Source organism: Jaculus jaculus, chromosome 9 (genome assembly GCF_020740685.1).
Source record: "Jaculus jaculus isolate mJacJac1 chromosome 9, mJacJac1.mat.Y.cur, whole genome shotgun sequence".
Classification (NCBI taxonomy): domain Eukaryota; kingdom Metazoa; phylum Chordata; class Mammalia; order Rodentia; family Dipodidae; genus Jaculus; species Jaculus jaculus.
Window position 1 is genome coordinate 109,899,295 of NC_059110.1, and position 67,929 is coordinate 109,967,223.

Genomic DNA, 67,929 nt, shown 5'->3' on the forward strand with positions numbered 1-67,929 from the left:
ACCAAGGTGAGGAAGCATCAGGGAGAAACTGTCTCCCACTCCCATGACTGGCTCTAGAGACTTTTTGTTTGTTTTTTCCAGGTAGGGTTTCACTGTGGCCCAGGCTGGCCTGGAATTCACTCTGTAGTCTCAGGGTGGCCTTAAACTCATGGCAATCCTCCTACCTCTGCCTCCCAAGTGCTGGGATTAAAGACGTGCGTTACTGTGCCAGGCTCCTGGAGACCTTTTGTGTTTCTTGTCACATTCTTGTCTGAAAAGAGGAGGATGTGGCATTAGACTGAATCAAAATAAAACCTAGGGTTTGGCTGGCGTTTGTGTGTGAATGCAGATACATGCATGTCACGTGTGTGAGGTCAGAGAACCACCTCAGGTGTTGCCCTCACTACCTGGTATGAGGCAGGTTGTCGTGTTGGCAGCAGCTGTGTATACCAGGCGACCTAGGAGTTCTGCCTGTACCACCCATCTTGCATAGGTATTCTGGGATTACAGTCACTCAATACCATGTCCAACCTTAAATGCATTCTGGGGATTTGAACTTGGATTTTCACACTTGAAGGGAAGTACTGTACTCACTGAGCCATCTCTCTAGCCCCATGAGCTAGGGTTTAGAAAGAAATTAAGATATGCTTGGGGAGATGTAGCAAAAGTAGGGGAGATGGTTTTGTCCAAACTTCAAAGAAAGTGGACTTTAGGTAGGAATGTCGCACACAAGCACACCTCCACTAACTGAGACTGGCAGTTAACTGGGCATGGTGGCTTGTACCTGTAATTGTAAATACTCAGGAGGCTGAAGCAAGACTGCTGAGTTTCAGCCAACCTGGATTAGAATGAGAACTTGCCAGCATCCCTCCCAAAAGCTTCACAATTGCCAAAGGCTTACAATGAACCTTATTACAGAATTAAGACAAAAAATGGCCAGGCATGGTGGCCCACGCCTTTAATCCCAGCACTTGGGAGGCAGAGATAGGAGGATTGCCACGAGTTCAAGGCCACCCTGAGATGACATAGTGAATTCCAGGTCAGCCTGGGCTATCGTGAAACATTACCTCATAAAACCAAAAATAAATTAACTAATTAAAAAAATAAGAAAGTCGGGTGTGGTGGTGCATGCCTTTAATCCCAGCACTTGGGAGGCAGAGGTAGGAGGTTTGCCATGAGTTTGAGACCACCCTAAGACTACGTAGTGAATTCCAGGTCAGCCTGGGCCAGGGTAAGACTCTACTCGAAAAACAAAAACAAAAGTGGGTGCTGAAGAGATGACAGTGCTTGCCTGCAAAACCAAAGGACCCAGGTTTGATCCCCAGTAACCATGTAAAGCCAAATGTAGGTGGTGCGTGCATCTGTAGTGGGAGGAGGGCATGGCATGCCCATTCTTTATCTGCCTTTCTCTCAAATGCATAAAATATAAAAAAAAAAAAACAAAACCGTGGAGGTTGGTGAGATTGCTTAGCAGTCAAGGTGCATGCCTGCAAAGCCTAAGGACCCAAGTTTGATTCTCCAGGTCCCATGTAAGCCAGATGCAATTCATTTGCAGTGACTAAAAGGCCCTGGCACTCCCATTCTCTCTAATAAGGAAATGAAAAAAAAACAAAAAGACTGTGGGCTAGGGGATGGCTTAGTGGTTAAGGTGCTTTCTAGCGAAGCCTAAAGACCCAGACTCTATTCCCTAGTACCCATGCAGACCAAGTTGGCACATCTGGAGTTCATTTGCAGTGCCTGCAGGCTCTGGCACATCTGTCTCTTTCTCAAGTAAAAGTTTTAAAAAGTAGACTTTGCTACTGGATTTCAAAAAGTTGGTAACCAGTATGCCTGTGGGACAGCACAGCCTTCAGCCTCACTGAGAAACCTGCAGGAGTTTCGGTAAGGCTCTTAGCCCCTGTGCTTCCTGGTCCTTATCTATAAAATGGGACTAAAATGCTTTGTTTGTTTTTCAAGATAGGGTCTCACTCTAGTCCAGACTGACCTGGAATTCACTATGTAGTCTCAGTGTGGCCTCGAACTCACAGCAATCCACCTACCTCTGCCTATTATTAACGGTGTGTGCCACCACGCCCAGTGTGAATGAGTTGAGACACTTGTTTCATACCTAGCAACTAGCAAGTGCATAAAGTTGACACCACATAAATTAGTTATTCTGTTCCTATTCTTTCATTTAACCCAAGGCTAGGAGTCTAGAAGGAAATCAAGAATTAGGAGCATGTTCTGCCATTTCCAGGTTTCTCTGTCTTGTAAAGGCTTAAGTGATGCCATTGAAGAAACACTCTAAATTGTACCAATTGGTCATTATAATTTCTCTTCTGGGTGTGGTGGCACACCTTTAATCCTTTAATCCCTGAGGTAGGAGCATTGCTGAGAGTTTGGACCCTGCCTGAGACTTAATTCTAGGTCAGCCTGGGTGAGACCCTACCTCAAACCCTGCTGAAAAGGCTCTCTTCTGGGCCGGTGTGTGAACAGCTCAGGTTTTATTAACTGGCAGACCTGTTTATTTCAGGCTCCTGGAAGCCTTAGTATTGATAAACTCACCTCTCTGCTCCTGCTTCACCAGGAAAAATCCAGAAGAGGTTAAGGTTGCTGTAAGAAAGACATTTTTACAATTTTTACAACTTCTTTGTCTAAACAATTTGAGACTTGTACAACATTGTGTTATTATTGGTTGGAGGAACCTATCCTGATCACTGAAGAGTAAAATTTTTCTTGAGCACACATCAATAGAGAATTATTCTTGACTAATGGCTGTTGTTCACGTCTTCATGCAAACCACTAAGAAATACATGTTATGGCCAGGCATGGTGGTGCACGCCTTTAATCCCAGCACTCGGGCCTGGAGAGATGGCTTAGCAGTTGTCTGTGAAGCCTAAGAACCCCATTTTGAGGCTCGATTCCTCAGGATCCATGTTAGCCAGATGCACAAGGGGGCGCATGCGTCTGGAGTTCCTTTGCAGTGGCTGGAAGTCCTGGCGCACCCATTCTATCTGCCTCGTTCTCTGTCACTCTCAAATAAATTAAATAAACAAAAATAAATTTATAAAAAAAAAAAATCCCAGCACTCAGGAGGCAGAGGTAGGAAGATCGCCATGAGTTTGAGGCCATCCTGAGACTACATAGTGAATTCTAGGTCAGCCTGGACTAGAGTGAAACCCTAATACAAACAAACAAAACAAATAAATGAAAGAAAAACAAGTTATGGGCTGGAGAGATGGCTTAGTGGGTAAGGAGCTCCCCTGAAAAGTCTAAGGACCCAGATTCCATTACCCAGTACCAACCAACATAAGTCAGATGGACATGGTGGCACATGCATCTGGAACTCGCTTGCAGTGGCTAGAGGCCTTGGTGCACACATTCTCTCATATTTTTTTTTAAAAAGAAAAGCTGGGCGTGGTGGCCCACACCTTTAATCCCAGTACTCAGGGAGGCAGAGGTAGGAGGATCACCATGAGTTCAGGGCCAGCCTGAGCCTAGAGTGAATTCCTGGTCAGCCTGAGCTAGAGTGAGACCCTACCTTGAAAACAAAACAAAAGTTACTTTGTAATATGATCCTTAGAAATGGCCAGAAGATAAAAAGTTCCATTTCTCAAAGAATTTCTGTCTAATGGTCATTCAACATAGCACAAGTATGTAACTTACACACCGGCACGTGACCATCTTATTTATGGGGTGTGTAGTCAGAAAAGGCTAAAACAGGACATTAATGTCAGCCCTGGTTTTACTTCTCAACATCAACTGGGTATTTCCACCACCTATCCTGCAAGTGCTACTATGCATAATTATGTGTATGTTGCCAGCTAAGTAAACAGCAACTTCGGGAAAAAATATGCACAAGACAAGATAATCTCTCTACTGCTTCAGTCACCCTTCCAGCAGCAAACCTGCATGTGGTTCCTTATTCCAGTTATTTTGCAGTCTCCCTGCTTAGTTTGTTTCTAAGAGTTGCGTCCAACACACATGCGTGACACATGCACACATGCGCACACACACACACGCACCATCACCACATACTTCAGCCTTTCAAACCACTCACTTCACCTCCACAGAGGTGACATCATTTGGAACAAAAAAAATATATGAAGCAGTAAAATATTGAAAATAAAAATAAAGCTGACTTTATTTAGAAGATAAAGGTGGTGGTATCAGTTTTGGTTAATAAAAGTTGGGCTCAAGTGTTTTAACAGGTCTTTAATGCCATCACACAGACTGGCATGCCAATGGCATTCTGAATGCCAATTACAGAGTGAAGTTGTTTCAAAAACCAAGATGCTATCGAAAGCTGATGGAGTTTGGATTTCTCTTAAAGTCGGACTAACACACTTCTTAAATAGTAAGCGTAAATAGATTGCTTGGTTCTGAAAGTTAAAACACTGCACTGAGCAATTCCCCTCCCTTTCTCCACAAATCCCTAGGGCAGTATTACAATTGCCTCTGACAGCTAAAGTTTCAACATTTCAACAGAGGGGAGGAGGAGAACTGGGGGAAATGAAAGCAAAATTAAAGTGATTGGAATAGGCAGCTGCCACTTGCGGCAAACCAAACTCTAGTCCGATGCCCATTTTCTTCACATTTGCACTGCCATCTTCCCAAGCAGACGGTAACTACATTCTTGAAGGAATGTGCCAACACTCAGGGTGGGGAAGGTCCATTCGGCGAGTGGACAGAATGCCTTTTGCATCCAGTTGCTTTGGGTGGTACAACTGATTAAGGACAAATACCCAGACTAGGGAAAACCCAGTAGCTGAAGGTAACTCAAAGGGGATTGAATGCATAACCAGTGCAGAACAGCTGCAAGGCACCAAACTACAATCCAACCAGGAAGTTCCTCCTCTCCAGCATTGAATGCATCTGAGAGAAAGCATTAGTAACAGCACTCATCAATTGCTTCCCTGGAACAAAACATGACAAACACATGGGAGGTTTTGTTGTCATTGTGGTTCTCGGTGTACTTTATTCTCCTGCTGTCTAGCTCAACAGCCCACACAGGACAGAAATGGGTAGCACTGAGGAATGATCAATTTTTTTTCTTTCTCCACTATTTCTGACCCTCCCTAAGCCTGCCCCAACACTATTCTAGAATCAGGAATGGTTAGTATATTCACAAGAACAGCTAAAATGGAAACAAGGCATGTAAAGGACCAGGCCTCTCTTCTCAACAGGGCTTAGGAGCTGGTGTGATTTCTTGATTCACAATGGAGTGTCTCTCCTTCATATATATATATATATATATATAATTTTTTTTGTACACTGGTTCATAGATCAGATCGGCACTTGACTTTGAACCTGGCACCAAAAGGCACAATATCTGATACCCTGTACAAGAGCTATTAAGAGATGCTGCTGTATGGATAGACAAAAGTGGAGCGAATCCCACTTACAAATAAATGGAAGGCTTGGATAAGGAGGGGAAGAGTGGTGGTGAAAAATTGTAAGCCCATACCTCCTGCTACAAAAAAAAATCAGAGTGGGAATAAGGGTCTTGTTTTTAACCCTCCAACTACCAGGAAGCAACTTAAAAACTTCCCTTACTTCAAAGCAGCATATTTGAAATGCCAGCAAAAAATCCTAATAGCTGTAAAAACCAAAAAGGGATCAAAGCTCACTGAAATCCTTTCTTATTGCTGAAAGATTCTAAACTTCAGGGTGCCCTGTTCCCGTGTAGAAGGGAAAACTATGGTCATCACAGCACATCACACTAAAAAAATACTAAAGCGTGTGAGCAGGGGAATGTTTGACACCATTTTATTAATCTTCATCAATGAAAAAATATAAACCTTTTAAGTGCCATTTTCATCACAACAGCTGTAGTGTGTGTACACATACACACACAATTTTCTTTTTTAGTTGGTTTGGAAGTGCAGCAAGAGACCAATATCGCATTGCAGTCAACCAAATAAAAGAACAGAAGGCCAAGCAGTTTCCAAATGGTTATTTTATCAGATTGTTTGAACATTAAATTTATCTTCATTTGCAATCCAAAATAGTTACCTGAAGTTTGCTTTCTTGTGTGTGTGTGTGTGTATTTACTTTTATTGTACATTTGTGTTCTGAAGTCTTTGGCACAATTTTCTGGGGGCGTTCAGACTGCCACGATACAAGTCAGGAGAGAGCTTTTGTTTTGTGCTGCCAATGTTTGAATTTTAAAATTTTGGTTAGGGTTGTGGCTTTTTTTCCCTCAAAGTCTGCATCTTTATTTGTAACAATAGTACTGTAGGTTTTCTATATCCTCTAACTCAAGTTTGCTTTTCTCCCCCTCCCCCCACTTCTACATTCACAGTTGAACCACGTCATCAGGAAAGGCGCCTTGATGAAAGATCAGGACAGGAGCTCTGACAATGCGTCAGTGTTTTCCTAGAATAATTAAAACAAAACCTAAAGAGCTTCTTTCCTTTTTTTTTTTCTTTTTAAACACATCTCTTGTGCTGCATCAGTAGACAGAACTTTCAGTTAGTTAATGAAATGCAACATCTAACCCTTTTTTTTTCTGGGAAAAAGAAACTGCAATGACTTGAAGTTGAGAATGTGGATACCGCCTCACTCACACACACTCATTCTCAGACTGTAAAATCCCTCACACTCCTTCTAACCGGCACATATAAAGTACCATGTGGCAAAGGTACGGCGAAGGTGGGCTCAAGACCCGGGCTCCATCTTTCTCCTCAGTAGCAAAGGCCAGGCTGCCTTTTACAACAAAGCACCACAGCTGAACCCAGTCCCTCCTCCTTTCCCAAACCAATCCTTCCCTTCGGCACAGCCAAAACAGACAAGCTACTTCTAGCCTCCCCTGGGAAGAGACAGTTTTTTGTTTTAATAAGCAAGTAAATCCGCCGTTTCTCTTTTCCAAGATGGCTGATGTTATGGTGTTCTAAAGTCAGTGCTCACTTAGCTCACGAGCAGCGCTGCTGTTGTTGGCTGCGGCTGTGGCAGGATTTTCAATGTGGTGTGTTTTCAAGCCTCACTCACTCATCCTCTCATTCCCAAACATTCAGCATCCGTGCACACTCCTCACTTCCGGGTTTTTCAAAAGATTGGAGATTTCCAGTGGGGGTCTCAGGTTATCATCCCAACGGTACCAGATCTAAAAAACACAGAAGACAAAGTCACCCTAAGATCACATGTACCCAACAAAACACTATAAATTTCTGGGATTTATCAACTTCATAAGGACTGATTATTTTTCTTTTCTCCCTACGTGACTCCCACCTACTCTAATAAGTACCTACTGCAGCTCAATGTAAAAATGCTTGATCTATGTGTGAGGCCTTGAGTTCACTTGGGAAGCAGAGGGAAGAGGATCACCACAAGGCCACCCTGAGACTAAATAGTGAATTTCAAGTTAGCCTGGGCTAGAGTAAAACCCTAACTCAAAAAACAAAAACAAAACAAAAAAGCTGGACACGGCCATGCAAAAGCCTGTATCCCCAGTGCTTGGGGGGTATGGGGAAGGAGCGGGGAGAGAGGAGGAAAGGGAATGAAAGCGCCAGAATACTTAAGTCTCAGGGAAGTAAGGTTCAAGAGTGGGCAGAGGACAGCTGACATCTTTGTCTGGCCTGTGCACGCCTGCTCACAGGCACAAGCACGCGTGTACACCATACACAAGCTTTCCAACATCATCATGAAGAGTCAACTATTTGGCTCTGGAAATACTGAGGCTGCCTGTTATTTCACTAGTACAAGGCTGAAAAAGGCCTGGGCCAAAAGCAAGTTATATAGAAGAGAGTAGAAACAAGTTGACTAAATGGCAGCCCCTGCCAGAACAGCCTATAGAAAATGTTCTCCTTGGGCTGGAAAGATGGCTTAGTGGTTAAGGCACTTGCCTGCAAAGCCAAAGGACCCAGGTTTGATTCCCCAGGACCCATGTAAGCCAGATGTACAAGGGAGTGAATGAGTTTGAAGTTTGTTTGCTATGGCTGGAGGCTCTGGTGCACTCATTTGCTCTCTCTGCCTCTTTCTCTCTCTCTAATAAATAAATAAAAATTAAAAACAAAACAAAACAACAATAACAAAAAACTAAAAAGGGAAAATGTACTTCTTCCTAAGAAAGCAAAAGAAAGGACAGTGGAGATTTTACCAAGCTTGGTTCTTCAGTTTCCTCAGTTCTTTTGATGCCCACGTAGCAAGAGTTTTTGCTTTGTTAGTCTTCGATCTTCGTCCTTCAGTTAATAGTTCATGGATCATTGGCCTAGCTTCTACTAATTTCAGTACATCCTTCCCAAATGCAGTACATAAGTCCCTGTGCAAAACAAACTGGACTAGTTACCATGTTTTCTGCTCCTGCCAAAGTTAATTACAGGTTTCTTAGCATTCACTTACTTCTTAAAACTTCAAGAGATTTGAGATAAGTTAGGTCTAAAGTAGTAGAATGACCTGCTAAGGCTGAACAGCTAATTCATGTTAAATCAGGAGGAGAGCTGAGCATGGTGGCACACATCTGTATTGCCAGTACTCAGGGAGCAGGATGGTTTTGAGTTCAAGCCCTGCCTGGGAGGTGGAGAGAACCAACCAGAACTAGAAGCAAATCTCTGAGCTCAAGACCAATGTTCTTATAACAATGCTTCTTCAGAACACACTAAAACAGAAATTGTTGGTCAACATACGGTTTTAGTGGCAAAAAATTACAGCTCTCCAGGGTCTGGAGTGAATTATCACTTGTGAGCAACCAGCATGGGTTTTCTAAAGAAACCTCCTGAGAGCTGGGAATGTAGCTTGATAGTGGAGTGGCTGCCTCATGTCTTGTAAAAGGCCTAGGTTCCATCCCCAGCACTACAAAAACAAGAAAAAGCAATCTACTCTGTGCCAAAGAAGTGGGTTGTTACCATATGTACTCTCAGATTTTTCCTACACACTTTCTGTGAGAATCTGTTCAGTTATTGGAATAAGCATAACTTACCCTATCAGTCCAGCAGCACAGGCTACTACTCCATCCGTATGATCCTCATCTCCAGCAATGTGGTCAATAAAAGACAGAATAAATTCTACTCTGGGTTGTACCAGCATTACATCCGCTACAAAAGAAAAAGGAGGGAGCTGGGGAGATGGCTCAGTGGCCAAGAGTGCTTGTGTTTTTAGCATGAGGGTCTAGGAGGGCCTGAGACCCCTAAATTCAATTCCAAAAAACCCATGTAAAAAACTCAGGTAGGGCCGGGCGTGGTGGCGCACACCTTTAATCCCAGCACTCAGGAGGCAGAGGTAGGAGGATCGCCGTGAGTTCGAGGCCACCCTGAGACTCCATAGTGAATTCCAGGTCAGCCTGGGCTAGAGTGAGACCCTACCTCGAAAAATCAAAAAACAACAACAACAACAAAAAACTCAGGTAGGGAGAGGACTGGGCAAGACTGTTCACATCTATAAACCCAGTACTGTGGGGTGCAGAGAGTCTATCTCAAAGAAATATGCACACAAGAAACCCAACATTCTGCTCTTGCCTCTGCATACAATTGCAGAGCACACATACCTCCATACAAAATCATATAATATACATGCAATCACACCACATATTCTACGCTGGCACGCAGGCACATGAGATCTGGTGAAACTGCTCTGTATCTGGCAAGACCAAACCTCTTCTCCACATTGCCAATTATCTTACACCATTAACATGATTCAAGCTAGATAACTAACTACAGAGGATCCCAAATTATTCTTACTCAGATAGGTACATTATGAGTCCACAGATTACCATTTCCATAATCAATATAATATATGAGAACTTTCTGAGGCAGGGTCTCTCTAGCCTATGCTGACCTGAAAGTTATTCTGTAGCCCCAGGCTGGCTTCAAATAAATGGAGATCCTTCTACCTGGGATTGTGGCATGAAACAACGTCCCTGTTTTTTGGTTTTTTTTTAAAGACACTGAATACTGATCCCAGGACCTCAAACAGTAAGTTAAGGCAGTTGCTTTTATAATACTGAGCTACATGCATAAATGGAATATAGGCGCAAATGGACTTTTCCCCTGAGCCCTCAATGTCAAAGAAATACAGTACAAACTATTTCTTTTCTAACAGCTTTGCTGGATCTCCACCTACCCCCCCCCTTAACTATGCTCAAGATAGCTGGACATGCTGGCATATTCCTTTAATCCCAGCACTAGAGAGGCAGAGGTATGAAGATTTCCCTGAGTTCAAGGCCACCCTGAGACTACATAGCAAATTCCATGTCAGCCTGGGCTAGAGTGAGGCCCTACCCCTCAAAAAACAAAACAAAAAAAAAAAAAAAACAAAAAAAAGCCGGGCGTGGTGGCGCACGCCTTTAATCCCAGTACTCAGGAGGCAGAGGTAGGAGGATTGCCATGAGTTCAAGGCCACCCTGAGACTACATAGTTAATTCCAGGTCAGCCTGGACCAGAGTGAGACTCTACCTCGAAAAACCAAAAAAAAAGAAAGAAAGAAAGATGTAAACCAGGGCTGGAGATTATCCTTCAGTGACAGGATGCTTTTCTATCACAGGCCCTGGGTTTGATTCCCCCACACAGCACTAACAAAGCAAGCAAGCAAAGACAAAGCAGCCACAGCCACAAGGGGAACAGCAATGTTACTGTCTATATATCCCCTCCCTTGAGCTGTTGTCTTCACTCAGGCTCTGCTCCGTTCTTCCCTCATGTAAGCAGCGGCACGTGCTAGTCAGTGAGCTACAATAGGGAAGATGTATCTATAGGCCCCTGTCCACCCTGCCCAACAGACTATGGAAGCTGGGTTGTATACTCAACGGTGTACGTTCTCCTGATCTCCCTTCAATCCCTGCACGATTCCGGTGTAAGCTTCCAAGCAGCCTTCTCTTAACTCATTCAGATAATCCACCATGTCAAAGTCTGACTAGAAGAGAGAAAAAACACAATTTTCATCATGCTGATCACTTAAGTGGTGTCTGAAGCACTCCCTCTGACCCAATTACAGCTGGGCTTTAAGATCAGCAGCACAGCCACAAGCTTACCTTGTCCACCTGGGCTTGGGAGGCCTGCTGAAGAGTATTCAATACAACTTCTAGGTATTTTTTAAACTCTCCACCAATGGCAAGGGCAATATCACCAAACACAGAGAGAATCTGTGGCTTCACAGACCTGTGGACATTCTCATTCTAACAAGGGAAAAAGAGAAAGGAAATTTGTTTAATTCAAACACTCAAAGTTCATAGCAGTTACTGCTGGATAAAGAATTTACTTTGTGGGTTGGAGAGATGGCTTAGCGGTTAAGCGCTTGCCTGTGAAGCCTAAGGACCCTCGTTCCAGGCTCGGTTCCCCAGGTCCCACGTTAGCCAGATGCACAAGGGGGCGCACGCATCTGGAGTTCGTTTGCAGAGGCTGGAAGCCCTGGCGCGCCCATTCTCTCTCTCCCTCCCTCTATCTGTCTTTCTCTCTGTGTCTGTTGCTCTCAAATAAATAAAAAAAATTAAAAAAAAAAAAAAGAATTTACTTTGTACTTTACAGTTTTTTCCCTAAATAAAGCACCCATTCCTATAATTAAGATTGCAACTTTTTACTGGGAAGGCAGAGGCAGGAGGATCGCTGAGTTCAAGGCCACCCTGAGACTACATAGTGAATTGGTCAACCTGGGACAGAGTGAGGCCCTACCCTGAAAAAAAAAAAAAAAAAAAAAAAAAAGACTGCAACTTTGGCTGGAGAGATAGTTTAGCGGCTAAGGTACATGCCTGTATAGCCTAAGGACCCAGATTCGATTCTCCAGGTCCCACATAAGCCAAATGCACATGGTGGTACATTCGTCCATAGTTCATATGCAATAGCTAGAAGCCCTGGCGTGCCCATTCTCACTCTCTCTGACTGTAATAAATAAATAAATAAGCCAGATGCACAGGTAGCCCATGAGTCTGAGGTTCTTTTGCAGTGGCTACAGGCCCAGGTATGCTCATTCTCTCTGCCTTCCCCCTCAAATTAATTAAAATGAAATAGTTTTAAATTTTGTTTGTTTTTGGTTTTTCGAGGTAGGCTCTCACTCTCGCCCAGGCGGACCTGGAATTCACTGTGTAGTCTCAGGGTGGCCTCGAACTCATGGCAATCCTCCTACCTCTGCCTCCTGAGTGCTGGGATTAAAGGCGTGCACCACCACACCCGGCAAATTTTTTTTAAAGGAAGTGATTCCATTCTTCAGAAGCTCACTGTCAATGAGTACTCTGGGAACAATAGCCACAGTTACATATCCTAATGTGTAAATAAAATTCCTTTCCAGTTGATTAATTTCTTCAAGAATGATTAAGTAGATTGTGTACAAAATACTCACCCCCAAGTTCTCCAGAAGCAGCTGCATCACCTCATCACAGAAAGGTAAGATGTTAGATTGTAGGGCCCGGCACAAGTCTCCAACTAAGCCAACAGCTGCCAAACATACCTGCAAAGAATGGAAATAACCTCCAGAACAGAACAGGCTGCCTGCAGAAGCAAGGCATTTTCATCTAATACCTGATCCATTAAGAAAACGTTCTCCTCCTGCCAGGTTATTTAGCTTTAACAACAAAAACAGCAAGAAGGGAACTAGGATTACCTGAGCTATCAATAAAAAAGGACAGCGTTTACCAAGCATAGTGGTGGCAGGAGCTGGTTTAAAACATATTTGTTCCTTAGGAGTCCAATGACTTAACTTTGGTAGCCTTTACCGGGCAGATCCAATATCTTGCTTTTCTTAGACCAATTCCAGTTCAGACACTAAGACTACAAATAATTCAAAGGGGAAAACTACCTAGGCTACAGGAGCCTCATTTTTGTCTATATTAAATTATGATTTTGAATATATGTCTATACTAAATTATGACTGAGGGTTGGAATATAGCTCAGTGGAAGTATGTTTGCCTAGTACGTACAGGCCCCAAGTCTGATCCCTGGCACTTGTAAGATAAACACAGACCACAGATATTTCGAAAAGCATCTCCTACCTGGTACTCGGCATAATTTTTTAATCCAATGCCCAGGAAGGGTTTAAAGGCTTCCATGTATTTGAGGAATTCACCACCCAACACTGTTAAAGAAACAAATTATTAGCTAATGAGAGCAACTCAGAGTATGAGGTAAGGAAAATAACCACCCTGGCCCTCCCAGAATGTATTCACTTTAACAAGCTGGGTGGAGTATGAGTTAATTACTATTTCTACCCTCCAGACATCAAAGCCTTTTCATGTAAGCCAAGCTTCTAACAACTGCTGGAAGGGCCAAATTCTTACTCCCAGAAGACAATGTCATGTTTCCCCAGGATGGGATTTTACTGAGGCTACACCAAAGTGATAGGAACCTCAAGGAACTTCAAGGATAATTTAAGTTACTAAGCTAGCAATATTGCCTTCTGTGTGTCCCCTCCTCTATCTGATTAAATATCCTCTCTGGAGGCCAGCTTCAAAACTACAGCAAATGGAATAAATATGATTTCTTGACAGACAATCCCAATAAGAATTTAAATAAGACACAAATAGGAAAAGCAGTCTAAGGGTAAACAGTATAGCTTTCAGTTGTAGAGCACTTGCCTATCATGTGTAAGGCCCTGGGTTTTATCCCACGCTGCTAAAAGGATGTCAAAGGGGTTGTAATAGCACAGAGTTTTAGATCAGGAACCAAAACTACCTTCTTTGCCTTTTAAAATATATTTAATTGTTTGGGTTTGTTGTTGTTGTTTTGTTTTTCGAGGTAGGGTCTCACTCTAGCTCAGGCTGACCTGAAAATCACTATGTAGTCTAAGGGTGGCCTTGGAACTCATGGCACTTCTACCTCTGCCTCCCGAGTGCTGGGATCAAAGAAAGGCGTGCGCCACCACGCCCGGCTCTATTTATTTGACAGAGAGAAAAAGAGAGAAGAAAGAGAATGGGCATACCAGGGTCTCCAGCCACTGCAAATGAACTCCAGATGCACGTGCCACTTTATGCATCTGGCTTATGTGGGTCCTGGGGAATCAAATCTGGGTCCTTTGGCTTTGCAAGCAAGTACCTTAACCGCTAAGCCATGCTATAGGTTTTATTCTCCACACTGCTCTTTTTTTTTTTTTTTTTTTTAAAAAAGGCAAGAGATCACTCTTATCTGAGGTTCCTCTTGAACTTCTGATCCTCTTGACTCAACCTCCCCAACGCTGGGATTACAGAAATGCACCATGATGCTCAGTTTATGTTGTGTTATGCGAGTGGTCAGCCCAGGGCTTTCTGCACATTAGCTAAGCACTCTACTAAGCTGCACCCCACAGCATCCCTTTTTTTCGCCCTTGAGACAGGGCCTCAACTCACCATCTTTCTGTCCCCACCTCCAGTGTGCTTCTTGCATTACAGATGTTTACCACTACACATGGCTTTGGAAACAGAATCTGGCTTTTTTTTTTAAGGCAGGCTCTTAACTCTAGTCCAGGGTGTCCAGGAACTACCCACAGCAATCCTACCTCAGCCTCCAGAATGTTGGGATTAAAGGTGTGGACCACCCTAACCAGCTGACCATAAGATTCTTTATGCTAAAAATAGGCCTGTTCCTCAGAAGAATGGTCCTCAAGTAATGGCTTTAGTGATATACTTGACAAGTTATCCCTGAACTCTAAAGCCCTCTTTGATGTGCAAATAATATCCTTCAAAGACTCTTAAGTCAGATATAGTTTCCTGAGAGCAATTTTCTAATCAAACAATTAACAATCAGGAAAATCAACTAATTCCTATAGCTCACATGATAGTTTATTCCATACTACACCAAGCCCCATGATTTGCTAAAATCCAAATCAGAAAGCACTAAGTAACAGGAAAGAAACTTAACATCTTTCACATCCTCCATCCTAATAGGAACCAAACTTCAACAAGCAAATTAACCTTCAATGGAAGAACCTTAGATAAGCTCTTTCTTGCATTCAGACACTCCCTGTCTAATTACTGCTCACTGACCTTCCACCAGTGTGCTAACTGCCATCAAGGCATCCTCTTGCACTCCCCCAGACCCAGCTGTGCTTTGGAACATCCTTAACAGGGAGGCCATGACCACATCAGAGATCTGTAAAGCATCTTGATGCTGCACTTTCCGCAGAACATTCTGTGAAATGAATAAGAATTCAGAATCTGTTAATTCCAAACCCTCCTCCAATCCGAACACTAGACTTTTCTTTTTAAAAATGAATTAAGTCCTTTGATTATTTATTCATCTTATTTATTTATTTGTTTGTTTTTTGAGGTAGGGTTTCACTCTAGCTCAGGCTGACCTTGAACTCATGGTGATCCACCTACCAGTGCCTCTGGGTGCTGGGATTAAAGGAGTGCACCACCACACCCGGCTCCTTTGATTTTTAAGACCATGTCTCTTCTTAAAGAACAGTAAAATTACATGCAGTCAAAATTTCTGGGACTGGAGAAATGGCTTAGCGGTTAAGGCGCTTGCCTGCAAAGCCAAAGGACTCAGGTTCAATTCCCCAGGACCCATGTAAGCCAGATGAACAAGGGGCACATACATCTGGAGTTCATTTACAGTGGCTGGAGGCCCTGGCGTGCCCATTCTCTCTCCCACCCTCTTTCTCATTGCAAATAAATAACTTTAAAAAAAAATTTAAAATAGATTTTCTTTTTTTATTAAGCAACTTAAAACACTAAGCCATCTCTCCTTTTCTTTTTGAAGCAGGGTTTTATTCTAGCCCAGGCTGACCTAGAACTTATGCTTGTAACCCAGTCTAGTTTCTAAATCATAGTGATCCTCCTGTCTTGGCCTCTAAAATGCTAGGATTAAACAAGTCTGTTTCTTTTCTTTTTTGAGGTAGAATTTTGCTCTAGTCCAGGATGACCTGAAATATACAAACTCAGGCTGGCTTTGAATTCACAGCTATCCCACTATTTAAAAAATATTTTATTTATTTATTTGAGAGAGAGAGAGAGAGAGACAGAGACAGAGAGACCGGGGGGGGGGGGGGGAACGATAGAGAAATAATGGTTGCACTAGGGCCCATAGCCAACACAAACTCCAGATGCTTGTTCCACCTTGCACATGTGGTTTATGTACCCACTGTGGAATTGAACCTGTGTCCTGAGGCTTTGTAGGCAAGCACCTTAGCTTCTAAGCCATCTCTCCAGCCCTCTTCTGTTTCTTAATTCACCCCAAACACAAAATACTCTACTCTGATATATAAAAAGTTACTTCTTCTGCATCTCACTTGTCTGAAAATTCCATCAGTACTTTCCATATTCCAGTCTTACAAATCATCTAAGCTTTCAAGAAGGATTTATCATTTTACTCATAAAATAAACAAAAAGCAACCCTTCCTACATCTCAATTATGGGTGATAACCAAGAAACAGTCATGAGTCAAGTATGGTGGTACAAGCCTTTAATCTCAGCACATAGGAGGCCAAGGTAGGAGGATCACCTTGAGTTTGAGGCCAGTCTGAGACCCTATAGTAAATTCCAGTTTAGCCTGGGCTAGAACAAGAGTATACCTCAAAATCAAGAAAATGGCGGGTAGTGGCACACGCCTTTAATCCCAGAACTAAGACTGCCATGAGTTCGAGGCCACCCTGAGTCTACATAGTGAATTCCAGGCCAGCCTGGGCTAAAGCAAGAACCTACCTTGAAAAACCAAAAGAAACAGTGCTAAAATAAAGTCAAACCTTCCTTACCCTTGTTCACTCCATGTAGTCACAGAAATATTCCTGTAATGTCAGATAAGATAAAGGCCAGGAATGGTGGTACACGCCTTTAATCCCAGCACTCAGGAGGTAAAGATAGGAGGATTGCCATGAGTTTAAGGCCACCCGAGACTACATAATGAATTTCAAGTCACTCTGGACTGTGAAAACCAACCTCAAAAAGCGAAAAATAGGGCTGGAAGGATGGCTTAGCGGTTAAGGCGTCTGCCTGCAAAGCCAAAGGACCCAGGCTCCATTTCCCAGGACCTACGTTAGCCAGATGCATACATCTGGAGTTCATCTGCAGTGGCTGGAGGCCCTTGCATACCCATTCTCTCTCTCTCCCCCACTTTCACAGTCAAATAAATAAAAATAAACAAAATATGAAGTCTTGGTCTGGAGAGATGGCTCAGGGCTTAAGGCACTTGCCTGCAATGCCTAAGGACGCAGGATTAATTCCCTAGTACCCACATAAAGACAGATGCACAAAGTGGTACATGCATCTGGAGTTCATTTGCAGTGAACAGAAACCCTGGATCACCCATTCTCATATTCTGTCTCTTGCAAATATATTTTGAAAATTTATTTGCACAATATTTTAAAATACAAAATCTGAAACTAAAAGAAAATATGGGAGGGTATTGTGGTGCACACCTCTCATGCCAGTGTTATGGAGGCCAAGACAGGAGGATCAGTGAGTTTTGAGGCCAACCTAAGACTACATAGTGAAATCCAGGTCAGCCTGGGCTACAGACCAAAAAAACCAAAAAGAAGAGCTCACAGGAAGGTAAATATCAAAATCCAATACCTAATTAAGCTTCAGATGAAACGCTTCTGGGTTTTATTTTGTTCTTAGTTAGAAAATAGTCTTGTCCACCTTGTAAGTTGAGAGTGAACATTTAGTTTTCCTAATCACTCCTTGGATGACTGAATAAAATGCCCTATAAGTGACAGAACAGCAAGTGTTTCACACAATGATGGGCAGCCAGGAGTGGCAGCACATGCCATCAACCTCAGAGGTAGAAGGATCACTGTGAATTCAAAGCTACAGAGTGCGGTTCAGGTCAGCCTGGGCAAGATGGAGTGAGGCCCTGCTTTGACAATACAACAAGTTCAAGCAGCCTCCCCCTCCCCTGCCCATAATGGGATAGAACCTACAGCTGTGCACATGATAGAAAGTTGCTCTACCACTGAGCTACAACCCTAGCTATCAGGGCTACACTTTTTTTTTTTTTTTTTGGTTTTTCGAGGTAGGGTGTCACTCTAGCTCAGGCTGATCTGGAATTCACTATGTAGTGTCCGGGTAGCCTTGAGCTCCTGGTGATCCTCCTACCTCTGCCAACTGAGTGCTGGGACTAGAGGTGTGCGCCACCTCGCCCAGCTCCAGGGCTTGCTTTTAGCTATGAGAGTACAACTGGGAGTCACTGAGCTGGGCTTGGACTATCTCATAAAAACAGTGTAAAAAGCTGCCACACTAGCTGTACAGCCGGGAAGAACCACTAAACCAAGACATCCCTGCCATTATGCTGTATGAAGACAAAATGGATATTTCTGGACAGACAGAAAAGGTGTTGCAATCTATTACAAATCAAAGCTTTCTGAGAGTAGCTCAAGTCAGCACCACTGGACAGGGTCAGAGCTCTATGGATACATGAGCTTGTCAAACTGTTAAGGTTCTCTTCCCTGACACTATCAAGTGGGAAGACACCATCATACCTGAAGAGTTGCACAGAGTAAAGACTGAAGGTCGTTGAATTGGATCCGATCTGATGTGCTTTGGATATGTGACTGTAAGGAAAAGAAGAAATAATGTTGAACCTAGGGTATTGTTCAAAGTTGTAATGTCTTCACATAGGCCCTCCGTATTATCTTTGAGAGAAAAAACATAGACTACCACAAAGAAGCAATAATGAGGAAAACAACAGCATGTGAGAAGTACTGCCTCTTCCCCTATGGCCAGGGAACTCCCAAGCCTCACCTCCATCTGCAGCACCTGCTGCAGTCTTTCCATGATGACCAATGTTGTTTTCTGAACTGCAGGGTAACAGTCCTTGGCACTGTTTTTCACAATTTCCATTAGAGATTCATAGGCAGAACTCCTCAGGTTGTTCTGGTGTCCATCAGGTCTGTAAGAACAAAAATTTTAAAAAGACTCAACTGAGGGGAAATGAATGAGTAACTGAGGCAGACATGGTTTCTCCACAGAGAGAAAAACAGGAGCGGCAGTGTACTTCAGAAGTGCAGTGCCTGCTTAACATGCATAAAGAACCACATGTTCAACTGTGAATGACATACTGTAGTCCAGGTTTAAATTGGGAATACAATAAGTATCAACCAAGGGAGCAATGCTTCACACCTATAATTCTAGCAATTGGGAGGCTAAGACAGGAGGACTGCCATGAGTTTGAGAGCAGCCTAGATTACAGAGGGTATTCAAGCTCAAAAAATAAAGTGGCTGGGCGTGGTGGCACACATCTTTAATCCCATCATTTGGGAGACTGAGGTAGGAGGATCACCCTTGAGTTTGAAATCACCCTTACACTACATAGTGAATTCCTGATCAGCCTGGTCTAGAATGAGACCCTACCTCAGAACCCCCCCTCCCACAAAAAAAGTTCTTTAAGCCAAAACTCTACTTGCCAGACTTGGTTAAAATTTAAAATGCCGGGGCTGGAGAGATGGCTTAGTGGTTCAGTGCTTGCCTAACAAGCCTAAGGACCCCGGTTCGAGGCTCAATTCCCCAGGACCCACGTTAGCCAGATGCACGAGGGGGCGCACACATCTGGAGTTCGTTTACAGAGGCTGGAAGCTCTGGCGTGCCCATTCTGTCTCTGTCTCTCTCTCTCTCTCTGCCTCCTTCTCTCTGTTGCTCTCAAATAAAAAAAAAAAAAAAGTTTCTTCTTTAAAAAAAAAAAATTTAAAATGCGGACTGGGGGAAATGGCTTAGTGGTTAAGGCATTTGCCTGAAGCCTGAGGACCCAGGAGCCACATAAGCCAGATGCACAAGGGGACACATGCGTATGGAGTTCATTTGCAGAGGCTGAAGGCCCTTGTGTGCCCATTCTCTCTCTCCCCGCCTCATCCCCTTTCTCTCCCAAATTTTTTTTAAAATTTATAATTTTATTTATTTATTTATTTGAGAGTGACAGACACAGAGAGAAAGACAGATAGAGGGAGAGAGAGATGGGCACGCTAGGGCTTCCAGCCTCTGCAAACGAACTCCAGACGCGTGTGCCCCCTTGTGCATCTGGCTAACGTGGGACCTGGGGAACCGAGCCTCGAACCGGGGTCCTTAGGCTTCACAGGCAAGCGCTTAACCGCTAAGCCATCTCTCCAGCCCTTAAATTTAGAATGGAGGGCTGGAGAAATGGCTCAGCAGTTAAGGCACTTGTCTGCAAAGTCTGAGGGCCTGAGTATGATTCCCCAGCACCCACATAAAGCAAGATGCACAAGGTGGTACATGTGTCTGCAGTTTGTTTGCAGTGGCTAGAGGCCCTGGTGTACCCATCCATTCTCTTTCTCTCAAAATAGATAAATAAATATTTTTTAAAAATTAGAATGGATGGCTTTTTTTAATCGGAGAGGCAGAGTAGGCTAAAACCGTTAAGGGCAAGCAATTGCTTGAAATAGTAAAGAAAGGATGTGTCCAATTCAAGAAGTTGCCTGGGGCTTCAGATGCAGCCCAATTGGTACAGTGCATTCCAATCTCCAGAACCACATGAACTGGGCCACGGTGGTGCATGCCTGCTCTCAGAAGACAGAAGGCGCAGAAGTTCAAGGTCATCCTTAGCTACACAGCATGTTAGGAGACCAGCCTGGGAAACATGAAACCCTTTTACAAAACATACAAATAAACAGCTGGGCGTGGTGGTGCACGCCTTTAATCCCAGCACTCGGGAGGCAGAGGTAGGAGGATCGCTGAGAGTTCGAGCCCACCCTGAGACTACAGAGTGAATTTCAGGTGAGCCAGAGTGAGACCCTACCTTGAAAAACCAAAAAAAAAAAAACCAAAAAAAAAACACATACAAATAAATCACAAAAAAATCTATTTTTTAAAGTTTGGTTCCCAGAACCCATGTGAAAACCAGGACATAGTAGTGCGAACATCTTGTACACAACTACAGTGAGTAAATAGGAGGTCTTTCCTCAAACAAGGTTGTCCTCTACCCTCCACACATGCTGTAGAGCTAGCACATCTGCATGTGTGTTACCTACCTCTCTCAACCCCCTCCAAACTACGAGAAAGAAAAATAGCAATTCTTAATTTGGTGTGACAAATTCCTACCACTTTTCACTATTTCTCTTATAATCAATCAAATACTAATCAATGAAAAGACTCTATACTCAATTACTTTGTAAAAAGGAGAGAAATAGGCTGGGCATAGTAGCGCACACCTTTCATCCCAGCAGTGGGAGACAGGTGGGAGGATCACCCTGAGTTCGAGGCCACCCTGAGACTACCAGGTCAGCCTGAGCTACAGTTGAGACCCTACCTCAAAAATAAAAAACCAAGCCGGGCATGGTGGCGCACACCTTTAATCCCAGCACTCGGGAGGCAGAGGTAGGAGGATTGCCGTGAGTTTGCGGTCACCCCGAGACTCCAAAGTGAATTCCAGGTCAGCCTGGGATACAGTGAGACCCTACCTCGAAAAACCAAAAACTTAAAAATTAAAAAAAAAAAATCAAAAACCTAAAGAGAGAGAGAGAGAAATGAAACTACTTTCAGATTTTTGTCCTACAGCTAAGATTACAGGCTACAGGCAGGCACTACCATAGGCAGCTTTGAAGATAAAATGAACTTTTCTTTTTGTTTTTTTGAGGTATGGTCTTGCTCTATCCCAGATCCCACACTGACTTGGAATTCACTCTGTAGTCTCAGGCTGGCCTCAAACTCTTGGTGATCCTCCTACCTCTGCCTCCAAATGCTGGGATTAAAGGTGTGTGCTATCACACGCAGCTTGAAATATTTTTTTCATTTCTTTTTAAGAGAGAGATAAAGAGAAGCAGTGCATGTGCCAGGGTTTCAGCCACTGAAATCAGACTCAAGACACGTGTGCTGCTTTGTGTGCATGTGCTACCGTCATCTTGTGTACCTGACTTACATGGGATCTACAGAGTTGAACATGGGTCCTTAGGCTTTGCAGACAAGCACCGTAACCGCTAAGCCACCTCTCCAGCCCTGAACATTGATTTTTACTTAAAAGTTTGGAGGACTGGAGAGATGTCTCAGCAGTTAAGGCACCTGCCTGCAAAGCCTAATTATCCAAATTCAGTTCCTCAGTACCCATGTAGAAAGCCAGTTGCATAAAGTGGTGCATGCACCTAGAGTTCATTTGCAGAGGCTGGAGGCTCTGGTACCCCCTTTCTCTCTGCATGGAAACAAATAAGAATTAAAAAAATATATTTTGGGGCTGGAGAGATGGCTAACTGGCTAAGGTGCTTGCCTGCAAAACCTAACTTGGGTTTGACTCTCCAATATCCACGTAAAGTCAGATGCACAAAGTGGCACATGCATCTGGTTCATTTGCAGTGGCTAGGACCTGATGTGCCCATTCTCTGTCTCCTCTCTCACCTTGCAAATAATTTTTAAAAAAATTTGGGCTGGAGAGATGGCTCAGCAGTCAAGTTGCTTGCCTGAAAAGCCTAACAACCCAAGTTCTTCCCCACTTCCCAGGTAAAGCCAGATGCACAAAGTGGTACCCAGGATCTCGAGTCTGTCGGCAGTGGTTGGAGGCCCTGGTGCACCCATTCTGTGGCTGTTTTCTATCTCTCTAGGGTCTCACTAGCCCAGGCTGACCTGAAATACAGTATGTAGTCTCAGGGTAGCCCTGAACTCATGGCAATCCTCTTACCTCTGCCTCCCAATTGCTGGGATTAAAGGTGTGCACCACCACACCTGGCTAAGAACATTTTTAAGAATTTGAGTGGAGGAAGAGGCAGACATAGAGAATGAGTATGGGCACACCAGGGCCTCTGGATGCACCTGACACTTTGTGCATCTGGCTTTACATGGGTGGAGAATTAAACCTGGGCCATCAGGCTTTGTAGCAGGCACCTTTTAACTGTTCAGCCATCTCAGCAGCCCTAAACCAAACTTTTTAGCAAGGTATCACTCTAGCCCAGGCTGACCTGAAAATCACAGCAATCCTACCTCTGCCACGTCAGTGCTGGGATTAAAAGCATGCGCCAGAGCCGGGCGTGGCGGCACACGCCTTTAATCCCAGCACTCGGGAGGCAGAGGTAGGAGGATCGCTGGGGGATCGAGGCTACCCTGAGACTACATAGTGAATTCCAGGTCAGCCTGAGCTAGAGTGAGACCCGACCTCAGAAAAAAAAAAGAACTAAAAGCATGTGCCAACATGACCAGCTAAACTGAACACTTTTAAGGTTAAACATAGAGTACCTTTCTTTCTTTATCTCTTTAAGTAATCAACCTACTACAGATCTGATTGTTTCTTCAAAGCAGGTAAAGCTGTCCTCCTGTCTCTACTCTCCACACAGAAGGCAGCAAGAGTTGGATGTGAAGGTACCACTTACGTCTATGGATTACCAATTATTACCTGTCTGTTGTCTCCAGGAGCTTCTGAACTATGATTTCAAAGGAAGAAGACAGACAGTATGTGGCTGGTTCTTCTTGGTCATCAGCTACATCTGCAGCTTCATAAGCAGCTTCAGCCAGACTAGAGAAAGCCTGAAATACAGATCAGATATTTGTGCTGAGGGAACCCATCACAGGATTCTACCATTTTTCCTCAAAATATCTAGAACTGTGTTCTTCAACTTACCTAGAAATAAATCACTGTTGGTAAAACTTCAACTTTTTCTGTCAACCCATCTCAACACAATTTTTTTTAATTTACTTACTTATATTACTTACTTTTAGGGGGGAGGGGAGACAGAGAGAGAGAGAGAGAAAGGGCATGCCAAGGCCTCTAGCCACTATAAACAAACTCCAGATGCATGCACCCACCATGTACATCTGGCTTACATGTGGATTCTGGAAAATTGAACTTGGGTCCTTAGGCTTCACAGGCAAGCACCTTAACCACTAAACCCTCAACACAAGTTTTTAAAAAATATTTTATTTTTTTAGAGAAATAAGGAGGCAGAGAGGGTTAGGGAGAAAGAAACAGATAGAGGCTTAGCAATTAAGAAACAGGCAGAGAATAGGCACACTAAGGCCTCTAGCCAAAGAGGGAAGCATCATTTTGTGCATATGGCTTTACATAGGAACTGGGCAATCGAACCTGGGTCCCTTGGCTTTGTAGGTAAGTACCTTAACCACTAAGCCATCTCTCCAGGCCCATCAACACAATTTAACACTGCTACAGGTTATCTTTTAAAAAATAAACTTAGAGCTGGAGAGATGGCTTAGCTGTTAAGCGCTTGCCTGTGAAGCCTAAGGACCCCGGTTCGAGGCTCAAGTCCCCAGGACCCACATTAGCCAGATGCACAAGGGGGCGCACGTGGCTGGAGGCCCTGGTGTGACCATTCTCTCTCTCTTTCTCTATGTGCCTCTTTGTCTGTCTGTAACTCTCAAATAAATAAATAAAAATGAACAAAAATTTTTTTAATAAAAAATAAATTTACCCAAGGTAATCTACCCAACTTTCTAAGGGCCAAAGTACTCTCACCTACCAATGCTTATCATTTCACTGCTTTCCATTCAAAGAAAAGCTTTTAGTCTAACTCCTTCCATAATTCAATTTCCTCCCCCACATGCCGATGGTCCCCAATAAAACTTCACACAGCCCATACTGACTCAGCACAGAGGCCGCCTACCCTCTTTCCTCTTTCTCAGCAATGCTAATTCTTATAGCTAACAACTCCACTTTATTATAACCTTCTTATCCCCAAGCAACTCAAGGAGGAAAACCAAGTCCAGATAGTCTCCCTGCTGGGTTACCATGACTGCTCTAAGTGCTTTTGGAACCAGTCATCATGAGTCAACAGCTCCTACTGGCTTCTGCATTTGCCATCTCCCCCACATTTTAACAGAAGACATTAGAAACGAGATGGAATTCAGAATAAATCTTCATGTGAGGTAGATCCATTTCTCTCCCACACCTCCTACTTTCTTCCTAATGACACAGGCAGGCAAGCTCCCTTTTTCAGCAGAAGAAAATTACTTACCCAGCACACATTTGAAGCCACTCTTGGTTCAGCACTGAGGCCTTCAATCAAGCACTGCAGCAGGGGAGCCAAGTATACATCATTGATGGCAGCTTCAGGGAGCAGCTCACAAATCCTGCCCACAGTCCATGCTGTTGTGTCTCGAACAACCACACTGGGATCTTTCATTAATTCAATTAAGGTGGGCATAGCCTGAAAATGCCAAAAAGCCAAACAAGGGATTAGAAATCAGTATGAATGCTACTAAGCAAGGCATGGTGGCATACACCTTAAATCCCAGAATTGAGGGGGAGGAGAAAAGCAGGAGGGGTGCAAAGGTAGTAGGAGGATCACTGTGACTTCAAGACCAACTTAAGATTACACAGTGAGTTCCAGGTTAGCCTAGATAGACTAGAGAGAAACCCTACCTTGGAACCCTAACAACAAGAACAAATTCCTAATGACTGCTATCCAAAATAAGAAACACTACTGGGTGAGGTAAACATGCCTGCAATACCAGTACTTGGGAGGTTCAGGCAGAGTTCAAAGCCAGCCTGGGCTATATGACACTTTGTTTCAAAACACAAATGGGCTGAAAGATGGCTTAGCGGTTAAGCACTTGCCTGTGAAGCCTAAGAACCCCAGACCCATGTAAGCTAGATGAACAAGGGAGTGCATGTGACTGGAGTTCATGTGCAGTGGCTGGAGGCCCTGGCGCGCTCATTACCTCTCTATTTGCCTCTTTCTCTCCCTGCCTGCCTGTCGCTCTCAAATAAAAACAAACAAACAAACAAAACCCCACAGAGTTGGGCATGGTACCAGCACAGGAGGCAGGGGATTCTTTTCGAGGCCAGCCTGAAAATAGAGTGAATTTCAGTCCACATTGGACTAGAGTGAGACCATACCTTGAAAACCCCAAAACAGAGCAGAGGAAGTACCTCAGTGTTTAAAGGCGCTTGCTTACAAAGCCTGCCAGCTTGAGTTCAATTTCCCAGTAAAGCCAGATGTACAACATGGCCCATGTAGCTGGAGCTTATTTGCAGTGTCACCAGGCTCTGGAGCACCTATTCTTTCTCAATCTTTCCAGTAATAAAATAAAAATATTAAAAAACAAAACCAAAATGCCTCTGCAGTTAAAAGATGCTTGCTTATAAAGGTTGCAAGCCCAGGTTCAATTATCAAGCCACTCACATAAGCCTGATGGAATAAAATATATGGCACAACCATCTAAGATGTAGAAAAACCAAAGAAGTCCAAAACCAATCTCAGCATTGGAGGATCTCTGTGCATTCAAGGCCAGTCTGGACTACAGAGTAAGTTCTAGGCCAGGATATGCTAGAATGAGATTGTGCAAAACAAGGGCTGGAGAGAGATGGCTTATTGCTTAAGGCCCTTGCCTGCAAAGCCAAAGGACCCAGGTTCAATTCTCCAGGACCCATGTAAGTCAGATGTACAAGGTGGCACATGTGTCTGGAATTCATCTGCAGTGTCTAGAAGCCCTGGTGTGCCCATTCTCTCCATCTACCGCTTCCCTCAAATAAATAAAAAAATATATTTTCAAAAAAAGAAATGCTATAGTCAGGTGTGGTGGTGTATGCCTTTAATCCCAGCACTAGGGAGGAAGAGGTAGGAGGATCGCTGTGAGTTCAAGGCTACCCTGAGACTACCAAGTGAATTCCAGGTCAGCCTGGAATAGAGCAAGACTCTACCTCAAAAAAACAAAATAAATAAATGTTTATGGTATGGCACAGTCAGTCCATTCTGTTGTAGGAGCAAGCACAGAAAAGAATACTGCAAAGACATACAGACTTAAGGTGCTATACTTGGACAAGGGAATCCCTCTCCCTCTCTCCACTAGCAAATTAATGAATTAATAAATTAATTATATTAAGCTGGATGTGGTGGTATACACCTTTAATCCCAGCACTCACTCAGGAGGTAGAGTTAAGAGGATCACTGTAAGTTCAAGGCCACCCTGAGACAACACAGTGAATTCCAGGTCAGCCTGAGCTAGAGTGAAACCTTACATTGAAAAACAACCAAAAATATAAATAAATAAAGAATAATAGTAATAATAATAATTAAATTTCACTTTCTTCTTGGTCTCTTCTGCCATTTTTCAAGTTCTTATGTCATGACAATATGAAAAATTTTATTTTTATTTTTTAGAGACAAAGAAAAAATTGGCACACTGGGGCCTCAGCCACTAAAATTGAACTCCAGACACACATGCTACCTAGTGGACATGTGTGACCTTGCACTTGCTTCACCTTTTCATGAGTCTTTCATGGGATCTGGAGAATAGAACATGGGTCCTTAGGCCTCACAGGCAAGAGCCTTAACCATTAAGTCATCTATCCAAGCCACTATTTGCTTTTTAAAACAGGGTCTGATATAGCCAATGAGGCCAAGGATGACCTTGAACTTGTTATCTTCTGGCCTCCCCTTCCCAAATGTTTGGGTTACAAGCATGTGCCACCTCACCTGGCTACAACTAACTATCTGTGATTGATTACTTACAACTTAATAAAAACAATTCTTTATCACTTCAAAAAACAATTCTTTAGCACTCCATGAGGAAACACAGCAAATGGAATGGGACTTCTAGGCGAAGTTCCAGGAGTTACACTATAGTGATTGGACATCTAATAATCCAAACATGTGTCCACTCCCAACACAACTAGACTACGTAATGATAATAATTTTACAGGGCTGAAAAGATGGCTTATGGTTAAGACACTTGCATGAAAAGCCAAACGACCTCAGATCAATTCCCCAGGACCCACATAGCCAGATGCACAAGGTGGCACATGTGTCTTGGAGTTTGTTTGCCGGGCTGGAGGCCCTGGCGCACCCATTTGCCCTCTTTCTTTCTCTCTCTATTGAATAAAAATAAAAAAATTTAAAAAAAACAAAAAATTCCCTCGAAAAACCAAAAAATAAAAATAAAAAATTCTTAGCCGGGCATGGTGGTTCAGGCCTTTAAAATCCAGCACTCGGGAGGCAGAGGTAGGTGGATCACAGTGAGTTCAAGGCCACCCTGAAACTACATAGTAAATTCCAAGTCAGCCTGGGCTAGAGTGAAACCCTACCTCAAAATAAATAAATTCTTGCCAAGCGTGGGTGTACTTGGGAGGCAGAGGTAGGAGGATCGCTGTGAGTTCAAGGCCACCATGAGACTACAGTTAATTCCAGGTCAGCCAGGACCAGAGTTAAGAACCTACCTCAAAAAAAAAAAAAAAAAAAAAAAAAAGCATGGAGGGGGGAGGGAGGGAATTACCATGGGATTTTTTTTTATAATCATGGAAAATATTTAAAAAAAAAAAAAAAAAAAAAAGCAAAGTCCTTGCCAGGCATGGTGGCACATGCCTTTGATCCCAGCACTCCGGAGATAGAGGAAGGAGGACCACCATGAGTTCAAGGCCACCCTGAGACTCCATAGTGAATCCAGGTCAGCTTGGGATAGAATGAGACCCTGCCTCTAAAAACTAAAAAAATAAAAATAAATCCTCAAGACCAAAGATGAAACAATGAATATTCCACTTTTCTATTCACCCCCTTTTTACCTGTATAACTAGTGGTTTGAGTTGATTAGGTTCTGGTCCTTCCAAAATACAGCCAAAAGCCATCACTGCTGCATCACGGTATCGCCAATCCGGGTTCTTGATGTGTTCTTTTATGAAAGGAAGGACATGTGGTACGATGTCATCTTCACAGCAGGTAGACAGAAGCATGAGGCAAACCCCTGCTGCCTTACAGGGGTTCCAGTCATCATCATCATCATTTTCATCCTAGTGAAAGAAAGCGGTGCCATTTAAGCTTTTGTTCAAAGAATTAACTCAGAAAGTCCTTTAGCCCTGCACTTGAGAAGCAGAGGTGGGAAGATCACTGTGAGTTAGTTTGAGACAAACCCAGAACCATAGAGTAAGTTCCAGGTCCGACTAGAGTGAGACCCTACCTGGAAAAACAACAACATAAAGTCCTCTAAATACTCCCAAGAATCTGAGGATTTTAAGCTCCAGAATATAAAAAATCCTATTTTTAAAAACTCTTTTCCACAAAGCACTTGGGAAGCTAAGGTAAAAAGACTGCCAGGAGTTTGAGGCCACCCTGAGACTACACAGTGAATTCCAGCTCAGCCTTGAGACCTACCATGAAAAGCCAAAAGAAAAAAAGAGTAACAGCCCAACCCAAGCCTGTAATTCAAATACTCAGCATGTGAAGGCAGAAGAACCCAAAGTTTATCAACTTCTGCAGAGTTTTAAGCCAGCCAGAGATAGGGGACCCTGTTTGAAAAAGGGAAAGGATAGTCTGGAAAGACGGCTAAATGGTTACAGATGCTTGTTTGTAAAGCCCGAAAATCCAGGTTCAATACCCTAATACCCAAGTAAAGCCAGATATGTGAAAAAGTGGTTCATGCCTCTGGAGTTCATTTGCAGTGGTGGGAAGCCTTGGTGCACTCATTATTTTCTTTCTCTCTCCTTTCTCAAGCAGATGCAAATACATTTAAAAAATAAAAATAAACTTTAAAAGGAGGAGAGAGGAAGAGACAAACCAGGTGCTGTGATTCACTCTGTAATCTGATCTTGGGCCAAGAAAAGTTTAATGAAATTATTCAAAAGCAAGACTGGGTATAGTGGCTCACAACCTAAGCACTCAATTGCTGAAGTAGGCTGATTATCACAAGTTCAAGACCAGCTTGGTTTAGTGAGTTTAAGACAGACTGGGATACAAGTGAGACTATCTCAATAGATGGGAAAATAATTAAATGCATTCAAAAGCATAGACACTAAAAGATAAACCTAATTTCTATAAAATTAAAAAGCCGTATTTAGCACGCGGGAGGCAGAGGTAGGAGGATTGCAGTAAGTTTGTGGCCACCCTGAGACATTATGAATTCCAGGTCAGCCTGGGCTACAGCAAGACCCTACCTTGAAAAAAAAAAATTTTAAGGGGATATTCAGTCTATTTTCAAACCAAATATATTTGAGACTGCTATATTGAAAGAAATATGTACATTCCTAAAAAGCACTCCTGTGCACAAAAAACTTTTTTCTTTTCTCTTTTTTTTTTTGGTTTTTTTGTTTTATTAGGTAGGGTCTCACTGTAGCTTCGGCTGACCTGGAATTCACTACGTAGTCTCAGGGGGGCCTTGAATTCACTGTGATCCTCCTACCTCCACCTCCCAAGTGCTAGAATTAAAGGCGTGCACCACCACACCCAGCTTCAATTTTTTCTTCTCTTAAATATTTTTTATATATTTATTTGCAAGCAGAGAGAGAGAGAGAGTAAAGAGGGAAGAAAGAGAGACAGAATGGGAGTGCCAGGACCTCTGGCCACTGCAAAAAACACTCCAGACACATGTCATTTTGTGCATCTGGCTTTACGTGCATACTGGAGAAGTGAACCCTGCTCCTCAGGCTTTGTAGGCTAACTGCTGAGCCATCTCTCCAACCCAACACAAAGAAATTTCCTAATGCTCAAAGTTAGCATTGTTTCCTCAGAACACTGTTAGTTCTTGATAATATTTCACATGCACTGCAAGAGATGAGAACTAGCAAAAGAAAACACCTTTCTAAATGCCTTACCAAGGAAAACTGAGACAAAGTTAAAATGGCAAAACAGAAAAACAGGCAGAAAGATATAGAATGGGCGTGCCAGGGCCTCCAGCCACTGCAAATGAACTTCAGCTGCATGTGCCATGCTGTGCATCTGGCTTACATGGGTCCTGGGGAACAAAGCCTCGAACTAGGGTCCTTAGGTTTCACAGGCAAGCCCTTGACCGCTAAGCCAACTCTACAGCTCTAGACATACTTCTCATGAAAGAACTTATATATTTATTCCTAACATGTTTATATTACCTTCAGTTTATCCTGAATCCTTAATCACTGAATGAACTTCAAGGATTAGTAAGTAGTTTTCATGGGATAAGAGTACTTTATAAGGATTTGAAAGACTCATTACCCATTTAAAAGCACACATATTCAGTGAATTCATGAAACGGTTCCAGATGTTAAAACTTGAGTGCGCTGGGCATGCCTTTATTCCCAACATTTGGGTGGCAGAGATAGGAGGATCACCGTGAGTTTGAGGCCACCCTGAGACTACACAGTGAATTCCAGGTCAGCCTGGGCTGGACTGAGACCCTATCTCGGGGGGTGGGGGGTGGGTGGGAGGGGGATGACTGGCCTCTAGCTACAGTCTTTGTAGACACTGTAGCATTCAGGAAATGAAAGTGGTATATAGTTTGCTCCCAGATATTCAAACACACTTTTCACAAACAACTCAGCACCTAGGGGATCTTAACAGATCCAGTTCAGCTATTCCTTGGTCATCTATAATAGAAAATCGAGGGCTGGAGAGATGGCTTAGTGGTTAAATGCTTGCTTGTGAAGCCTAAGGACCCTGGTTTGAGGCTCAATTCCCCAGGACCCACATTAGCCAGATGCACAAGGGGGCGCACACGTCTGGAATTTGCTTGCAGTGGCTGGAAGTCCTGGCATGCCCATTCTCTCTCTCTGCCTTTCTCTCTGTCTGTCGCTCTCAAATAAATAAATTAAAAAAAAAAAGAAAAAGAAAAAGAAAATCAAATCAGCTGCCAATTTCCTCCACAGAAGCTGTTCCACAACCAACCAACCAATCCACCCCAAATAAGACTTCCCAGCTTATCTAGTGAGGAGGCTCACCTGTTTAGTTAATGTCTGAGTGAGGATGGGAACCAAGTACTGCAGGGCTCCCTTGGCATAAAACTTGCTGGTGTGCTCAGGGGGCCGTCCTTGTTCTGCTGCCTAAGGAGAAATATAAGCAAATTTTAGACAAAAGCAAGTAAATTGTAATCTTCCAGGCATAGAGTGAAAACTGCCTGAGGTGGGTCCATAGCAGTCACACAAAACCAAAGATACTATTAATTGTGATATTTGGAGGTGCTTATTCTTAGGCCTACTTCAATGAGATCCTTTTAGTCCATACATATAAAGGACCAGGTCAACCTCAGGAAATGAATTTAGGGGGTGGGGAGATGACTCAGCAGTTAAAGGCACTCATTTGCAAATGTGCCCTCCTGAGTTCCATCTCCCACATAAAGTCAAGACACAGTGGTGTATGAGCTTGCGACCTCAACACATCATCACCAACATGAGGCAAAGCTGACAGAACCTGGAAGCTTGTGCGCTGACCAGTGTGGCATATGTGGCACAAAACAAGAGACCCGATCTCAAAAAAGGTGGAAGGAAATGATGGATGCCCTGAGGTCGTCCTCTGCCCTTCACATGTGCACTATGGCACATGGGTGAGGAGGTACATGCCCTCACACCCACAAAAGAACTGCATTTTGGGGGTTAAGGATGCAGCTCTGTTGCTAGACTGCTTGTCTAGTATATACAAGAGCCTGGGTTTCATTTTCACCAACACAAGGGAAGACATAGGCATGGTGGCTTACACCTTTAATCACAGAAAGAGGCGGAGGCAGGAGGATCAAGAATTCAAGTCATTCTTAGCTCCATTTCTTCCTTACAAATGAGATTCATTTAAAAAACCTGCCATGCAGGAGCTAAACATCCCCCCTCGCCTTCTTATGGGCAGGAGTTTTTCATACACTCTCCTCTTAAATAAAGTCTCACTAAACTTAAAAAAAGGGGGGGATAAAAAAGCAAAGAAGCACTTGGGAACAAAGGTAGGAGAATCACCATGAATTAGAGGCTACCCTGAGACTAGATAGTGAATTCCAGGTCAGCCTGGGTTAGAGTGAGACCCAACCTTGAAGAAACTAAAATAAATAAGTAAATAAAAACTTTAAAAAAAAAGTTGTCTAGAACTCTTCTGGACTGAGATGCACAAAACCTACTCAAAGATGGCAAAAAGCCAATGCTATAGTTACCAGGGTGAGACCCTACCTCAAAATCCAATGCTAAAATTGGATACAAACCTTAAAATTTTCAAGATTCTGAATGTAGAGCTACTTACCCATATCTGGCTTCTTCTCTAGAGTTAGTAAATTGTCAATTATGCATCCTAGACTTGTACTAGGACATGTGAAAGGAAAAATTCACCACCAGGTGTTACCTGTGTAAACTAAAAACTTGCTGCCCCCTTGTGTTCATGTTAATAATACCAGTATATACAATAATACATAAGCTGTCTCCTCCATATTTGGCCGGCAGAAATCAGAATCTCTCCAAAACAAGATAGGAGACCAGTCCAATTGATACTTCATTTAAACAACCTGTCAGCACAGCACATGTTTACCTACACAGACCTCCCCCACAGACTCACCTCTGAAGCTTCAATAGCCAAATCCATTTCCTCATCACAGACATTGGACCAGAATTCTATCCCTTGAAGAGCCACCTCATCAATGTCACTTTTCATTGCTTCAATTGTGATCTTAAGAGAAAAAAACTGAAGTCACAGACCATAGCTAAATACACTTTAAAGTAAACCCAATAGTCAAGTTTAAAAAAAACACAATCTAGATGAAGGAAGGATAGGACTGCTTACAAAGCAGTCTTCCATCTAGACACAAAATGGCTTGGATATCCATGACCTCACAATGCCTATTACCTACAAAAGAACCTTATAATAGAAGGAAAAGATGATGACATCAAAATAGACTAACAGGGGGGAGGGATATGATGGAAAGTGGATTTGTTAAGGGGAAAGTGGAGGAAGAGAGGGAATATCACGGTTTATTATCTATAATTATGAAAGCTGTCAAAAAAAAAACCCTGTGTGGTGGCCCACGCCTTTAATCCCAGCACTCGGGAGGCAGAGGTGGAGGATCACCAGGAATTTGGGTGCTGAGACTACACAGTGAATTCCAGGTCAGCCTGAGCTAGTATAAAACCCTACCTCAAAAAGGCAAAAAAAAAACACCATTTATAGCAAGTTGTGGTGGTGCATGCCTTTGATCCCAGCACTCTGGAGGCAGAAGTAGGAGGAGAGCTGTGAATTCGAGGCCAACCTGGCACTACAGAGTGAATTCCAGGTTAGCCTGGGATAGAGCGAAACCCTACCTTGAGAGAAACACACAGACACTCACTACCATCGTGGATGAAAGCTCCATCTGATATGAAAGGCAGGAGAAAGGGTTTTATACCCCTTTTGGAGCCAGGGATCTAGCTCAATGGGAAACAGTGCTGGCTGTTCAAACATGAGGATTTGAATTCAATCCCCAGCATCCAGGTAAAATGGTGGACAATGGCCATGCATGCCTTGATGTAACCTTGATGCTGACAGGAGAAACACTGAAGCTGTTTGGTCAGCCTGACTGAAAAACTGGAAGCTGCTGGTTCACTTATGAGATTCTACTTCAGGGAAATAAGACAGAGCAGGAATAGAGGCAGAAGACACCCGATGTCTTGGTTTCCACATGTGTGCACATGTATCTACACACACAGGTACATACACACACATATATATTCCTTTACAACATATATATTCCTCCACACCAAACAGCACTAGTTTTCATAGCACACACGCAAATTCTTTTTTTCGTTAAAATAATTTTTTTTTTCTTTTCTGAGGTATGGTCCCACTCTAGCTCAGGCTAACCTGGAATTCACTACCTAGTCTCAGGATGGCCTCAAACTCATGGTGATCTTCCTATCTCTGCGAATGCTGGAATTAAAGGTGTACGCAACCACACCCAGCTAAATTTTAGCTAGAGACAGACCCTACCTCAAAAAACAAAATTAGCTTTATGCCAGGCATAGTGGAACACACCTTCAATCCCAGCACTTGGGAGGCGGAGGGAGGAGGATCCCTTTGACTTCAAGGCCAGCCTGAGACTAATTCCAGGTCAGCCTGGCTAGAGCAAGATCCAACCTTATAAAACCACACACACACACACACACACACACACACACACACACACACACGGCTAAGTAAAGTTAATATGACCAAAATACAGTATAGGCCATGCGTACCCAGCACTTTGGAGGCAGAGGTAGGAGGATGGCCTTGAGTTCAAGGCCACCCTGAAACTATATAGTGAATTCCAGGTCAGCTTGAGCTACAGTCAAACTCTACCTCAAAACAAACAAACAAATACAATATAAACTGTCAAAAACTACAAACTTTTTACTAAGTAAACGGCCTGAGGAGCAATACCATGGCTATTCTTAGGCCTAACACACATACATACACACCCACAGCACTCCAACTACCTCCAATCTCAGATCACATAAATTAGAAATACTTACTGCAAAAAGAGCAGGGCCCATATATGTCTCCATATATTGATAATACAAAGACATTATCTTCACTAGATTCTGTAATGCAGCCACTCGTACCTTTTAACAAGAAGAACAGATTAACTAGTTTACTTAAGTGATAATGCAATCCAATCTGCAAAGGTTTTATCTCCAATGGTTCAATTAACTCCAAATACATAAATAATGTTATCATTCTCCAAATCAATCATTCCCCTCAACTTTCATTGTCCTTTATTTTCCCACTGCTTCTTTTTTTTGTTTCATCAGTACCTGAGGGACCCATAGCAGTGTTATTTAGACTAAAGATGCTACTTTCACCAGCTTCAAGGGTTTAATTAAAGTTACAGCAATCGCACAGCTGTTTCAACGTGTACAATTCAACATAATCACTTGAATACACTAATAACAAAGCTGATCAAAACCCCTTTCTCCCTTGAACCTATAATGGGATGGCAGACTCCCTTATGTATGTTCAAGAAAAATCCTTTATTAATTACATGATTAGTCAAATCTTGCTTTATCAGTTCAACAATTCCTTATATTCTAAACTCCAAGTTAAGAGTTGGTATTCTCCAAGAAAGATGTAAGGCAGTTTTTATGACTGCTAACTTACCCTTGTATCTGGACACTGTGTGGCTTCACAGACAACCTGCATGATAAAGTGCCTTTCTGACTGCAATAAGAAAAATAAAAGAGCATTTGCAAAGAGTAAATGTACACATGAAGATATCTAGGCTCTCAACACAGAAACCTGTCATTCCCTCAGGGCCATATACACTCTTGAGGCAGTAATAGCACTATGGAGTTTCCCTCCAACGACTTCTATCTGTCCTAGCCTCTAAGGAGGTCCCTTAATCTCTTAATTCCCAAGATGACCTTCACAAGCAACACTGCAGAGTCAACGTAGACAGGAAAATGTAGGTCACAAGGTTTAAACAAGAATGGCAGGTGGGGGCTGGAGAGATGGCTTAGCGGTTAAGCGCTTGCCTGTGAAGCCTAAGGACCCCGGTTCTAGGCTCGGTTCCCCAGGTCCCACGTTAGCCAGATGCACAAGGGGCCGCATGCGTCTGGAGTTCGTTTGCAGAGGCTGAAAGCCCTGGCGCACCCATTCTCTCTCTCTCCCTCTACCTGTCTTTCTCTCTGTGTCTGTCGCTCTCAAATAAATAAATAAAAATTAAAAAAAAAAAAAAAGAATGGCAGGTGGGCTGGAGAGATGGCTTAGTGGTTAAGCGCTTGCCTGTGAAGCCTAAGGACCCCAGTTCGAGGCTCGGTTCCCCAGGTCCCATGTTAGCCAGATGCACAAGGGGGCGCACGCGTCTGGAGTTCGTTTGCAGTGGCTGGTAGCCCTGGCGTGCCCATTGTCTGTCTGTCTGTCTGTCTGTCTGTCTCTCTCTCTCTGCCTCCTTCTCTGTCTGTTGCTCTCAAATAAATAAATAAAAAAATAAACCAAAAAAAAAAAATAATAATAATAAAAAAGAATGGCAGGTTAAGAGAAAATTTTAAAACCTACATGTAGGAAAAACAATTTCATCATATATAAATTTGAAAAAATTCAGGCACTGGCCATGGTGGCACACACCTTTAATCCCAGCACTTGGGAGGAAGAGGTAGGAGGATTGCCGTTAGTTTGCAGCCACCCTGAGACTACATAGTGGCTGGAGGTCCTGGTGCACCCATTCTCTAGAGCTCTCTCTTTCTCCCTGTTTCTCTGTCAAATACATAAATAATTTTTAAGAACTGACATTTAATGCCCGGCATGGTGGCGCATACCTTTAATCCCAGCACTTGGGAGGCAGAGGAAGGAGGACTGCCAAGAGTTCGAGAGTACATAGTGAACTCCAGGTCAGCCTGGACTAGAGTGAGACCCCACCTTGAAAAAACAAAACAACAAAAAAATTGACATTTAAGCTTGAGGTGCATAAGTAGGGATTGCTGAGTCCAAGGCCAACCTGAGATTACATAATGAATTCCAGGTCCGCCTGAGCTAGAGCAAAACCCTACCTAAAAAAAGAAAACAACAAACAAAAAGGACATTGTGGCTGGAGAGATGGTCAGCAGTTATACCATTTGCCTCTAAAGCCTAATGACCCAGGTTCAATTCCTCAGTATGTACACAAAGCCAGATGCACAAAATAGCACATGCATCTGAGGTTTGTTTGAAGTGACTGGAAGTCCTGGCATGCTCATTCTCTCTCCCTCTCTCCCTCCCCCGACTCTGCTTGCAAATCAATAAATAAAAATATATCTAAACCAGGCGTGGTGGCGCACTCCTCTAATCCCAGACTGAGGTAGGAGGATCACCATGAGTTCGAGGCCACCCTGAGATTACATAGTGAATTCTAGGTCAGCTTGGGCTAAAACAAGACCTTACCTCAAAAAACAACACGTAACAAAAAGTATCTTTAAAAAAGGGTGGAAGGGGGACTGGAGGGATGGCTTAGTTAAGGCATTTGCCTGCAAAGCCATAGGACCCAGGTTTGATTCCCTAGGACCCACATTAGCCAGATGAACAAGGTGGCACATCCATCTGTAGTTCCTTTGCAGTGGCTGGAGGCCCTAGCATGCCCATTATCTCTCTCCATCTCCCTCTGTCAAATAAATATAAATTTTTTTTAAAAAATAGGATAGCTGGGCATAACTTACTGAAAATGGTTAAAATATGCAAATGATAGTGGAAAATAAGCAAAACGATTATGCAGTTCTTCAAATGAACCTGTCTAAAGAGGTATAAATAAGTCCAAAAAAAGGATTATATAAGTGAAGTAACCCAGGCCCAGAAAGCCAAATGTCACATGTTCTCTCTCATATGTGGATCCTAGCTACAAATGATTGGACTTCTGTTTAAGTAGGAAGAAAACTCAGTAGCAGAGGCCAGTAAGCTAGAAAGGAGATATAAAGGCAATAGAAAGGGAGGAAGAGGAGACTCAATAGGATGGTATTGTATATATGTAAGTAGAACAACAGATTAATGGGGGTAAAAAGGCGCAAGTGAGGTCAGGGGAAGAGACTGACTGAGTAAAGGAAAGGTGGAGGGTGGGCTAGTCAAAATCTAAGAGGATATAAATAAGTCATATGGAAACCTACTTTTTTGGACAATGGAACACACAGGAGTCATACTAGAAAATTCTCAGTGCCAGGGGTGGGATATCTTCCAGTGAGTTGTTGGCTAGGGAGGTCCCCAATGCCCCCAAAACACTATAGGCTATTGCTGAGGCCCTTGGTTTCCCATCAGGAATAGATGGTAAGACCCTATTGCTGAAGACTCCACATACTTGGGCTGCAAATGTCACTGAGAAATCCTGCTGGCTGAAAACTTCCTCTATGTAGACCAGCTGAAAGAAAGCTGGAAAAAGCTATGCTGCATGCAATTCAATGGGAGAGATAGAGAGAAAACACCACTGAAGATACTCAACAGTGGACACTGCAAGCCTTATATTTTGTCAGCCAGACCAAATGAGCCAATGGGTGCAATAGTGGCACATCTGTTATGGGGGAAACCAGTGGCTCTCTAACTGGACTGGAGGCTTGCTCCATGGGAGAGAATACATCCCTGATACTAAAAACAGGGGAAGTCATGAGCCCTAGGGGTGTAACATCTGCTGCTGTCTAGCTAAATGTATATACTATGCTTACCAAACTGCCCAGGAAGCATTTCTCTTAATGTTCATACCCATATATTAATGTTACTCTCACTTTTGGTTAGAAAAACTTCTCTTTTTAGATGGCAGTGACCTTGGGATGACTCAGAAGGCAACGTGGTGCTGGGAAGAAGTGACAAAGGAGTACTCAACACTGCAATATCTCTATCACACCTTCCAATGCTCAGTGTCCATTGTGGAAGAGGTGACGGAAAGAATCTAAGAGCCAAAGGGTAGGAACTCCTTACAACGTGCTCCCCAGACACAAAATGGCCTGGATATCCATGACCTCACAGTGCCTGACACTATCTACACAAGACCATCATAATAGGAGGAAAAGATCATGACATCAAAATAAAAGAGAGATTGATTGAGGGGGGAGGGGATATGGTGTTGAGTGGAGTTTCAAAGGGGAAAGTGGGGGAAGGGAGGAAACTGCCATGAAATATTGTTTACAATCGTGGAAGTTGTAAAAAAAAAAAAAAGTCCAAAAGCTCTAATATATTGAAATTCTCAAGTATTCTCAACTTTTGTTTGCTGAGAAATAGTAAACATCTATTTCATGCCTGTATCTCATATAAATCTTGACAATGGTCGAGATGAATGCTTCTGAATAAGGCGGGACTTTCTATATCTTAAAAATGATGCCTTCATTCCTTACCTTTGGAACCAGCATCATTTTGCAAAAAAATACCTTACCTCTTTGTCAAAGTTTGCCTTGGTGAACTCCAGTGAGTTCAGGAGTGCATTAGTAGCAGCTAGCTTCACATTATTACTAGGCTCTTCTTTCCTCATCCCCTGGATTATGGCAGTCAGAATCTCATTGGATTTATCTTGTAGCTGCTCTGGGTCCTATAACAAGCACAGAAATATAATAAGGTCAGGAGTAATCAGTAGTCTTTTTAACTGTAAAATCCACTCAAGTGTCATGAATCTGTGGCCTTTTCTCACACGAATCTGATAAGGACAGCACTGCAGAACACATGCATGACATCCCACAGGAATGATAGTGCAAAACTGAACCAAAACAAGTGAATCTCATCAGTCACATCTCTCAACATGATCCCGGACACAGGGAGCATTGCCTTTTCTCCTTTCTGGGGATATAGAGAAGGCAGTTTGGTGGCTGCCCCTGTGCCACATTAAATAAAACTTTATAACAGATGAGGGCTAAGGATCAACATCTAAGTACAAGATCCAGGGATTTTTAAGTTTAGGTCAAATACTATGGGCTCCTTCACATCCTAAAGTCTACACTGCAAGAGGTGAGAGTGGTAACCTCAATAGCACAGGACAAAGGACAGCTCATCTATGGCTCCAGTGACTAACCTAGAGTGGGCAAGCCTTTTGTCAGCAGTACAAGCAAAGGCACTACAGCTCTCATGGCACACTGAAATCCCTGAGCTTGTCTTGGTGTATATACCAGTCATCCCAGCGCTTGGGAAGATGTTCAAAGCCAGCCTGAACTTGTCTCAAAAAAACAAAACAAAAAGACAAGCCAGGCATGGTGACACAATCCCAACACTCAGAAGGCAGAGGTATGAGGATTGCTGTGAGCCTGAGGGCAGCTTGGACTAGAGTGAGACCTTAACTTGAGTGTGTGTGTGTGTGTGAAAACCGTATCATCATATAAAAAAAAAAACTAAATTAGAAAACCGGGCATGCTGGTGCACGCCTTTAATCACAGCACTTGGGAGGCAGAGGTAGGAGGATCACCGTGAGTTCGAGGCCACCCTGAGACTCCATAGTGAATTCCAGGTCAACCTGAGCTAGAGACCCTACCTCGAAAAACCAAAAGAAAAAAAAAAAGTAAATTAAAAAATCATTCTATTGATGGATTCCCACTCTAGGTCAGCACTGTACCACTGAGCTCAGTGAGTAAGTTTCTTTACTTTAAAGTGCAGCTAGTAATTTTAAAGATAGAGGTCTAAATTAAATAACGTAGTTCTATCTTCAAAGCACTACAGCAGCTTGGATTTTTTTATGATCCGATAGACAAATACTAGCATTACCATGTGACAGCTAGAAACAATCAAAACACATAAAGGAGATACAGTAGAGAAGAACTTACTATATCTTGGCAAATGTAACCAATAGCTTCCAAAGTCGACTCTTTCATGTGCTCTGTACTGTTGGGGTTTGTGACATTGGCCACTAGCTGAGGAATGAGTTCTGGCCACTGGTTTACTGGTATTTCTGCACAAGCAATACCAGCCACACACTGGGAGGCAGAACTAGGCCGGTAAGTTTCTGTGCCCAATGTCTGTAAAACCTAGGGGAAAAAAGAAGGGAGGACATGACATAAGACAACAATTTTGTAACCCTATCTGACCATATTTTGCCCCCACCACATTTCCTTATATCAGCATCTGTGGCTTCTCTTATTTTCTACCACACAAAAATGCCAGTTTCAGCCAGGCATGGTGGCATGTGCCTTTATCCCAGCACTTGAGAGGAAGAGGTAGGAGGATCACTGAAAATTCAAGGCCAACCTGAGACTATATAATGAGTTCAAGGTAAGCTTGGACTACAGTAAGACCCTACCTCGAGGAAAAAAAAGGCAATTTCAATACCAACACCATTTTCTAGAACCAAAAAGCAAAATGATTCCTCTTCTACAACTGGAATTCTCCAAAGCCCACATCTCTTCAACTCTCAACAAAAGTAGGAAATTAACAGTCAGAGCATTGAAAAGCAGTATCTGGGTGTGGAGGCACAAGCCTTTAATCCCGGCACTAGAGAGCAGAGGTAGGAAGACTTCGGTGAGTACGAGCCTACTAAGACTACATCAAGCCTACTAAGACTACATCATGAATTCTGGGCCAGCCTGGGGTAGAGTGAGACCCTACCTCAAAAAAAAAAAAACAAAAAAAAAAAAAACCAAAGTGGGAGAGATGGGGCCAAAAATATTCCCCCCACCCCCAGGTTGAGTCTTATTCTAGTCCAGGCTGACCTGGAATTCACTATGCAGTCTCAAAGTGGCTTTTAATGCACAGCGATCCTCCTACCTCTGCCTCATAAGTGCTGAGATTAAAGGTGTGTGCCACCATGCCTGCCCTGGGGCCAAATATTCTTGGAAGTAATATACAAGGCAGTCTTTTGTAAAAAATCTTATTTTAGTTGGGCATGGTGGTGCACGCCTTTAGCCCTGGCACTTGGGAGGCACAGGCAAGAGGATCACTGTGAGACTACAAAGTGAATTCCAGGTCAGCGTGGGCTAGCACGAGACCGTACCCCAAGATCAGCAACAAATTTTATTTTAGTGCTCACTTCAGCAGCACATATAATAATACTGGATTAAAGAGATTAGTGTGGCCCCTCTGCAAGGATGACACATAAATTTGTGAAGGGTTCTTTTTTTAATATATTTATTTTAGCTGGGCATGGTGGCACACACCTTTAATCCCAGCACCTGGGAGGCAGAGGTAGAAGGATCACTGAGTTCAAGTCCACATAGTGAATTCCAGGTCAGCCCAAGCTAGAGTGAAACCCCACCTTGAAAATCAAAACCTTTTTTTTTTCTGGGCATGGTTCCGCACACCTTTAACCCCAGCACTCAGGAGGCAGAGGTTGGAAGATCACCATGAGTTCAAGACCACTCTGAGACTACATAGTGAATTCCAGGTCAGCCTGGGCTAGAAAAAGAGCAAAACCATACCTTGGAAAACCAAAATAAAAAAGTATGTATATAGTTTTTATTTTAATTCATTTAGAAGAGGAGAGACAGAAAGAGGCAAATAGAATTGGGCTGGAGAGATGGCTCAGCAGTTTAGATGGCTCCAAAGCCTAAGGATCCAGGTTCAATTCCCCAGGACCCATGTAAGCCAGATGCACAAGGTGGTGCATGTGTCTGGAGTTCGTTTGCAGCAGCTGGAGGTCCTGGCGTTCCCATTCTTTATCTGCCTCTTTCTTTCACTTTGTGCACATGCCATGGCAATGTGTGGAGGTTACAAACACCCTCACACCTTCCACCTTATTTAAGACAGAATCTCATTTGCAACTTGGTGTACCTGCCCTTGTTGGCCCCGGGGCTTCCTGGGACTCTGTCTATCTCCCTGTAGGAGCAGACTAACTTTTAAATGGATTCTGAGTACCCAAATTCAGAGCCTCATACTTGCAGAGCAAGTGCTTTTCCCACTGGGCCATTACACCCAACACAGCATTATTTAATGGACAGAAAGATGGGCTTTAGAATGAGAATAACTCTGGCAGATGGGCCTAATTCACAAAACACTAGTCTAACATGACTCAAGGAAATGATCCTCTCACTAGTCACACTGGTGAAATGTGACAGAAGCTCCCTTCCTTCTGGGCACTAATAAAGCTGTATTGATTTATATAGGAAGCTTTTTGGTCAAGCAGCAACATCACTAAATGTAGAAAACGTTTTGAATGTTAGCAAAATTCAAGACGAAAGCTGGGTGTGGTGGCGCACGCCTTTAATCCCAGCACTCGGGAGGCAAAGATAGGAGGATTGCTGTGAGTTTGAGGCCACCCTGAGATTCCATAGTGAATTCCAGGTCAGCCTGGGCTACAGTGAGACCCTACCTCAAGAAACTAAAAAAGAAAAAAAAAAATTTCAAGACAAAGTCTAATGTTGCTTCCAATATGAAAAGGATTAGTTTTGTTTACGCTGGAATCAAAAACTGTCCTCTAACCACCAAAAGTAGTAGTCGTCAGATATGCCAAGTGCAGATCCACTTGTCATTAAGCACATCTCACTGGAAATGGTAACAACACAAGCATTTATGTAAGGGCTAAAGGCACAGGTTCAGATAAAGGATAAAGCAACAATTGACCCAGAGTTAACCATTATCACGATCAGCTAATTCAGTCCATGAACTAAGAATCACCAGTTCACTCAAAGGCAAACAGTTAACTGTTCTGGCATGAATACAGGACAAAGAATGGCTGCCAGATATTCAGACCAGCTCTGCTGACTGAGTCAGGTCACTTAGTACCCTGCTTTGTAGCTATTAGCTAATGATGAATTCCCTATCTTTCTCTCTTCTATACAGTACAACAGCAGCCCTTCCTGCCCTCACCCCAAGAGTTCTACCCAATTAACAAATGGTTACAACTGACTCAAAATGCAGGCTTTGCTCTCTACAATCAGCGAAGCTAGAACAGAACAGAAGCTGGAGACACAGCTCAGTGATGGGAGTACTTGCTACTACAGAGTGAGGTCCACGTTAGCCTGGGCTACAGTGAGACCCTGCCTTAAAAATAAATAGCTGAGCATGGTGGCGCATGCCTTCATTCCTAGCACTTGGAAGGCAGAGGTTGGAGGATCACGAGTTTGGAGGCCAACCCGAGACTACTTAGTGAATTCCAGGTCAGCCTGGGCTAGGGTGAGACCCTACCTCAAAAATAATAAGTTATAAGTAAAACAAACAGCCATACAGGTGAAAGACCACAGAATGAAACGCTTCAAAACAAGTCACGACACAAAGCAAAATCAAGGTAAACTGTTCAAAACATGAGGGGTCTAAGCCAAGCGTGGTGGCATACACCTTTAATCCCAACACTTGGGAGGCAGAGGTAGGGGGATCACTGCAAGTTTGAGGCTACCCTGAGACTACATAGTGACTTCCAGGCCAGCCTGGGGTAGAGTGAGACCCTACCTTAAAAACAAACAAACAAAAAACCACATGAGTGTCTGAATGGGTACCAACCCAATTTCAGTTTCAGTCCAGGTGGGGGGAAGGGAGGGTGAGAATTAGATGTAAGACCCTATATCTCAAAAAAAAAAAAAAAAAAAAAACCCAAAGTAGTTTTAGGGGCTCATTAGTTAAAGCATTTTGCCTGCAAAGCCTAATGACCAGGGTTTCCATTCCCCACTACCCATATAAAGTGAGATACACAAAATGGTGCATTCATCTGGAGTTCATCTGCAGTGGCTAGGGGCTCTGGCACGCCCGTTCTCTCTTTCTCCAAGTAAATAAATAAAATATTTTTAAAAGTAGTTTTTTGGAAAGACTTTGTAATGGAATATGTTTGATTTATATCAAACAGCTGGAGGAAAGAGATTAAATGCAATGTGGATATAAATAATTTTACCAAAGAAGTTGGCTTTCCTAACCTATTTTCCTGTCACATGTACCTCAAAATGCAAGATTTGTGAAGAGGTCCACAAAGAGAAACATGTGCCTTAAGGGGGACTTTTTTTGGTCTAAAGCTAGTAACTAGAACCAGCAAATAGCAAAGATGATGTCATAACTTATGACCTGGGCCAAATACAAGAGAACCCTCCCCCCTTTTACCTTAAATACCTAGAAAAAATGTTTAACTCACTCCCCCGACAGCCTTTTGGCCTTACTCATGAACTAAAGACAAAAGGTAAACCTGTGCTGGAGATGCCTTAGCAGTTAAGGCATTTGCCTGCAAACCCAGAGGACCCAGGTTCAATAACCCAGGATCAATGTAAGCCAGATGCACAAGGTGGTGCATGTATCTGGAGTTCATTTGCAGTGGCTGGGGCCCAGGCATGCCCATTCTCTCTCTTTCTCAAGTAAGAATAAAATATTTTATAAAAGACACGTGTTCTGAATCCTTTGCTTTAGTTACACAGTTATAATTCAACAAGAAAGTCACAAAAACGTCACGATAGCTGGCGCATGCCTTTGGTCCCAGCACTCAGGAGGAAGAGGTAGGAGGATCGCCATGAGTTTAAGGCCACTCTGTCACTACATAGTGAATTCCAGGTCAGCCTGGGCTACAGTGAGACCCTACCTCCTTGGAAATCCAAGAAGATGAAAAACAAAAGACAGCACATTTTTTCTCAAAATTCATCACTTCACTCTGTAAACACTTTGAAGGATTATGTTCCTAAAGAAACTCTACATAAAAGAGCATTAATGCCATACTGCTACTCAGCAAACTCTTTAAATACTCAAGGCCCAAGACATCATCTCATTCTCCTAACACCTCATAGTATCATTTCTAAAACACCAAAGAATGAAAAGCATCCACAGTTCAGAAGTTCAACAAGGGCTAGGTACTATATCATTGTCAAAGAATCATTTAGAGTTTCAAAAATATCCCTGGCACTGAGAGATGGTTGAAGGCACTTGCTTGCAAAGCTTGATGGCCTGGGTTTGATTCCCCAGCACCTACAAAAAGCCAAATGTAAAAGTGATATATGTTTGTTTGCAGCAGCAAGAGATTGGTGTGCCCATACATGCATGCACACACGCAAATAAAAATATCTGAGGAGAGGAAGAACCAGAGAAATCTGAAGCTGGGGACCAGCTAGACATTAGCAGGGGAAACAGATGCTGTCTCAAAGAGAGTGGAAATCAGATGCGGATGGAAGAGGCTTTGTACATGCTAGGCAAGCCTGTACCTCTGAGTTAATTCTCTACATCTGAAGATATAATGCAATTCCTTAGGTAATGGTGATTTTATATATATAGTACCATAATTTACGCTTCTCATATTCTTCAGAGAGATCCCAATTAAAATTACCCAAACTGGGCTGGACAGATATTGAGCAGTTAAGGCACTTGCCTAAGCCAAAGGATCTAGGTTCAATTCCCCAGGAGCCACATAGGTCAGATGCACAAGGTAGTACACAGGTCTGGAGTTCATTTGCAGTGGTTGAGGCCCAGGTGCACCCATTCTCTCCCTCCTTCTCTCTCAAATAAATAAAAATAAAAGTTGCCTAAACTGCTACAGGCTACCTCAGTCATCTAAAAAGGAATTCCAACACATTAACAAACTTGAGACTTTAATCAAATGTAAATTTTATCTTCAGATGTTTATTCTAGAAATCTATCACAGTCAAGCTCTCTATCTCATGAAAATGACAAATAATGTTATTTATGACTTATGACAAAAAGGAGATGAAATCTACTCACATAGTTCTTGACTTCCCGCCGAGCATTGGCATCAATAGCAAGCCACCTCTGCTGATACTGTGCCTTGATATCTGGATCTTTTGATGTCAAAGAGTTCTTGATTTGTAAACCAGCTGCAACTCTGGCAACCTGACTATTTCCTGGATTTGCCAGCACTCTGGACAGTTCCACAAGGAAAGTAGGCTGTTAAGACAAGATGCATTTGTGAACAAAAATAGCTTGGAAATATCACCATTTCAGGAATACCAAACTAACATAGGGGGAGAAAAAAAGTTTAGGACATGTCAGGAAACTGCAAAATATCTACTTAAAGGTGGGATCAGTGGTGCATGCCTATAGTCCCAAATGTCTGAGACCAGGCCAGCCAGGCCACATAGCAAGAAGTGCCGGAGAACCTGAATCAATTCCTAGACCCCCACATAAAAAAGCAGAAAGCTGTGGAAGGCTTGTAATCCAGCACAATGACCTTGAGGTGTGATGAGAGGCAGAGGCAGGATTTCCAAGAAGCTCAAGTAAAAAACCCACAAATTTTAAAATAAAAAATTAAAAAGCCTGGCATGATGGCACATGTCTTTAATCAAAGCACTCAGGAGGCATAGGTAGGAGGACTGCCATGAGTTTGAGGCCACCGTGAGACTGCAGAGTAAATTCCAGGTCAGCCTGGACTAGAGACCCTACCTTAAAAACACAAAAATAAATAAATAAAAGCCATGCTTAGTGGTGCATGCCTTTAATCCCAGCACTTGGGAGGCAGAGGTAAGAGACCACTGTGAATTTGAGACCAGCTTGGAACCGCAGAGAGAGTACCAGTACTAGGCTAGAAATGAGACTTTATCTCAAAAAAAGTACAAGTCCTACTAAAATGTTGGTATATGAAGACCTCCTACTTCTGCTGCAATCTAACACTTCTGAGAACTGACTTCCTATTAAGATGTTCTACTGTACCCAAATCTTCTGATGAGACTCCCAGAATTAAACCACGTTTGCCAACCTAGGAGTTGGTGGATTCTCCTAGATACATTATTTCCCAAGTATTTTTTTTGGGGGGGATCAGGTTTTGTTTTTTTTTCAAGATAGGGTCTCACTATAGTCCAAGTTGATCTAGAACTCAACTCTATAGTCTAAGGCTAGCCTTGAACTCACAGCAATACTCCTACCTCTGCCTCTGGAGTGCTGGGATTAAAGGTATCCGCTATCACACCAAGTCAAGTATTTTTAGGAACACCTGACACTCAAAAAAAAAAAAAAAAACAAAACAAAGATACTCAGGGCAGCTCTTGATCGTATGGCAGCAAGCAATCTTTTATTAAAAAAAAAATACACACACACACATCTAAAACAATCCTCTACACTTTAAAGTATTCAGCAAAATGAAAAAAAAACATACTTATATGGAAAAATCATTAACAAATATTTAGAACCAAGCACAAACTATGAGGGACTGAAGAGATGGCTCAGTGGTTAAGGTGCTTGCCTGCAAAGCTTAATGACTCAGGTTCAATTCCCCAGGACCCACATAAAGCCAGATACATGGTGCATGCATCTGGAGTTTGCAGGGGCTAAGGGCCCTGGCATGCCCATTCATCCTTTCCGTCCGTCTCTCTGCTTGCAAATAAATTAATTTTAAATAGATGCCTTCTTGCCTGGTATGATGGTGCCCATCTTTAATCCCAGCACTCGGGAGGTAAAGGTAGAAGGATTGCTGTGAGGTTGAGGCCAGCCTTGGGACTAGTGAATTCCAGGTCAACCTGGGCTAGAGTAAGACTGTACCTCCAAAAACCAATAAAGATACTTTCTTTAAAAATAAAAATCATAAAGATAAAAAAATTAAGATAAGATACCACTCCAAAAATAGTACTGAAGATTCCTATACATTTTGTACTTAAATGCTACAAAAACGGAATTCCTAAAAGTTGTATTAGGTACCACTAAACAATGTTAGGAGTAAAAGATACAAGGCTTCTTGCAAATTAAAGCAAAAAAAAAAAAAAAAAGAAAAAGACTCTGAGGTGGAATTGTCAGTTTAGACTAGAAGGAAAATCTTTTCCAGGTAAAGGATAAAAAGTTCTAAGAGTGCATAACACACACCCAGGGAATGAAGTTTGTATAAACAATTGTGTTATTACTTTGCCAAGAAATCGCAAAGGTACACATCTGGTTACAGTATTATTTCGAAGGATTACTTATTACCTTTTAAAAGATGTTGTCAGGTACCATCCACCCTTCCCTCTGCTCCCATCCTCCCAGCAGCAGAGGGACACCAAAGAGAAACATTTCTGGTACCAGGCTGTTTCAACGAACCTCATCCACATTTTCCTATACAAAGGTCAGTCTCCTAGCAGACTTATGTTTTTTCTGGACCCCTTAAATTTGAAAATGTGAAAAATGAGGAACTTCTCTGACTTCTCTGTGATTTCACAGCGAACAGGACCAATCTCAAGGATGAGGCTCAAGTCTCGTGGTCGCAAAACCCTAACGTTTAGATCTCCATTCACTCAAGTCCAGGTGTATACATACACACATCGCGGAGAAATAATCAGGCAGAAAGGCGAAAATATATGGGAAAGGGTTCAAAGGAAGCTGGGTGGCAGGCCTGGCCTTGAACACAGATTTCGGTAGGTAGGAAAGAGAAGAGCTCTGGAAAGTGGGTGCAGAAAACCACAGGGACCACGGGATAAGGAGGAGAAACCTTCCAGGGCCAGCACAGGGCAGGCAGCCGCGGCCCGGAGCTTCCACATGGCCCCTAGGCCCGGCTCCCCCACCCCCACCCTTGCTGAACACGCAGCGCGGTGCAACCTAACATCCCTTCTCTCCCTCATTCTCCCTCCCGCTGCACCGCCGCCCTCAGGCCGCACAGCGATTGGATGGCGGTCACCCCGGCGCGCCGCACCATTGGCCAGCCGCTGGGCCCGGGGCGGGACACACCCACCGGCTTCCCGATGGCGGGGTTAGGTTGGACCGAGTGGTGGTGGGGGGGAGGGGGAACGAGATGGGGCGGGGTGGGTTCCTGAGGCCTGGGCCTCCCGGAGGGCGGGAAGGCCCGCACGCAGGGATGGGGAACGCGGCGGGATGGGGCGCGGCGGGGCGGCACGCACCAGGTTCTCTACGGCAGCACGCTCCAGGAACTTCTGCGCTGCTTCCAGCTCCAGCCGATCTGGGGGAGGGAGGTGGGGGGTGGGGAGAGGAAAGTGGGAAAGAGAGCAGGGTCAGAGGGGCCGGGCTCCCCTCCCCCACCGCAGTCACCTCAACCCGACCCCCCGGCCCCCGCGTCCTACCCGGAGACACGGTCTTCTCGAGGATGGTGATCAGCTCCATGGCGAAGGTGGTGGCTCAGGCGACTGCTCCCAAGACGACGGCCGGGCCTCTCGGGCGGCGGCTCTCACTGGGGATGGGGGTTGGGGGGTCGGGTGGGAAGGGAGGGTGGGGTAAGGGGGCGGGGGGTCACCACAAGCCCATTCACTGGCTCCCTCCGGACAGGCGCTCCGGTTCTCTTCCCTCCCCACTCTCCTTCCTTCCGCCCTTCCTAAGTGTGCGGCTGGCGGCAGCGGCAACTGCTCCTCTGGCGGCGGGGGAGGGACCCCGGGGGCAGCTCAGAGCGCGGCTGGTGCTCGGCTGGCGGAGGGAGAAAGAAGGAAGGCAGGCAGTGAGAGAGGCGGCTCGCAGGGAGGGTGAGAGAGAGAGAGGGAGGGAGGGAGGAAGGCGGAGGGATATTCGGGCCGGACTTCTCCGCGGCGGCACCGCGCTCCGCGGCGATTGGCTGCGGCCTTGGCCACGCGGAATCTCCGATTGGTCAGGAGCTCCGCGTTGAAGAGCCGCCCTACGCTAACTGGCCCGCTGGTTTCAAGGCCCCGGAGTTGACTAGGCGGGTAGCGAAATAGAGGGCGCGTATTGGCGGAGAGGAGGGACTTTGGGGTGGGGCCGGTGAAGGCAGGGCGCTGATTGGCCTAATCTGGTAAAGGCCTTGCGCTCAAGACGGACCGTGCGCTGGGCAGAGGAGGTGGGCGGAAGGTAAGGGTCGGATCCCGCCCGATTGGTTGGGATATGAGACGTTGATTAGGTCGCCCAGGGAGAACTAGAGAGGAGTTCGGGGTCGCGGCGCGCCAAGGCGGCAGGCGCCCCACTGCTGGAGGAGCCTGGCGCGGGGCACGTCGGGACGCCCCCGGGAAGGGGCGGAGCTGGGCGAAGGCCTCTCGGACTGGGTCCGGGGAAAGCGCGGGTCACTCTTAAGGGGCGTGTTGAGGGAAAGAAGCTTTCGCGGGCCTGGCGGGGGGAGGGGGGCGGGGGAAACCGTTAAAGTCCTGCGCCGCGCCCACCGGAAGCTGCCGTCCTGGCGAAGTGTCTCGGGAGCATCCTACTCGGCCGAGGCGGTCCCCGGGGACCATGTGGTGCGATTTGCAATGTGCGGATGTGGAAATTGAAGCCCAGAGAGATTGGAGCACTTGCCCAAGGTCACACAGCCCATGAACGGCTGAATGAGGACTGGGCACAGGCGCGCCTCGTTACCCATCTGCAGGGTTTAACCGCTGGGCGGTGATGTAGACCCCAGCTCTTAAGAACCCCAAAGGCTGAGGACGCCTATAATAGGCACAACCTTGAACCGGAAACGTGTCTGCCCTAGCAACCAGCACACGTGCATGGACTGGGCGTGGTGGCGCACATTTGCAATCCACCGGCGGTGAGAGCCAGAGAGGGCTAAGGCTGGATTGCTTGCAGATTTCGAGGCTAGCCTCGGCTGCAGTGTAGTGATGATCTGTCAAACGAGCAGGGGATGGAGTTCACTGGGTAGAGGGCTTGCTTCGTGTGCACAAAATCCTGGGTCTCATCAACATTTCATACGCCCGGTGTGGTGACATGGTCCTGTAACCCCAGCACTTGAAAGGTGGAGGCAGGAGCGACAACAACAACAAAAAAACTTGTGCATGCAGTTTCTTGACCACCCTTATCCCCTCACTGAAACCAGAGTTCCATTCAGGTTAAGGATTTCTGGAGCTGTGAACATCTTCGCCTTACTGATCTAGGATTAGTGGGATTTAGAGCTCCATACTATATAGTATGAGCTTGTGAAATGATCCCCCTACACTCGCCACACTGGAGAAGCCTGGAGAATTATGTTCTATGAGGGGACAGACAAAAATTAGGAAGGCTTACCTAGCTGCTTTTGAAATTAGACGTATATATCTGTGTGTTTGTATTATATATAATAGATAGAGTGAACCCATTTCCTTGCATTCCAAGATACTAAGCCAAAAAAATACATACGTATGTATGTTTGTATATACGTATACATGCATGCATATATATACATACACACATATATGTATGTATGTATGTAGAATGGGGAGGGCTTTAAAAATATTTACGTGCAAGCAAGGAGAGAGAGAGAGAGAGACAGAGATAGAATGGGCATACCAGGGCCACCAGCTACTGCAAACGAACTCCAGATGCATGCACCACATTGAGTATTGGGCTTTATGTGGATACTGGAGGACTTGAACTTGGGTTGTCAGGCTTTACAAGCAAATGCCTTAGCCACTGACCCTTCTCTCCAGCCCCACCACCCTTTAAAAAATATTTTTATTTATTTACAGGGGGAGGCTTTTTAAGACAGGGTTCTCTGGCGGGTCATGGTGGCATATGCCTTTAATCCCAGCACTCAGGAGGCAGAAATAGGAGGATCACAATGAGTTCAAAGCCACCCTGAGACTCCATAGTGAATTCCAGGTCAGCCTAGGCCAAAGTGAGACCCTACCTCGAAAAAACAAAACAAAACAAAAGACAAGGTTCTCAGTAGTCCGGACTGCTCTGGAACTCTATGTAGCTCAGGCTGGCCTCATACTTTCCACATCCTTGTATGGTGGTCTCCCAGTTGTTGGGATTACAGGTGTGAGCCACCAAAACAGGCTCTATACTTTATTAGACCCACTCCACTGCCCTACCCTGTAGACCTACTGAATCCTTAAGAGGGAAAAAGTAGTCTTTCTGTGCTAGAGAGATCTGTGGTTAAGAAGCCAGGGACATCATTCCTGATTTCGTCCCTAACCCTATTTTGTAACTAGTTGATTTCCCATGGTTTAACAGTTCTAATCCTAGCCTTTTGCTCTAACTGTAGAAAGTGAGGGAGAAATAGGTGCCCCAACTAGGGGATGACCCAAAGAGGTAAAGAAGAAATGTCACCCCGCCTGTTTTGGTGGGACTGGAATTCAGCATCTGATCCAGTCTCATCCTTCAGCAACAGCAACTTCTTTTTCCGCAACCTGGCCAGCTCTTGAGTCCAAACCAGTGAGCGCTCCCCCAGACTCACCTGAACTTGATGGTAAAGTATACCCCAATAAAGCTTACCTGAGGAGCTGGAAGGATGGCTTAGTGATTAAGGCAATTGCTTGCAAAGCCAAAGGACCCAGGTTCGATTCCCCAGGACCCACATTAGCCAGATGCACAAGGTGGTGCATGCATATGGAGTTCGTTTTCAGTGGCTGGAGGCCACTGGTGTGCCCATATTCTCCTTCTCTCCCCCCCTCCCTCCCTTTCTCTCTCTTCCTCCTTCCTCTGTCAAATAAGTAAATAAATATAGAATTTTTTTTAAAAAAAAAGCTTACCTGAGTTGCCTGCCTGGTGGGCAAGACTTGTTGAGTGTTTATTTCTCTTCACCTGAACTCAGGGTTCATAGGAATGACCCGGGGCAGATTTTCTCCTCTTTTTTTTCTTACTCTCTTCTAAGTTATGAGTCCTTTACTAACTAACCTCAGCTTCCATTTATCCTAATGTGAAGAAGAGGGCATTTTATTCTCTTGCTCCACTTTCCATGTGAGTGTGTATGTGTGTTTCTTTAAGCTCTTCAATTTTCCTGGAAAACCCCCTTCATATTTATGTGAATGGGCTCCCAGGTCCTGCTTTCACATCAACGTGTATATCCATTCCAGCTTTCTCCCTGGATTCAGAATTACCCCCTAAATAAAATACAAAAATGTATCCTTCTCAGTCTGTATATTTTAGTTTTCTTTGTTGTTGTTGTTTGTTTTTTCAAAGTAGACTGTAGCCCAGGCTGACCTGGAATTCACTTTGTAGTCCCAGGCTGGCCTTGAACTCAGTGATCCTCCTACCTCTGCCTCTCAAGTGCTGGAATTAAATGTGTACACCACCACACCCCGCTAGTCTGTGTATTTCAATTCCTTGTTAATAGACAAGAGAGCTAGATGCAGTGGCACACATCTTTTAAACCCGGCACTCAGGAGACAGAGAGGTAGGAGGATCACTATGAGTTGGAAACCAGCCTGAGACTACATAGTGAATTCCAAGTCAGCCTGGGCTAGAGAACAAGACCCTAACTCAAAAAAAAAAAAAAAAAAAATCCAGGAATGTTTCCACCAGCGGGCTTTCCACCCTGTGCGCGAGCTCGGGCTGGTGGTGGCTCTCGGCTGGGAGTTGAAGGCCCACCGTAGACATGTTGGAGCGGCAAACGCGGTCTGGAGGAGCCACTCAGCTCTCTGGGCCCAAGGCACCATGTAAGTCTCTACGGAGGTCCCAAAGAAGATCAGGCTCTGACCTCCCAAGCATCCTGCCTGATATCTGGCAGAAGACACCCCAAGCAGTTAGCGTCAGAAAACCCATCATTTTGAAGAAGAGCGTGGCTCATGCTGTAAAAATCCCAGATGTCCAGTCGCCTAGCATGAGCCCTAGGATTGCTTTCATCTTGGAAAAGGAAAACAACCCTCCTGTCAGGGAGCCCACTAAGGAGGACCTCTTCAAGCCTTGCAGTGTCCCTGTCACGCCCTCCACCACTCCTGTGCTATACAACCTCAATGTCGAGTCCAACTTCAAGGAAGGAGAGCTGGATGCTAGAGACTTGGATATGTCCAAGAAGGTCAGGTGATCCTACAGCCTCCTAGAGACCTTCAGTTCTGCCGCCACCTCTACCCCAGACCACGGGTCCTGGTTTGGTTTTGAGAGGCTTGAAGACTTGCCTAGCATCTCACCTGTAGTGTATCCAAAGTTAATCAATATCCCAAAGGTCCCTGTGAAGCCCTGGGCTCCAGACACAACACTTCCTGGAATATCTCCCCCAGTCATGAAAGAGAAACGAAAGAAGAAGGTGGTTCCTCAGATCTTGTTGGAGCTGGATGAGTGGGCTGCGGCCATGAATGCTGAGTTTGAAGCTGCTGAGCAGTTTGATCTTCTGATTGAATGAGATGAAGTGGGGTACACCCAGCCAGGTTCCCCTCCTGTCTCTGAACTACTGCCCTTTCAGCAGAACAAGACACTTGGGGTCCTCTGTACTGGCCTTGTTACCCAGGCAGGTGTTGATGGACACTAATGATGTTTTGACTGGTCACCTGGTAACCCTGTTTTTCTGTTCCCCAGAGTATTGCGGGTGAGGGGCCACCTCTGATCTGAACCAGGCCCAACAGAACTTGGACTGCCCTTACAGAGTTGTCCTCTGCTGGTGGCTTTGAGCCCAGTCACTAACCAATCTGTAAAGAGGCTTTGGGTCCCTAGGGTTTCCTAGTCTGTGCTATAGACAGAGAGAATTCATGGGCTGGGGCAGTAGCCTTGAGAAAGAAGCTGAGCATGCAGCCTCTCTATGAGCTGAGACATGAAGGGAGGTCACCATGGCTGGGTTTCACACTGTAAGCAGTTGCTACACAGGAACTGTGTTAGGCATCTGTGTTCTGCTGTGGACATGTGGATAAGTAGGACACTGCTGGTTGAGGCAAAGAAGTATGCTTCATGGTTGTGGTCTCCACATGCCTTCAAGCTGAGGCTCCTAGCCTCTGACTTATCGCCTGTACAGAGACAAAGTTGAGCCCCTTGTCACTCATCTGTTTCTCGCAAAATGTGCTGCACCATGTCCTGAGCCTGGGATGTGGGTCGGAAGGTCCCATTCCTGCTAGTGTTTTGTAAGTATAGTTGTAAAGTACTGGGCAGCTTTTCCATGCAGCCAGAAAGCTGCAGGGTTGGTAACTCACTTTTAGCTTCGTTAGTTCACAAAACCACTGTCAAAGGAGGTGCTAGGAGCTGAAATGGTGTGGAGTGCATCTTGTCTGTGGGGAACTGCTCCCAGTTTTCTCAATTATGTAAAAGTGTGGCTTCAACGGCTGTCCTTCCCACTGTACCTCAGGCCCTTGGATTTCTGGTGTTTAGAAGTTCATGGAAGTAGAGGTTGAAGGAGTGAGGAGCAGGGGAATGACAAGCACCAGGGAGATGAACACTCAGGGTGTGGATGGAACATGCCAGGCGTCTGCTCAGTGCCTTGTGTTCCGCCAAGCCTGCAAGCAAGCCTCCTGGCCAGGCACGCCCAGGTGACTTTGAACACCGACTAGGACTGTGGTCCTCACTGGTTTCTGCAGTCAGGAGGAGCTGGGTGATGTTGAATTGAGTGCTGAAAACCTTTCTCTGTCCAAGAGGAACTAACAGTGCAGCATAAGGGAAAAGTGGGGCTTCTGTTCAAATAAACTTGATTAAAGAGTTAAAAAAAAAAATCCATTAAGGGGCTGGAGATGGAGAGATAGCTCAGCAGTTAAGGTACTTGCTTGCAAAGCCTGATGGCCTGGGTTCAATTCCCCAGTACCCACGTAAAGGCAGATGCACAAAGTGGAACATGAATCTGGAGTTTGTAGTAGGAAGAGGCTGTCATGTGTCCATACTTAAACATTACACACACTTTCTCCTTGCAAATAAATAAATAAAATATTTTTTAAGTAGCTGGGCATGATGGTGCATGCCTTTAATCATCCCAGCACTTGGGAGGCCGAGGTAGGACGATGGCTGTGAGTTTGAAGCCAGCCTGAGACTGCATAGTGAATTCCAGGGCAGCCTGAGCTAGAGTGAAAGAAACCCTATCTCGAAAAGCCAAAGAGAGAGAGAGAAAAGAACAAAGACAAATGCTGAAGTTAAAGATTGTTTTTCAGTCTTACTGTGCCATTCCTGCTTAACTTCTGGAAAGTTCTGGAGGTACACAGCACTGCAATGCCAGGCAGTGGCTTCTCCAGTGACGAGCTCACAACTTTCCCACCCAGTGCCTCAGGAGACCACAGCAATGCCAGCTGGCAGAGTTGGAGAGAGATCCTCAGCCTCACTGGGACTGAAGAAGGATGGGCATCCAGCTTGAGTACCCGCCCAAAGTTCACAGCTGTTTCCACATGACCTTTCTTCCAAGACATCCAGGAAAGCTGCAAGACTTAACTTCTGTTTCATCTTCAACTCTTGGAAGCAGAGAGGCTGTTATCTTGAAAACACCTCCTCTGGCCCCCACCTCTTGCCTTGGCTTTGACTGGCTCCTCTTTCTGCTCCTTGAACAGGCTGTGACTTGTGGCCCCAGCATCTTGGCATCGGCTGCATTTTCTTGATTGCCAATCTAGCTGGTTCCTTCTCATTACTTCTCCTTCCAGGTGCCATGTGATGCTGACCCAAACCACCCTGTCTCGTGTCCCCAGTACATTCCCAGCTCTGGGTTTTTCAAGACCGAGCAGAGCGAGAGGGGCTGGAGAAATGACTCAGAGGTTAAAGGCATGTGCTTAAAAAGTTGATGGTCTGGGTTTGATTTCCCAGTACCCGCATAAAGCCAGATGCACAAAGTGGCAAGTGAGTCTGGAGTTTGTAGCAACACAAGACCCTGATGTACCCATACTCTCATAAATAAAAAATACATTATAACATAAATAAACCAGGAGATGGTAAAGTGCTTACCACACAAGCATGAGGACCTGATCCCTAATACCCACATAAAAATAAATAAATAAAAGAGAGAAAACAGACCAGCAATACCTGCTTATAATTCAGCACTGGAGAAGCTGAAACAGTGTATTGCTGGGATTTGCTAGCCCTAGCCAAATAAGTAAACTCCAGGCTCAGGGAGAAGACCTGTATCAATAAATAAGGTGGAGGGCTGGAGAGATGGTTTAGTGGTTAATCGCTTGCCTATGAAGCCTAAGGACCCCGGTTCGAGGCTCAATTCCCCAGGATCCACGTTAGCCAGATGCACAAGGGAACAGACACGTCTGGAGTTTGTTTGCAGTGGCTGGAGCACCCATTCTTTCTCTTTCTGTGCTCATTTTCTCTCTGTCTGTTCCTCTCAAATAAATAAATAAAAATAATAAATAAGGTGGAGAGCAATTGAAGACAACACAAGATGTCAACCTCTGGCCTCCAGATACACACACGCTCACACACACACACACGTACCCACATGCACGTGTGTCCACACATATGAGCACACATCATATACATGCAAAGAAAAAAGAGCAAGAATTCTGATGTCTTCCCATTGTCCTTTAGTTAGAATTTAGCAACATTAACATGGCTATTTTGGGGCCTTTCCCACCTCTTTAGACCTGTCTTGCACATTTTCTTTCTTCCAACTACCCTGGGTTTCTTTTCTTTCTTTCTTTCTTTCTTTTTTTTTTGTTTTTTGTTTTTGTTTTTGTTTTTCAAGGTAGGGTCTCACTCTAGCCCAGGTTGACCTGGAATTCACTATGTATCTCAGGGTAGCCTCGAACTCATAGTAATCCTCCTACTTCTGCCTCCCGAGTGCTGGGATTAAAGGCCTGCGCCACCACGCCCGGCTTTTCTTTTCTTTTTAAAGAATATTTTATTTTTATTTATTTGAGAGAGAAAGAGAGAGAGAATAGGCAGGCCAGGGCCTCCAGCTGCTGCAAACTCCAGATGTATGTACCACCTTGTATACCTGGCTTATGTGGGTCTTGGGGAATCAAACTTGGGTCCTTTAGCTTTTCAGACAAGCGCCTTAACCACTAAGCCATTTTTTCAGCCCTCATTTCTTCTCCCCACCAACCCCTTTGGAGGTAGGGTCTCACTTTAACCCAGGCTGACCTGGAATTCACTACATAGTCTCAGGCCTCGAACTCAGTGATCCTGTTACCTCTGCTTCCTGAGTCCTGGGATTAAAGGTGAGTGCCACCATGCCAAGCTCCTTTCCTTTTCCTTTCCTTTCCTTTTTTCTTTCTTTCCTTCTTTCTTTCTTTCTTTCTTTCTTTCTTTCTTTCTTTCTTTCTTTCTTTCTTTCTTTCTTTTTCTTTTTCCAGAAGTATTTTTTTTTAATTTTTTAATTTATTTATTTGAGAGTGACAGAAAGACAGATAGAGGGAGAGAGAGAGAATGGGTGCGCCAGGGCTTCCAGCCTCTGCAAACGAACTCCAGATGCGTGCGCCCCCTTGTGCATCTGGCTAACGTGGGACCTGAGGAACCGAGCCTCGAACCGGGGTCCTTAGGCTTCACAGGCAAGCGCTTAACCGCTAAGCCATCTCTCCAGCCCAGTATTTTGTTTTTATTCATTATCTGAGAGAGAAAGAGGCAGAGAGAGAGAAAGAATGGGTGCATCAGCTCCAACTGTTGTAAATGAACTCCAGAAGTATGTGCCACCTTGTGCATCAGGCTTACATGGGCTCTGGGGAATTGAACCTGGTCTTTTGGCTTTACAGGTAAGCACCTTAACCACTAAGCCATCTCTCCAGCTCATTTATGTCTTTTTTAAATTATTTTTTTTTATTCATTTGAAAGTGATTGAGAGAAAGAGACAGAGAAAATGAGTGCACCAGGACCAGATGCACAAGGGGGCACATGCATCTGGAGTTCCTTTGCAGTGCCTGGAGGTCCTGACATGCCCATTCTCTCTCTCTCTCCCCCTCTTTCTCTGTTAAATAAGCAGAACTCAAGGTGCTTGTGCCACTTATAACTATTTTTATTTATTTATTTATTTTTATTTATTTATTGGGGGGCACATGCCAGGGCCTCTAGCTACTGCAAATGAACTCCAGGCAAACGTGCCACCATGTGCATCTGGCTTACATGGGTTCTGAGGAATTGAAGCTGGGTCTTAGGCTTCACAGACAAGTGCCTTAACAAATGAGTCATTTCTCCACAACCCCCAATTTTTTTTTTAAATTTTTTGTTTATTTTTATTTATTTATTTGAGAGTGACAGAGAGAGAAAGAGGCAGAGAGAAAGAGAGAGAGAGGAGAGTGGGCATGCCAGGGCTTCTAGCCACTGCAAACGAACTCCAGACACGTGTGCTCCCTTGTGCATTTGGCTAACGTGGGTCCTGGGGAATCGAGCCTTGAACCAGGGTCCTTAGGCTTCACAGGCAAGCGCTTAACCTCTAAGCCATCTCTCCAGCTCCCCCCGCCCTTTTTAACGTATGTGGGAATGGGAGTGTGTAAGAGTGTGGGTAGTGTGCATGTGGAGGTCAAAGGATAACCCTGAGTGTCAGTTCTTACCTTCCACCTTTGTTTTTTGTTTTTTGGTTGTTGTTTTTTTTTTTGAGGCAGAGCCTCTAACTGTTTACTGCCAAGTTGACCAGGAACTGGCCTGTGAGCTTCTGGGAGATTCTCCTACCTTTGTCTCCCTTCTTACTGATGCTGGGATCACAGGTGCTTGTGCTGCCTCTACTATGTTCAGCTTTATGTAGATTCTGGGTATCTGAACCTGGATACTCATGCTTGGGCAGCATGCCTTTATCTGCTGAGTCATCTCCCCAGTCTCTCTTGTCTTGGTTTGGTATGGTTTGGTTTGTTTGAGGCAGGGTCTCACTCTAGCCCAGGGTAACTGGAACTCACAGCAATCTGCTAACCTCAGCCTCTCAAGTGCTCAGTTTGTATTATTTGGGGGTTTCGAGGTAGGTTCTCACTCTAGCCCAGGCCGACCTATGTAGTCTCAGGGTGGCCTCGAACTCACAGTGATCCTCCTACCTCTGCCTCCTGAGTGCTGGGATTAAAGGCATACGCCACCACACCTGGTTTTTTTTTTTTTTTTTAAATGAGAGAGAGAGAATGGGCACATCAGAGCCTTCAACCGCTGCAAATGAACTCCAGACACGTGCTATCTTATGTATCTGGCTTACATGAGTCCTGGAGAATTGAACATGGGTCCTTTGGCTTCGCAGGCAAGCACCTTAAGTGCTAAGCCATCTCTCCAGCCCTTAGCGGTTAAGGTGCTAAGGTGCTTGCCTGTGAAGCCTAAGGACCCATGTTTGATTCTCCAGATCCTCCCACATAAGCCAGATGCACAAAGGTGAGGCAAGCACAAGGTCGCACATGCCCACTATGTGGAGTTTGATTGCAGTGGCTGAGGCCCTGATGTGCCAATTTTCACTCTCCCTCTGTCGCTCGCTTGTTCTCTTTCTTCGCTGTTCATATATATATATATATATATATATATATATATATATATGTACGTATGTATATATATCACATATATATTATATATATATATCACATATATATTATATAATATATATGTGATTTATTTATTTCCAAGGAGAGAGAGAAAGAGATGGAGAGAATGGATGTGCCAATGAACTCCAGATGCATGTGTCACTTTGTGCATCTGGCTTTACATGGGTACTGAGGAATCGAACCAGGATCCTTAGGCTTTGTAGGCTACTGCCTTAACCACTGAGCCATCTCTCCAGCCCTTGTTTCTTGTCTTTTTTCCTTCTTTTTATTTTTATTTTTATTTTTTTGAGGTAGGGTCTCACTCTAGCCAAGGCTGACCTGGAATTCATTATGTACTCTCAGGGTGGCCTTGAACTCACAGTGAGCTGAACCTCCTACATCTGCCTCCCCAGTGCTGGGGTTAAAAGGGTGTGCCATCACACCCAGCTCTACTTGTATTTGAAACAGGTTCTCCCTGGCCTGGAACTCACTATGTATTCCATGTTGCTCCTAAATTTGTGGCAATACCCCTGCCTCAGCCTCTTGAATGTTGTGATTATGAGTGTACACCACTACACATGGTTTCTTTTGCTTTCTTTTTTTTTGTTGTTGTTTTCGTTTTCATTTTGTTTTGTTTTGTTTTTGAGGTAGGGTCCCTCGCTCCAGCCCAGGCTGACCTGGAATTCACTCTGTAGTCTCAGGGTGGCATCAAACTCAAAGTGATCCTCCTACCTCTGCTCCCAAGTGCTGGGATTAAAGGCGTGTGCCACCATGCCTAGCTTCTTTTGCTTTCTTTCTTTTTTTTTTTTAAGTTGCATTGTTTGTTTGTTTTTTTTTAAATATTTTTTATTTATTTATTTGAGAGCGACAGACACAGAGAGAAAGACAGAGGGAGAGAGAGAGAATGGGCGCGCCAGGGCTTCCAGCCTCTGCAAACGAACTCCAGATGCGTGCGCCCCCTTGTGCATCTGGCTAACGTGGGACCTGGGGAACCGAGCCTCGAACCGGGGTCCTTAGGCTTCACAGTCAAGCGCTTAACCGCTAAGCCATCTCTCCAGCCCTTCTTTTGCTTTCTTAAGCAAAAGAAATGGCACATACCATTTCCTCTGCTTAGAACATTTTTCCCTCCCTTTGCCTGCTGGTCTACTATTCATCACTCAGGTATCGGTTTGACCTCACTTCAAGGGAATTTTTCTAAACATTTAGGCTACTTTGGAATCCCCAGTAATGCCCTTGATTGCATAGTCCTCTGCTCTTCTCTCTGTAAAGACTCCTCACATTTATGAGCTAGGAGTGTTTGAGTGCTTCCATGACATGCCCTGGGCTCCAACTCTGAAGAAAAAAATAAACATTCAGTATCTCTCTTTTACATTTTATTAGTTATTTATTTATTTAAGAGAGAGAATGGGCATGACGCCAGGGCCTCCATTGCAAACGAACTCCAGACATGTGTGCCACCATGTGCATCTGGCTTATATGGGTTCTGGGGAAGCAAATCTGGGTCATTGTGCTTTGCAGGCAAGTGCTTTAACCACTAAGCCATCTCTCCATCCCATCAATATCTCTCTTTTATTAGAAAGTTATTTACTCATTTATTACATGCCAGGACCTCCTGCTGCTGCAAAGGAACACCAGACATTGACATCTGCACCACTTTTATTTTGTTTCTGAGGTAGAGTCTCACTCTAGGCCAGGCTTACCTGGAATTAGTCCCAGGCTGACCTTTCAAGAGGGTCTTACTCTAGCCCAGGCTGACCTGGAATTCACTCTGCAGTCTCAGAGTAGCCTTGAACTCATGGTGATCCTCCTACCTCTGCTTCCTTGGTGCTGGGATTAAAGGCATGCGCCACCACACCCAACTGCTTGCACCACTTTTTGTGTTTGTCTTACATGTGTGGATTGGACATTGAACCCAGGCCAGCAGGCTTTGCAGGCAAGCACCTTTAAATACTGAGCCATCTTCCCAGCCATTATAATATTTTCTTCCCAGCACTCAAGAGGCAGAGGTAGGAGGATCGTTGTAAATTCAAGGTCAGCCTGGGATTACATACTGAGTTCCAGATCAGTCTGGATTCTATTGAGACCCTACCTGGAAACTAACAAGTATACGTAACATTTTGCTGAAAAGCTTGTAACCACTGTCAGTTGTCCACACCCCATAGCCAGGAGCTAATGTATTCCAACCTTTGCCTCGAGGACTGTCCTCGGGTTCAATGTTGTGCTAGTTTTCTGACAGGGTTCTTCTGATATTTCAATAGCCAAGGTCCTTTGGTTAGTAACTGAAACACACATCTACCACACCAAATTCAGGTTGTGAGGTTAGAGCACAGTGATGTTCTGATATAATTAGAAAAGGCCACTGCTGTTCTCAGTAGCCTCCTGTGTTCACATCTAATGGGAACCTTTGTCCACCACTGTATGGTCGTGGTCAAGGTTGGAGCATAGATAACAGGGACATTTTTCTTGAAGTACACATTTTGATTTGTCATATTTGACCAAATTTTACCTTTAAGGCATCATAGTGGAATGGATAGTTTTCACAGGAAAATGAGAATACACATTTTGAAATGTTGGGGTACTTAGACATCATTATATGTCTCCTCTCCATCGTGAGGACAGCAGGGTACACCTCTGCGTCAGTGCTGCTGGTTTAGGGGTGTTCTCAGTTGGCTTCAGTAGTCATAGCTGCATTTGACATTTGTCCATCATTGAGCATGACCTTTGCAGTGAATCCCCACTTTCTTTTGTTCTTTCTAGAATGTCTAGGAATTCTCACAGCTCAGATTATTCCTGAGAATAGCAAACACAGCAACCACTGGGTTGTGACAGATACCAAATTAGCTCATTCATTCTAATTTGAGGGGGACCCATTATTTATTTAGTTTTTTAACATTTTTTAATTTATTTACTTGAGAGAAAGAAAGCTAAAGAGGCAGATAGAGGGAATGGGTGCACCAGGGCCTCTAGCCACTGCAAACTCTACATGCATGTACAACTTTGTGCATTTGGCTTATGTGGAGAGTGGAGAATCTACCTAAGTCCTTAGGATTTGCAAGGAAGCACCTTAACTGCTAAGCCATCGCTCCACTCCTATTTAGTTTTTTTTTTTTTTTTTTTGTAGAGAGAGAGAGAGAAAGAGAAAGTTGGTGTATCAAGGCCTCAGCCACTACCACTACAAGCAAACTCCAGACACTTCCACCACCTAGTGGGCATGTGCGAATTTGTGCTTGCCTCACCTTTGTGTATCTAGCTTATATGGGATCTGGACAGTTGAGCAAGGGTCCTGAGGCTTCACAGGCAACCACTTTAACCACTAAGCCATCTCACTGGCCTTATGTATTTAGTTTGTTTGTTTTTTTTTTTTCCTCAAGGTGGGGTCTCATTCTAGCCCAGGATGTCCTGGTATTCACTCTGTAGCTTCAGACTATAGCCTCAAACTCACAGTGATCCTTTTTGTTGATGGTGGTGGTGGTGGTGATTTTTCAAGGTAAGGTCTCACTCTAGACTAGACTGACCTGATATCACTATGTAGTCTCAGGGTAGCCTCAAACTCATATTGACCCTCCTACCTCTGCCTCTCAAGTGCTGGGATTAAAGGTGTGTGCCACAACACCTGGCATGCGCATATATATACATATACACACACACACACACACACACACACATATGTATGTATGTGTGTGTGTGTATATATATAAAATTTTTTTTTTTTTTTTGAGGTAGGGTTTCACTCTAGTCCGGGCTGACCTGGAATTCACTATGTAGTCTCAGGGTGGCCTCAAACTCATGGTGATCCTCCTACCTGTGCCTCCCTAGTGCTGGGGTGCTGGGATTAAAGGCATGTGCCACCAAACCCAGCTGTATAATTTTTTTGGGGGGGGTTTCAAATTTTCAAGGTAGGGTCTCACTCTAGCCCAGGCTGACCTGGATTTCACTATGTATTCTCAGGGTGGTCTTGAATTTATGGCAATCCTCCCACCTCTGCCCCCATAGTGTGTGCCACCACGCCTGGCAATATATATAATTTTTAAAATATATTTTATTTATTTATTTGAGAGAGAAAAAGAGAGAGAGAGTGAGTGAGAGAGAGAGAGAGAGAGATTGAGAATGGGCACACCAGGGCCTCCAGCCACTGCAAACTAACTTCAGATACATGTGCCCCCTTGTGCGTCTGGCTTACGTGGGTCCTGGAGAATTGAACTGGGATCCTTTGGCATTGCAGGCAGATACCTTAATGGTTATGCCATCTCTCCAGCCCAATATATATAATTAACATCTTATTTATTGATAGCTTCCATAATTACAGGCAGTAAACCATGGTAATTCCCTCCCCACTTTCCATTTGCAACTCCATTCTCCATCATATCCCCTCCCTGCTCAATCAATCTCTCTTTCATTTTGATGTCATCATCTTTTCCTCCTATTATGATGGTCTTGTGTAGGGTCATGGATATCTAGGCCATTTTGTGTCTGGAAGAGTGAATTGTAAGAACTCCTACCCTTCCTTTGGCTCTTACATTCTTCCACCACCTCTTCCGTAGTGGACCCTGAGACTTGGAATGTGTGATGGAGATATTTCAGTGCTGAGCACTCCTCTGTCACTTCTTCTCAGCACCATGGTACCTTTTTTGGATGGGGGGTCAGTTTTAAGGTAGGGTCTCACTCTAGCCCAGGCTAACCTGGAATTTACTATGTAGTATTAGGGTGGCCTCGAACTCACAGTGATCCTCCTACCTCTGCCTCCTGAGTGTTGGAATTAAGGGCATGCACCACCATGCTAGGCCATGGTGCCTTCTGAGTCATCCCAAAGTCACTGCCATCTGAAAAGAGAAGTCTCTCTAACCAAAAGTGAGAGTAGCATTAATATATTGTATGAACATTAAGAGAAGTGCTTACTGTGCAGTTTGGTGAGCATAGTATATACATTTTGCCAGACACCAACAGACGTTACACCCCTAGGGCTCATAACTTTCCCCATAATAGGGTTTCAGTATCAGGCATGTATTCCCTCCCATGGACTGGGCTACCAGTCCAATTAGAGGAGTTGGTTACCTCATAACAAACATGCCACTATTGCCCCCGTTGGCTCATATGGCCTGGCTGGCCAAATTTAAGGCTTGCAATGTCCACTGTTGTTTATCTCCACTGGTGATTTCTCTCTCTCCCATGGAAGTGCATGCAGCCCAAGTATGTGGAGTCTTTAGCAATAGAGTCTTACCATTTATTCCTGATGGGAATCCAAGAGCCTCAGCAATGGCCTATAATGTTTTGGCCTACACCGGCTCTCTCTACTCCTCCTCCACCCATTACACACTTATACACCCCCTCATTATAGCATTGTCACTAACAGGAACATTTAAGATATCCAGATTCATTTTCTCAGTCTTGTTCTCCTTTTTCTCTTCCTCTTCTCTCTCCTTCCCTCCCTCCCTCTCTCATGCTGAGGTTGAACCTAAGCTATTGCACATGTTCAAGGCAAGCACCCTACCACTGAGCTGTGGTCCCAGCTCCAGCATATTCTTTGAATTGTTGGGGGGAGGTAGAGTCATCAAATTAATGGGGCAAGCAAAGGAGTGAAACTAACATAGTTGCTCAGGCTGGTATGGCAGGTGTTCAGCAGGTAAGCAGGTGGGGAGGAACTCATGGCTTCATTTCTGGGTTTGTTTGTTTGTTTGTTTGAGGTAGGGTTTCACTGTAGCCTAGGCTGATCTGGAATTCAGTATGTAGTCTCAAATTCTCAGCGATTCTCCTACCTCTGCCTCCCAAGTGCTGTGCTTAAAGGTGTGCACCACCATGCCCAGCTTCAAGGCCTTTTATCGGCAGCTAAAACAAGCAGAAGTCCCTGAAGGTTGGGAATCTGAAAACCATTTTCATTGTTGATGATGCTGTTTTGTCTTGTTTTTTTAGCCTGCTACCTCTCCTTCCAAAATCTTTGTGAAATTCAATAGTTAATAGTGATATTCAGCAAAATTTATAGCTAACCATTTAGGCAGCAGTGTACAGCATTGCAAGGGCTGCTGGAAATATGGCGCAGTTCACATCCTCAGTGAGGAGAGAACACTGCGTGAATTTATTAGGTGAGCCACTTAAAAGTAATTGAGCCAGAAGCTTAAAGCCATATTTCTCAAATGTGGACATCCATGACCAATGAATTTAATCACAGAAGAAACATTTCTCCAGGGATTCATTTTCCAAGCATGGCATCAAAGGTGGCAGGTCTAAGCCTGGCACACTGAGGTTCAAAAGGCAAGGACTGAAATTTTACCACACTGGTGGGCTACACAGGGATATGCAACTCGATTGCTAAAAATATTCAACATAAGCTGGGCATGGTGGTGCATAAATTTATTGCTAACTCTTGGGAGGCAGAGGTAGGAGGATTGCTGTGCTTTCGAGGCTAGCCTGGGCTATAACGAGACCCTACCTTGAAAGACAAAACAAAACAGCTGGAGAGATGGTTCAGCAGTTAAGTGCACTTTCTGTGCAAGGATGAATTCAGATTACCAGATCCCCCAGAAACAGCTGGGCATGGCCTCGTGTGCGTATAACCCTGGTTCCACGAAGGGGAGCAGAGACCAGGGAAGCATCTGGGCTCATAAAAAACAGAAAGTTCAGGTACCAGTAAGAGACTTCGTCTCAAAATGAGAACGGGTGGAAGAGTAATTGAGCAAGTCATTTGATGTTTTGTTTTGACCTTCCTAGGCAAAAGCTCCTCACTCCCCATGGTGCACATGGAGTACTGCAAAATGCATACACATAATAGGAAGAAAAGGTCATGACATCAAAATAAGAGAGAGGCTGATTGCGGGGGGGATATGATGGAGAGTGGAGTTTCAAAGGGGAAAGTGGGGGGAGGGAGGAAGGACCATGGGATATTGTTTACAATCATGGAAGTTGTCAATAAAAAATAAATACATACACATGCATATGCTACACACATACACACACACACACACACACACACACACACACACACACATACATACATCCCTAAGCGAAAAAAAAATCATATTGCTGAGCCAAGCATGGTGATGCATACTGGTAATTTCAACACTTGAGAGGTGGAGGCAGGAGGGTCAGGAGTTCAAGGCCAGACTCAGTAATAAAAACAAAAATATAATCAAAAGAGCAAGCCCCAAATTTATCAGCTAATCATTCCTTTCACTACAGAGCCATCTTCCCAGCTTCTCTTCCCTTCTTTGTCAATACAAAGGACTTACTATGTTGCCCAGGCTGGCCTGAAGCTCACAAGCCTGCATCTGTCCTCACTAGTGCTGGGATCACAAACATACACTACCATGGCTCTCTCTCCCTCTCTCTCTCTTAGGGCTTCTTCTAGCCTGGGCTAGCCTCAAACACTCAAATATAATTACAGATGACTTTAAACTTT

At 44.2% G+C, this 67,929-nt stretch overlaps 1 protein-coding gene and 2 pseudogenes across 1 annotated transcript; 2 read left to right on the plus strand and 1 right to left on the minus strand.

The window, feature by feature from the left end:
* Positions 1 to 4,077: 4,077 nt before the first annotated feature.
* Positions 4,078 to 50,035, minus strand: Kpnb1 (karyopherin subunit beta 1). Its single transcript, XM_004655503.3, has 22 exons — positions 49,650 to 50,035; positions 49,470 to 49,528; positions 46,375 to 46,557; positions 40,587 to 40,787; positions 39,215 to 39,367; positions 35,491 to 35,550; positions 34,866 to 34,955; positions 32,938 to 33,048; positions 31,353 to 31,454; positions 28,233 to 28,457; positions 24,688 to 24,879; positions 23,115 to 23,245; positions 18,533 to 18,680; positions 18,271 to 18,342; positions 14,834 to 14,978; positions 12,869 to 12,951; positions 12,220 to 12,327; positions 10,919 to 11,062; positions 10,695 to 10,800; positions 8,876 to 8,990; positions 8,057 to 8,218; positions 4,078 to 7,063 (listed from the first exon to the last, which is right to left on the minus strand). Coding segments are annotated over exons 1-22 (2,631 nt in total). The 5' UTR covers positions 49,690 to 50,035; the 3' UTR covers positions 4,078 to 7,062.
* Positions 41,778 to 41,878, plus strand: LOC123463810 (annotated as a pseudogene).
* Positions 50,036 to 53,810: 3,775 nt separating the features above from the next.
* LOC101599168 lies at positions 53,811 to 54,565 on the plus strand (annotated as a pseudogene).
* The last annotated feature ends 13,364 nt before the right edge of the window (positions 54,566 to 67,929 follow it).

Excerpts from the sequence above, each read along its gene's own strand:
- Kpnb1 (XM_004655503.3), bottom strand. The coding sequence starts at position 49,689 with ATGGAGCTGATCACCATCCTCGAGAAGACCGTGTCTCCGG. Across the intron at positions 33,049-34,865 it reads TGGGCCCTGCTCTTTTTGCA|ATCACAATTGAAGCAATGAA; the intron begins GTAAGTATTTCT and ends TTTTCTCTTAAG. Across the intron at positions 12,952-14,833 it reads AGTTAGCACACTGGTGGAAG|TGTTGGGTGGTGAATTCCTC; the intron begins GTCAGTGAGCAG and ends TTTCTTTAACAG.